At 44.7% G+C, this 60,948-nt stretch overlaps 1 protein-coding gene across 1 annotated transcript; it reads right to left on the bottom strand.

Moving 5' to 3' along the window:
• Window positions 1–4,597: 4,597 nt before the first annotated feature.
• Window positions 4,598–27,986, bottom strand: TRIM16 (tripartite motif containing 16; the record flags this gene model as incomplete). The annotated part of the gene is made up of 6 exons (XM_080712787.1): window positions 27,474–27,986; window positions 19,692–19,787; window positions 12,527–12,760; window positions 11,120–11,285; window positions 9,400–9,495; window positions 4,598–5,181 (listed from the first exon to the last, which is right to left on the bottom strand). The coding sequence occupies exons 1-6, from the start codon at window positions 27,969–27,971 to the stop codon at window positions 4,598–4,600; spliced, it is 1,674 nt and encodes a 557-aa protein (XP_080568913.1). The 5' UTR covers window positions 27,972–27,986.
• Window positions 27,987–60,948: the final 32,962 nt, after the last annotated feature.

Here is a 60,948-nt window from a genome sequence, read left to right as displayed (position 1 = left end):
TATTTTCTTCATAACTTACCCTAGATATGGTATTCTGTTACAGCAATGCAAAGCTAAAGCAAAGATATAAGGGACCGATGATAGCTATCAAATACTGATAGCTTGTCATTTTATCCTGAATCTTGGGAGAATATAGGAATTTACTCCAAATTCATAAGATTTGTGGAAGAAAATGTCATGTGAGAAAAAGAAAGTTGAGGCAAGAATAAATTAGGGGCTGGGGATGAGGAGGCTCAGGGGTAGAGCACTTGTCTAGCACGCCTGAGACTGTGGCTTTGATCCCTAGCACTGGGAATCGGGGGAGAATAAATTAAGTGGTGGCTAAAATTACATTCTGACTTGTCTCCGAATGGAACAAAATGATCTGACAAGCAACATAGGCTCTTTGTAAGTGCAGGTTTTTTGTTTTGTTTTTTAGGTTAAGTCTACATGATGGAAGAAGAGAAAAGAGCCAGTAAATATAAATAAATGGCATAGCAAAAGAATAAAGAAAAAGCATGATATATGCCCATCGCTTGAGACCATGAAAGGAAACCAATATGCCCAACTCTTCATGCTGCTTTGATCTTTGATATCAAGGAGGATCTTGAACCTGAAAACTAACAGACAAAAATAGTCAACAAGTAAATAGAGTTCAAGGCAGGTAAAGGCAGATCTGAATGGTTCTTTTCATACAAGCTGGAGGACTCTGGCCCTGACCAAATGACACCTTGGGAAACTGATGCAGTTTGCCTACATGACTCCATATCAGGTAGGATTTGCTGAGATAGTGGAATAGCAGAGCATGGGAACAGATAAAATTACCTTGCTTTGGGGCAAAGACGAATAAAGTAGACTCTAGAAATAGCAGACCAGTAAAGTTGATATGAACCCAGAAGAGAATTATAAAATGGCCTGTGAGTGTTTAGAAAAGAAAAATGACAAGCACAGACAGGCTCAGTACAAGGCAAAGCAGGCTTATTGCAAAATAGCTAGAAGAAAAGATTTTTAATGCCCTTGCTGTAAAGAAAGAAACACTGGAGGTGATGGGTATGCTAATTATCCTTATTTGATTATTACACATTGTACATATGTATATAGCATCCAGTACCTCATAAGTACATGTAATTGTTATGTGTCAATTAAAAATAAAAATTTTAGGCCAGGCACGGTGGCGTACGCTTGTAATCCCTGTGCTTGGGAGGCGGAGACAGGAGGATCGCACAGGTTCAAAGCCAGCCTCGCTGGCTTAAGAGACCCTGTTTCCAAATAAAATATAAAATAGGTCTGGGAGTGTAGCCTGGAAGTAGAAGGGTTCCATCCCCAGTACCACCAAAAATAAATAAATTAATTAAAATTTAAAAAAATAAAAAGTAAAAATTTTTAAAAGAAACAAATAGAACTAGGTGTGGTGGTACATGCCTGTAATCTTAGTACTAGGGAGGCTGAGACAGGAGGATCCCAGGTTCAAGGCCAGCCTCAGCAATCTAGTGAGACCCTGTTTTAAAGTAAAAACTTAAAAAAAAGGGGCTAAGGGATTTGCTTGGAGGTAGAAGGCCTCTGGGTTTAATCTCCAGCACCACAAAATACAAAAAAAGGAAGAAAAGAAAAGAAACAAACAGCCAGCCATGCTGGCACATACTCAAAATCCTAATTTTGGGGAGACTGAGGCCAATTTCTGTGTCTTAGTGAGACCCTGAGCAACTGTTTCAAAATAAAAATTTTTAAAGTTTGAGGGAATAACAAGAAGGTAGAATATCATGGGAGCTAATCTCCAGTATCTCCCACCACCACTTTCTCAAGAAAAAAAAAAAGTACAAGAAAAAGAAAGAACAAAAATAGCAGACATAAGAGAAAAAAAGGCCAAGCTGGTCTCATTTCCTCTTTGGGAAACAATTATATGGATAAATGAAAGAAATTCAGACATAACATATATCGACTTCTGCCATTGAAGAATTCTTTATTATCTGCAGTGGGAAGGGAGCGGGGTAAAAGGTGAACTATACTGCTGTACGGTTCTACCAAGGAATAACTTGCATATAACTAAAGCCAGAGGTATTTACCACGTGTTCCAGGATTCTGGATTTGGGCGATACCCTAAGCAATATACTTACCAACCAGGCCAAGACTTCGGAGCACAAGGTCATTGCTTCAGCGGGGATGTTATGCTCACATACTGGAGGTGGACTCGAGAATCAAAACTACCTGGGCACACAGCACGCATGTGAACATTTTAAAGTAAGAGCACATTTTTTTTTAATCCAACACTGTGTAAACCCTTAGATACAAATATAGGGAACAATAATGCTATAGTGATATATTGTTGAAATAAGATCCCCACACCGGTCAAACAGGAAGAATTTGCCTTAACATAGGTCAGCAGAAAAGACCCAGAAGTAATATTTCTGACAAATCCCACTAAGGGATTCAGGTTATGTCCTGAAACCTATTTACTTTTTTTTTTTTTTTTTTTTTTTTGGTGGTACTGGGGTTCCTGGAAGCCCTTCTACCTCCGGGCTACACTCCCAGACCTATTTTTTACATTTTTATTTGGAAACAGGGTCTCCTAAGCCAGCACGCACGGCTGGCTTCGAACCTGCGCGATCCTCCTGTCTCTGCCTCCCAAGCGCGGGGATTACAAGCGTGCGCCACCACGTCCGGCCTGAAACCTATTTAAAGATGGTTTGTAGCCAGGCGTGGTGGCGCACACTTGTAATCCCAGCATTTGGGAGGTTGAGGCAGGAGGATCGCGGTTCGCAGACAGTCTCAGCTAATACTTAGTGAGGCCCTTTGCAACTCAGTGAGACCCTGTTTCAAAATAAAGAATATAGAATAGGGCTGGGGGTGTAGCTTGGAGGTAGAATGCCCCTGGGTTTCATCCCCAGTACCGAAGAAAGAAAAAAAGAAGAAGGAAAGAAAGAAAGAAAGGAAAGAGAGAGAAAGAAAGAAAGAAAGAAAGAAAGAAAGAAAGAAAGAAAGAAAAAGAAAAGTAGGGCTGGGAGTGCAGTCCAGAGGTAGAATGACCCCGGGTTCAATCCTTAGTACCAACCACAAAAAAAGCAAACAAACAAAAAAAACCAATTCATCATTTTCTAAAGGCTTGATGAATTAATTTCACTTTTTATCCAAAGAATAAAAGGAGAATGGAGAGAGAGAGAGAGAGAGAGAGAGAGAGAGAGAGAGAGAGAGAGAGAGAGAGAGAGAGGCGTATATGTGACAGACAGTCATGAAAGAAAGTGGGAAATTCAGTGTGAGAACAGGAGCAGCTCCTGGAGGTTGGGGCTACGTGAAACCTGCCCGCAAACTCTTGAAGAGCTAGCCTTTCAATGAGAATACAGAGAAGTCCACAACGTCCAAGTGACCTTAGAAAAAGAGGACTGAGATCCCCTCCCCAGTGGACACAGAGACTAAGACTCAAGACTCCACTAAGACATTTTTTTCTAGCCAGGTTCCTCCGTGGTACATGCCTGTATAATTTTAGTACTTGGGACGCTGAGACAGGAGGATCGCAGGTTTGAGGCCAGCCTCAGCAACTTAGCAAGACCCTGTTTCAAAAGACGAATAAAAAAGGGCTGAGGGCGTAGCTCGGAGGTAGAATGCTCCTGGGTTCCATCCCCAGTAACACACACACACACACACACACACACACACAAACACACACACACACACACACACACACCTCCTAATCCTCGCTGTCCCACACCAGAATGAACTGCTCTGTGAGGTGGAGAACAAGATATGTATGGTATTTGCGAAAAGATGCACAAGCCCTAAGAGGCGGGTTTAAGATGCTGTTTATGTACCAGGTCCTTCTTCGTGTGATTTATTCCTTGAAACTCCAAATTCATGCTCTAATAAGGAAAGTGAATTCCACTTCCGCAGCCCCGTGCCTCACTGACCCCGGGACCAGGGTGATTTTGAGCCGTTAGCTAACTGCCCTTGGACAGCCCGACCACAGTTTCCCGACTTGCAAAATGAGAACGACAGGAGCCCCTACCCCAAGCCATCTGCTGTGTAGAGCAATGAGCTCCTACACCAGCCGTGCGCAGAACCGTGTGGGGCTCATCAGAAACGCTCAATCAAGCCGGGCGTGGTGGCGCACGCTTGTCATCCCCGCGCTTGGGAGGCAGAGACAGGAGGATCGCGCAGGTTCGAAGCCAGCCGCGCGCGCTGGCTTAGGAGACCCTGTTTCCAAATAAAAATGTAAAAATGGGTCTGGGAGTGTAGCCCGGAGGTAGAAGGGCTTCCAGGAACCCCAGTACCACCAAAAAAAAAAAAAAAAACACTCAATCAAGCTTGCAATTTATTACGATCCCTCTCCGAGATCCTTTTAGTGCTCGGAAGATTCCTGGTTATCGGGCAAAGTGTGGTACTCAGCAGATAGGAGACCATTACTACAAGATGCTGGGGGGTGGGGAGAGGAAGACTGAGTTTCCTTAGAATTATTGCCAACATAGAGAGATCACCGCAAAGAGGGACCGCTGGAAAGACTTCTCATTCATAGACCCATGTGATTTCTAAAGCCAGCTGCCGCTGGCAGGTGCGTCTGTCCCCAAGTCACCCTTCTGTCCCATCATCCTAATTAGCAAAGAAAGTCCTGGGATATGGAACCTGCCACCTAAGAAGCAGCCTCCACCAAGGACAGCGCTGGCTTCTCAGGTTCCTCTCCCAGATCCACAATCCGGATGGCGTTTTCTTTCTTGGAAAGCCAGAAGGCGGCATAGAGCGGCTCCGAAAACTTGCAGTCAAACTTGTGGACCAGAGTCATGGCCTCATATTCTACGCCATAGAAGGAGAGGCTCCCTCCCGGGAAGTCCACGTAGATCCCGAGCCTCCGGAAAGGGCCAGCTTTGAGTGGGGTCTCTGTGTCACTGTGCCAGGCTGTGAACTCCTTCCCGTTCCAGTGGAGGCTCCAAGAGAAATTGTTTCCAGAAATACAACTGTTTCGTGCTTCTCCTTTCCGGTCAATGCCTTTGCAAGTCAGTCCCACGAAGGTGCCCGCCCCGGAGAGCTCTACCTCGAAATAGTACCTGTGCAGATACAGACTCTGCTGCGACAGCACCTGCCGCCAGTGCACGAACCTGCTGGGGAGGTCCGGGTAGGGATGCTCCCAGGGGGTGGTGTTGGTGACCTTGCGGTTATCCTCCTGCAGCCGGAGATACCTGTGGGCCGTGTCTGGGTCAAACGTGATATCGAGCGCATCTGAGGGAATACGGAAGGCAGGGAGAGTCGTTTAGGAGCAGAACAGACAGTTTTAAACCCAGCTGGTCACCAGAGCCTGTTTGAGAAAACACCAGTACACAGTCTCTGTTTACGCAGGCCGCTGGTCCCTTAGCAAAAGATGTGGGTAAGGATCAGAAAATGAAGGGAATACCAGTTTTGGGGGTTTTTTTGTTTTTTTTTTTTTTGTTTTTTTGGTGGTACTGGGGTTCCTGGAAAGCCCTTCTCCCTCCGGGATATACTCCCAGACCTATTTTATATTTTTATTTGGAAACAGGGTCTCTTTTTTTTTTTGTGGTGGTGGTGGTACTGGGGTTCCTGGAAGCCCTTCTACCTCCGGGTTACACTCCCAGACCCATTTTATATTTTTTTTTATTTGGAAACAGGGTCTCTTAAGCCAGCTCAGCCGGCTTCAAACCTGCATGATCCTCCTGTCTCCGACTCCCAAGCGTGGGGATTACAAGCATGCGCCACCACGCCCGGCGAATACCAGTCATTCTATACCTTACCCTTCTGATGAAACTCAGATGGCTTGGCTTATTATCAAAGTGCTTGTATTATTTGGTGAGCTAAATCAAGAAATAAATTACTCACTCATTCATTCATTCAACAAATATGTATAGGAAGTCTGGCACGCCCGGCGTAGTGGCGCACACTTGTAATCCCAGTACTTAGGAAGCTGAGACAGAAGAATCACAGGTTCGTGGCCAGCCTCGGCCACTTGGTGAGGCTCTCAGCAACTTAGTGAGACCCTGTTTCAGAATAAAGAATAAAACATAGGGCTGAGGGGTGTGACTTGGATGCAGAATGCCCCTAGGTTCCATTCCCAGGACCACAAAAAAGAAATAAATAAAAATAGAAAGTCTGGCACTATTCCAGACTTTTGGCAAGCATTTGGGGGTGTAGATCCTCACATACTCACCTTTTATTAGGTTCATTCATTTTTTTCTCTAAAAAAATGTATTTGACTAGTATTTAGCATGGTGAATTATGAAACATTCCCCCAACCATCATCTCTTTCCAGTCCCAGAGAATAATCGCACCTTGTGCACACAGTTGCTCAAGTCAAACTCAACCAGTACTAAGATTTCTTCTGCTCTTGTCCTTGCCGCCCCACCGCCCTCCCTCCACACGGGCACCAACAACAGAAAGCCCTGTAGATTCTACCCATGTCTCTCTAGCTCCCGCTTCAACTCCCATCTCCGCCACCACCAAATCTATCCTGGACTTGCACAGCAGCCCCCTTACTGTTTGTTTTTTTTTGGTTCACAATAATATTAATGCTGATCGTTATAATGATGATGATTCAAAAGATCGCCGGGCATGGTGACGCACGCTTGTAATCCCCACGCTTGGGAGGCAGAGACAGGAAGATCGTGCAGGTTTGAAGCCAGCTGTGCTGGCTTAGGAGACCCTGTTTCCAAAAATAAAAAAGTATAAAGTAGGTCTGGGAGTGTAGCCCAGAGGTAGAAGGCTTCCAGGAACCCCAGTACCACCAAGAAAGAAAGAAAGAAAGAAAGAAAGAAAGAAAGAAAGAAAGAAAGAAAGAAAGAAAGAAAGAAAGAAAGGAAGGAAGGAAGGAAGGAAGGAAGGAAGGAAGGGGAGGAAGGGAGGGAGAAAGAGGGGAAGAAAGGAAGGAAGGAAGGGAGGGAGGGAAGGAGGGAGAGAGGGAGGGAAAAGAAAAGAAAAGAAAAGAAAAGAAAAGAAAAGAAAAGAAAAGAAAAGAAAAGAGAAATGTCTAGGGTCTGGGGCTGTAGCTTGGAGGTAAAATGTCCCTGAGTTCAACTCCCAGTAACACAAGAATAAATAATAATAAATGATAAAAAAGACTGGGTGTGTAGTAGGATGACCCTGAGCTCAATCCCCAGTACTACCGACCCCAACACACACACACACACACACACACACACACACACACACACACACACAGAATAAAAGTTGTTTGGGTTATCTTTTTCATTGATGTCCATCTGTAAATATAACTGTGTTTCTGGCAAGGAAGCAGGAAAGAACAAGGAAATTGCGTGGAAACTCTCTTTTCCTGGGAGGGGAATGGGAACTTTTGTGGGAATAGGAGCTAGTCATCTAAAGTCACACACGAGAGTAGAGAAAAAGGTTGGGCAGGAGTGCATTCGCCGGGCTCATGCCCAGAATACAAGCAGAAGCAGGGTCCCCTGGCCTGTTCCAAACAGGTCCCTTCAAAAAGAGCATCCCCCACACAGGTATGACCTTCCCCCGACGGAAATGGGACCTCACAGGCTTATTGACTAATAGGAAATCTCTCTCCAACTTAATCTTCTTGTTGTTTTGTGTTTTGGTGGTACTGAGGATGGAACCCAGGGGCTTTCTACCTCCGGGCTATACTCCCAGACCTATTTTCTATTTTATTTGGAAACAGGGTCTCACTAAGTTGCTGAGCGCCTCACTAAGTACCTGAGGCTGGCCTCGAACCTGTGCAATCCTCCTGTCTCAGCCTCCCAAGCGCGGGGATTATAAGCGTGAGCCACCACGCCCGGCCTCCAACTTAATTTTTAATTGATAAAAATGTATCTACTTATAGTGCAGAACATGATGTTTTGAAATACATACATATTACGGGATGGCTAAATCAAGTCAATCAACAGGCGTGTTACCTCATAGATGCCCATATGCCTCACTTTATTTATTTTTATTTTTTCATTTTTTTGTAGTGAGAACACTTAAAACTGACTCTGTCGGCCATTTTCAAGTATACAATACACTGTAATTAACTAGAGTCATCATGTCGTACAGTAGATCTCTTGGACTTACTTTATCGTGAAGTAGTGACCAGAAATACAGTGCTTTTAACAATGCTGATAGGCCAGGTCAGGATCACAGAATAACAGAACAATGGGTTGTGCAGTTCTTAATAAGGCAGACTTAAAAATGACCCATTTCAGACAGGCATTGTGGCACATACATGTCATCCTAGTACTTGGGAGGCTGAGACAGGATGATTGGCAGGTTTGAGGACAGCCTCAGCAACTTGGTAAGACCTTGTTTTAAAATAAGAACTAAAATAGGGCTGGGGGTGTAGCTCAGTGGTAGAATGCCCGTGGGTTCATTCTCCAGTGACACACACACACACACACACACACACACACACACACACACAGTAACTGATTAGGTCTCTTCAAAGTACCAACATCATGGAAAATAGAAGAAAAAGAAAAGATTCTCTGAGATTAGAGAGAACTAATGATATATGGCATCCTTTGTGTTCCTGGATTAAAGTTTGGGACACACACAAAAAAAAGGACATTTATGGCCGGGCGTAATCCCCACGCTTGGGAGGCGGAGACAGGAGGATCGCGCTGGTTCGAAGCCAGCCACGCTGGATTAAGAGACCCTGTTTCCAAATAAAATAGGTCTGGGAGTGTAACCGGAGGTAGAAGAGTTCCATCCCCAGTAGCACCAAAAAAAAGGACATTTATGGGCCAATGGATGAAACCTGCATCAATTCTGTCAAATAATTAATAGTACCACAGCGCCAGGCATGGTGGCACATACCTGTAATCCCAGTACTTGGGAGGCTGAGACAGGAGAATTGCAGATTTGAGACCAGCCTCTGCAACTTAGTGAGGCCCTGTTTCAAAAGAAAAAAATAAAAGGACTAGGGTGAGCTCAGAGTTAGAATGACCCTGAGTTCAATCCCAGTACCACAAAAATAAGAAAGAAAAGAGAAGAAAAGGAAAGAATCAGGGTGTGGTGGTGCATGCTTGTAATCCCAGCATTTGGGAGGCTGAGATAGGAGGATCACAGGTTCGTAGACAGCCTAGTAGTTATGTAAAATGTTAGCATTTTGGAGAATCTAAACAGAACAGATGCAGGGGCCTTCTACCTCTGGGCTACTCTCCCAGACCTATTTTATATTTTATTTGGAAACAGGGTCTCTTAAGCCAGCTGAGGCTGGCTTTGAACCGATGTGATCCTCCTGTCTCAGCCTCCCAAGCGCGGGGGTTACAAGCGTGCGCCACCACGCCCGGCTCTCTTTTTTGTTTTTGCAAAGTTTTGGGAAGTCTAAAATTATTTCAGAATAAAATTTTTAAAAGCGCATCCCTTAGGGATAAACAAGTGGTGGAAAGGACCGGAATCCTATAGGATAGGTAGTGGATCTGGCTTCGGCCACGCACTACACAGACATGAGGGCTGGGGAAGGGGCCGCCGCTCACAACTTACACTGGAGAAACTGTTCCCTGGTTCTGGGCTCGGGCTTCGAGGTCCGATGCTTGCGCTGAACAATGGCCGACACTTGAGTTCTGATGTCATACTCCTCTAGAAAACCAGAGAGTTGTGAATGCATACCTGCCCCCTGGTGCTTAAGGGAGTCTAAAAAGCAGAGCACCCTTCCCTGGGCCTCTAGGGGCTAGAATGAGCTGGTGCCTAGCAACCTGGACCTAGCAACCTCCAGGGCCTAGCAACCTGGACCACACTCGGTGGACCCACTCCTCTCCTGTGCCCAACACAGCCTGCTGGAAAAGACCCTAGACTGACTTCGGTTTTCACTTAAAAATTAGACACAAATGTCCCAATGCCATCTTAATGATACACACAGGGAAGTGGGGAGGAGGAAGAGGAGGAGGAGGAGGAGGAGGAGGAGGAGGAGGAGGAGGAGGAGGAGGAGGAGAGAGGGATGGGAATTGGGAAACCTCTATCACTCTGAACATCATCGTGATATATGATAACAGTGTACCAACAAAATTAAAATAATAATAATAAAACACACACAAGCATCAGAGCTGGGTGTGGTGGTATAGACCTATTTAATCCCAGCAATTGGGAGGCTGAGACAAGCGGATTGCAGGTTTGAGGCCAGGCTCAGCAACTTAGCAAGACCTTCAGCAACTTACTGAGACCCCATTTCAAAGTGAAAAATAAAATAGGGCTGAGGTGTAGCTCAGAGGTAGAATGTCCCTGGGTTTCAATCCCCAATACCACAAAAAGAAAAAAAGATAAAAAAGAAAAAGAAAAGTATCCGTAACCTGAGAAGCTAGTCATAGAAATACCATCCAAATGCATGAAGCGACTAACTTATCTTCTCCAGGTCTCCATTATAAAATGAAATATAACTTAATAAAATTACAAAGTAAAATCAAGCTGAGTGTGGTGGCACAAGCCTGTAATCTCGATAGTGGGGAGGCTGAGATAGGAGGTTTGCAGGTTCATGGCCAGCCTCAGAAACTTAGTGAGGTTTTCAGCAACCTAGCAAGACCCTGTTTCAAAATAAAAAAATAAGCCAGGCTGGTGGCACACGCTTATAATCCCAGTACTTGGGAGGCTGAGACAGGATTGCAGGTTCATGTCCAGCCTCAGCTACTTAATGAGGCCCTCTGAAACTTAGTATCTCTGGAAACTGTTTCAAAATAAAGAATCAAAAAATAGGACTAGGGATATATAGCTCAGAAGTTCCATCCCCAGTACTGCAAAAAACTAAAAATAGCCGGGCATGGTGGTGGCGCACGCTTGTAATCCCTGCGCTTGGGAGGCAGAGACAGGAGGATCGCGCTGGTTTGGAGCCAGCCTCGCTGGCTTTCCAAATTTAAAAAAACATATAAAATAGGTCTGGGAGTGTAGCCCGGAGGTAGAAGGGCTTCCAGGAACCCCAGTACCACCACCAAAAAAAAAAAATATTAAAATGAAATAAAATAGGACTGGGGGTGTAACTCAGAGGCAGGATGTCCCTGGGTTCCACCCCCAATACTAAACAAACAGACAAATAAATAAATAAATAAATAAATAAATAAATAAATAAATAATCAATCAACATAAAGGTGCGTTGGTCCCCTGGTCTAGCTAAAGGATGGTTTAGAACAGAAGAGACAACCCTGGCTCTCTTGCTTTCCCATCAACCCCGGCTGGGGACGCACCTGCACAGCCCATGGCCGGGAAAGATGCTCACCTTCTTTGGAGAACTCCTGCAGCTTCTCCTTGAAGTTGTCCAGCAAGTGGATCAAGTGTAAGGTGGAGTCCGTGATGACCCTGCGGATGCCCGAGAGTTTATCCTTCAGCCCGATGTAAACGCTCGGGAAGGCCGTGTCCTCGGTGTTCTTGAACTTGCAGTACTCCTGCGAGAAAAAGAAACGCAAGAGCTTGCTTAGGGTTCGGTATTTCTTAAATTGGACCATTGTCCTCCTGACGTCACCCTCTGCTGCTATAAAATGGGCTGACAGCGGCGCGCGCTTTACATCTTCTGAGACGTATGGGAAGTGTCCGGTTTGGGATCTAACCATCATAAAAAGCACTTTTCCGGGCAACTAGACCCTTTAAAAACCAAGGGAGAAAGCTGGGCAGGGTGGTGAATACTTGTAATCCCAGCGTTCGGGAGGCTGAGGCAGGAATATCATGGTTCACGACCGGCCTCAGCTACATAGTGAGGCCCTTTGTGACTCAGTGCGACCCTGTTTCAAAATAAAGAATAAAAAATAGGGCTGTGGGTGTAGCTTGGAGGTAGAATGCCCCTGGGTTCCATCCCCACCACCACAATAAAAATAAACACTGAAAAGGTCCAGGGATGAAACTTGAAGGTAGAATGTCCCTGGGTCTAATCTCCAGCAAAACACACACACACACACACACACACAAACACACACACACAAACACACACACAAACACACACACACACACACACACACACACACACACCCCTGGGCTCATCATTTCTCCTACTTAACGTTCTTCACAGCCACATGCCTGCCTGACCCTGTCAGGTTCATCTCTACCATTAAGGGCCCAGTACTCTTAATGTACCATTCCATTACTACCATTTATTTATTTATTTATTTATTTAGCAGTACCAGGGATGGAACCCAGACACATTCTTCTTCTGAGCTACCTCCTCAGCCCTATTTTTTATGCTTTTTATTTTGAAACAGGGTCTCACTGAGTTGCAAAGGGCCTCACTAAGTAGCCGAGGCTGGCCGCGAACCCAGATCCTCCCGTCTCAGCCTCCCAAATTGCTGGGATTACAAGCGTGCGCCACCACGCCCTTCTGTTGCCATTAATGGAAGTCTCCATGAAGGTGCCTCAGTTCCCCATGCCAGCTGTGCTTTCTCACGCCTTCCTCTCTTTCTTTGCCATTGCGAACTTGATTCCCCTTCTCCTTCCAGGACCTTCCTGGCTCTCAGCAGGCCTGCCCACCCCTGCTGTACATCCCATACACTGAAGACTCCAGCCTCCTCTCTCTGCCCACACCTCCCCGAGCGCCCCATTTATCAAAAAGCAGTCCCATGAGCGGTGTGTCACAGGCCTGGTGCAGCAAGGGTGCTCGGTGGCACGCCGCCCAGGTGCCTGCTCCCCACCTCCGTACCTCCAAGAAGAGGACCGTGTTGCTGATGGCCGCCAGCCGGTCCAGCTCCTGCCTGTTCCGCTCCATCTCCGCACTCCGGTACTCCAGGTGGCTCTTGATGCCGTTGGCCTGGTTGAGAGCAGTTTGCTCCTTCTCCTCCAGGAAGAGCATCACGTCTGCCTGGGCCTTCCGCACTGCGGCAAGGAGCTCCCCGAACTGCTCCTCGGCCACCGCCTTCACCTCTGACACCGACACCTGTCGGGGACCAAGTAGAAGGAAGCCCAGAATCCATCAGAGAGGCACCTGCCTTTATCAAAGCTCAGCACACAGAAACACAACTTGAGATGCCTGTCAACTGGGGAGCAATGTTCAGGAAACTTTTTTTTTTTTTTTTTAGTACTGGGGATTGAACCCAGAGGCGTTCTTATCTCCAAGCTACACACCCAGCTCTATTTTATTTCCATGCCCGGCTTTATTTCTTATTTGGAAACAGGGTTTCACTAAGTTTCAGAGTATCTCACTCACTTGCTGAGGCTGGCGGTGAACCTGTGATCCTCCTGTCTCAAGTACGGGGATTAGAAGTGTGTGCTGCCGTGCCTGGCTAAAAGGAAACTTTTATTCTCATGCAATTTCTGGGATCCTGGAAAAAGGATTCACTCTAATGGTCTAATGGGTATAAATGTTTGCTGATCATTAACTTAGTCTCCACATTCATTGCATGAGGTTATTATCCAATCTCGGAGGTTCCTTTCAGCTCTGACAGTCTGGGGCTGTTAAATCAAGTTTCTGAAGTCAAACTTTCTACCAGGGCAATGCCTGAATTTGAGGCACTTGATGGTTATATTCCAGAAAATAAATAAATGAAACGTGTTTCCTTCCTTCCTTCCTTCCTTCCTTGCTTCTTTTTTTCTTTCTTTCTTTCTTTCGTTTACAAATCAGCAGTATTAATTAGTTTTCTTAGTATTTTCTTTTACCTGGTTAAAAGGACCACTGATTCAGTACAAGCAAAAAGCATTTTTAAGATTACAACACAGTCTCTCTACCAGGCATGCAGCCCCCATAAAATGTTTACGGTGTATGTAGATGACCATGGCACCTAAACAATTGTGGGAAGACGGTTATCAGTACAGAACAGAATGCTGTAATCAAACTCTAAGACAAAATCAATACTAAGTGTTTGCATGGTGATGTATATGCATGCAGGTCTCTTTCTCATGACAAACACCCTTTTTTCCCCTTCTTTTTGCTACTAGAGATTGAACCCGAGGCATTCTACCTCCAAGCTACACCCTCAGTCCTTATTATCTTTTTCATTTTGAAACAGGGCCTTTCTAAGTTGCTGCGGTCTCTCTAAGTTGCTGAGGCTGGCCCCAAACCTGCAATCCTCCTGTCTTAGCCTCCGAAGTACCAGGACTAGAGGCATACCCCACCACACCCGGCTGATAAACATCTCTTTGGTAGTTCTTAAGTACGTAAACAGCTCCCTCTGCCACTTATTGTACATACACCAACTACCTTGTTAAGTTTTATGCTATAGTTATAGATACAATTTACTTTGCTCTTACTACCCCACTGCACAGTCCAAAGCCCAGTCTCCCCATTGTCCCCACCCCACTGTCCATCCCATTAGAGATCCGTCTGAGCCGCCCACCCAGGTGCCATTTTCTTCCCCCTCCCAAGGCTAAGGGCCAGGCCTGAACACCACACAATCCAACACAAGGGAACCCAATAAAAAAAAGGGGGGACTCAGAAAAAAGAGGGTCTATGTGCCATGTGCCCAGGGGCTTCTGGGAGCTGGAAGTTTGGAGGAAAATGAAAAGAAGAAAATATAGCACCAGATAGGAGAACCTCTGGCTGTGTGGGGACCCTGGCTGGGCCAGGGCTCAAGGATGCAGTGCCACGAGAGAGTCCTCCGTCTCTGATCAGCCTTTGATCTGACGGCCAAAGGAGGCACGAGCAGAGATAAGAAAGCAAGTGGCATCATTCCTGGGGGGCTGAGGAGGATACATAAAATCTCTCTGCATTCTCGTTTTGAGGCCAACTTTTCCATCAACTGTTGGTTTCCTTTGGTTGGGGCAGCGGGATGGAGCTGGAAGCAAATACATCACATCACCATGGTAACGGGATGAAGGCAATCTCCAGAGATGGCAGACCTTCTCCCAAATCCTCAAGCCGAACCAAAAAGAGCATCCAGCAGATGGCAGTGTTGAGAAACAAGGGAGTCCTCAGAGGCAGGGTGGGAAACTCCAGGAACTCTGTCCTTTGGGCTGACCCTTATTCTTGGGAGAGGGAATGGCAGTAGCTGGATGGAGCATTCCGAGAGCTCTCAGGGAGGATGGAGACTACAGGAGAGGCTGAGGCAAGCAGAGAATGGACTCTGGACTTCCAGGCTGGGTTCAGTGTGTGGTCTGATATGAAGACCTGAAACGCTAAGAAACTACCTGGACCACCCAACATGCCTGCTGCCAGGGCTCAGTCAGATGGAGGCTCAGCAGCCCTCCCGTATTCCCCTTTTGTTCCCCCTTCCCCCACTCCCCTGAGAACAAGGACCCCTTGCTGCCTGTCTGGTCACTTTTCTAAAGACATAAAATAGCAATCACAGCCGGGCATGGTGGCACATACTTGTAATCCCAGTACTTGGAAGGCTGAAACAGGAGGATGACAGGTGGGAGGACAGCCTCAGCAAGCAGTAAGACTCTCATCAACCTAGTGAGACTGTTTCAAAATAAAAATAACATAGGGTTGGGGTATAGCTTGGAGAGAGAATGCTCCTGGGTTCAATCCCCAGTACCACACAAACACACACACAAAAAAAAAAAAATAGTAATTACACAACAAGTAAGATGTAGTAAGTGTTTACAAAGTTTCAGGCATTGGTATAAATATCTTTTTTTATTTTTCAGTACTGAGGATGGAACCCAGGGGCATTGTACCTCCAGGCTACACCTTCAGCCCTATTTTTTTATTTATTCTTTTTTTTGTAAACAGGGTCTCAATGAGTTGCAAAAGGCTCACTAAGTAGCTGTCCATGAACTGTGATCCTCCTGTCTCAGCCTCCTAAATGCTGGGATAACAAGCGTGTGCCACCACACCCAGTTTTGGTATAAATATCTTTTTTGGGGGGGTGGTACTGGGGATGGAACCCTTTTATCTCCGGGCTACACTTCCAGACCTATTTTATATTTTTATTTGGAAACAGTGTCTCTTAAGCAAGCAAGGCTAGTTTCGAACCTGCGCGATCCTCCTGTCTCAGCCTCCCAAGTGCGGGGATTACGAGTGTGCGCCACCACGTCTGGCTAAATATTTATATTACTTCATAGCAACAATAAAATATTGTTTATTACAGTCACTATCTCTGAAATAAGGTAATATTACAGTCCCTATCTCTGAGATAAGGCGACTGAGACGTTGATAAATTTGGTGATTTGCCCAAAATCAAACAACTAAGGTTCCAGCCCAGACAATTTGTCTCAAAGCCCCCAAATATTTGACCACTGTTATAGCTTAGGTGTGGTTTGTTCCTGGACTGTTAATGTGCAGGAAGCCTGGTCTCCACTGTGTTGAGATAAAGAGGAAGAAGGACCAATTTCATTGAGGTCTCGGCCCTCGCCTTTAGGAGGAATTGATGTAGCTTCCATGGGACACAGCCTTGGTTAGTTCTTACAAGAGGGTTGTTATAAACAGCGAGGCTGGCCGGGCGTGGTGGCGCACACTTGTAATCCCTGCGCTTGGGAGGCAGAGACAGGAGGATCACGCAGGTTCAAAGCCAGCCGCGCGTGCTGGCTTAGGAGACCCTGTTTCCAAATAAAAATGTAAAAATAGGTCTGGGAGTGTAGCCCAGAGGTAGAAGGGCTTCCAGGAATCCCAGTACCACCAAAAAAATAAAAAATAAAAAAATAAATAAACAGCGAGGCTGACCCTCCTGTCTGTCTGTCTGTCTGTCTGTCTCTCTCTCTCTCTCTGGTTCTCTGGTTTCTTGTCTTGCCATGTGATCTCTTCCTCCTTCTGCACATATTCCTCCCGTTACGATGCTGTCTACCATGAGGCCCTCACCTGAGTAGAGCTGATGAGAACATCATGCTCTTGAACTCCAGGACTGTGAACCCAATGGACCTCTTTTCTTTATAAAACACATCACTTCAGGTATTTTGTTATAGCAACAGAACACAGACTAATACAGCCACTGTTCTATACTCGCTCCAAGAAGATCCTGAGATGGGGGATCTTGCACATTTGTGGTCCAGCAGTTCAGTAGTCACACCCTGACCTTCTGACTATGGACTCTGAGACACTCTTGAAGACCAGCAGGGGAGGTAAGTGGGAAGCTCAGCTGAGCTGTCAGCCCATTGGCTGTAGCCCTTTGGAGTTTCAGGAAGGACCTTCAAGCTCAGCCCATTAAACTGATGCCCTCCTAGGACAGGACCAGAAAAGGGACAGAACTTAATCCCTTGGTCATGGTGGGCACTAGATAAGGGCACCACCTATATCCTTAATGAACTAAATACGCCGGCTGCTCTTGAGCAGATGACCCAAAGAAAAAGATGCCGAGCCTTCCCAACAACTCCTGAGCCAACTATCCATAAGTGTTTGCTTCCCTGTCACTATTTGTTACATGAATCCTAAAATAACTAATCATAATGTATTTAAATGTCAAATTATATTTTATATTCTAAACATTGAAAGAAAAATGGTTTTGCTTATCACCTCTTATAGGGTCAGAGAAATAGAGTTGTTGGTGTCTTATCCAAGCTCCACATTGAGAAACTCATTCCAGCTCCCTGGCTCATTCAGCCTTCCCACCCATCGGGCTCCAGGAGTCACAGAGGCCAGCAGGGGTTCCCTGGCTTGCCCACGGATGACCACCGTAAAGCAAAAGTAGGACAAGACCTGGGAACCAACATGAAGGCATCATAGGAAAGAATCACAATCCACCCACTCTCTGTAATCATGACATGTATTATCCTCATGGAAGGAATATATGAGCTAAGAGGCATGGGTCTGGAAATAAGATTGGGAATCCTTGTCCCTCCCTACCCACAATGAGGTCATCGTGAAGAAGGGTGGTAGAAAGAAGGCTTCACATGATGTTGGCGGATTGACTCCTGCTGTTGCCTCTCCTTCCTAAGCCTTCCAACTGAGAAATACTTTTGTCCTTACATGTGAATGGAATGTGTGGATGACATCATTTACTACCCAAATGACGACAGCTAAAGAGAGTAGTGGGGAGGGGCCACAGTTAGTCAGTTTTAGCCATCCCAGGTTTTCCTGTTCCATCAATCCGAGAAGTCCAGACAAGCTTATTACATCCCCTGTGCACGATGGTTACTGTAATAGGTACCCTCTCTGGTTATCATGTCATTATGAGAACTGAGTGGGGCTCAAAGTAGTTAAACATTAAAGAGCTGGGGAAAAAAACTAAGATGTTCTTTATGTTTCTCTAAGTCATTTGAAGCCTGGAAATCAATGATCTCTGAAGGCTTTTAAGGCTTTTAAGGGATAATTATGTTTTTTCCTTTAAAAAGATATTGTGGGTAAGAGAGAGGTTTCACCTTTCAGCAACTAGTTAGTTGTAAAAACAGGGAATTAAGTTGACATGGATATATGTATTTGATTGGATGGGTGGGTAGGTAAGTGGGTAGATGGATGGATGGATGGATGATGATAGATGAATGAATTTGCGGATAAGTAGGCAGACAGATAGGTGAATGGATAGATAGATGGATGGACATGTGGACAAGTAGGCAGATGGATGGGTGGGTAGATGGATGGATGGATGGATAGATGGATGGATGGATGGATGGATGGATGGATGGATGGATGGACAAGTAGGCAGATGGGTGGATGGATGGATGGATGGATGGATGGGCATGTGGACAAGTAGGCAGATGGATGGATGGGTAGATGGATAGATGGATGGATGGATGGATGGATGGATGGATGGATGGATGGATATATAGGCAAGTAGTCAGATGGGTGGATAGATGGATGAATGGATGGATGGATAGGTGGATGGATGGATGGATGGATGGATAGATGGATGGATGGATGGATGGATGGATAAACATGTGGGCAAGTAGTCAGATGGGTAGATGGGTAGATGGATGAACAAATGGATGGATGGAAGGATGCTGGAGTCATTCATTCTCAGATGTGCTATGTTACTGCTGACTCACTGTCATAGAGAAGTATTCAGCATTTTCTTTTGAGTGGTGGCTTTGGCTTGCCACCAATAAAAGGTATTTGTGGAACAGCTTGGGTCTACTTAAAGTCTATTTGGAGAGTGGCCATAAACCAGAAAGATGTAAAGCTAAGCAGCCTGGCACACCTTGGCCTTATAAAGTACCATCCACTTATCTAACTGCTCTCAGCTCTTTTTTTCCAACTGCTAGGACATAAAATTTGTAAGACACACATGTGGAATACCATCTCGTGATGGAAGAGGCCCAGATTAAATATAACTTCTAAAACTCTGACTACACACACACACACACACACACACACACACACACACACACACTTTCTTCTAGTCAAGAAGAAAGAACTTAAGCACATGTAAAAGTAATAATGTAAAGAAAGTGAAAAGAAAATCACAGATCAGGGTGTGGTGGTGCACACCTGTAATCCCAGTACTTGGGAGGCTGAGACAGGAGGATAGCACAGGTTCGAAGCCAGTCTCAGCTACTTAGTGATGCTCTCATCAACTTAGTGAGACCCTGTTTCCAAATAAAATATAAAATATTTCTTTTGAGTGGTGGCTTTGGTTTGCCACCAATAAAAGGTATTTGGGGAATGGCTTGGGACATTCGAGATGATTCATACTGAGGTCTGGGAGTATAGTCCAGAGGTAGAAGGCCCCTGGGTTCCATCCCCAGTACCACCAATAAGTAAATAAATAAATAACATTGGGCTGGGGGTGTAGCTCAGAGGTAGAATGCCCCTGAGTTCCATTCCCCATACCACCAAAATAAATAAGTACATATAACTTGCCAGTTTTAAAACTTAAACTCATTTCATAACAAATCCTGACATCAAGGGTGAAGCTACCCCAACAGTATAGCCAACTGTACCCAGAATTTTTTCCTCATGGAAAACACCCCTGTCTCACACAACCCCAGATGGACCTGGCTGACCCTGAAGTGGCAGCCAGGTGTGCTGAAGCCTGACAGATGACCCACACCAGACTCACCAGAACGGATTTATGATTGGCTTGGAGCCTGGCAATGGCATTTTCGTTCAACTTGAGTTTCTGCTCCAAGTCTAACTGGGTACGACGAAGTTCTGCCTGCAAAGAGAAAGAAAAGAGTTAAGGAAGAAGGAGCCCAGTACACACAAAAGGTCCCCGAGGGCAACGGCTTTCTCACTCACAAGGTCCCTGCCCTTGTCCCCTGAAAAGCAGTGTCTGGCCTCTGAAGCTGATCTCAGAAGTCAACCAAGCAGCGCAAAGGGTCAGCTGGGTTTCAACGCCCTCCTGTCATTGACCTCAGTATGAATCATCTACAATGTCCTTGTTGGGTAGCTAGATAGGGTAAGGCCTGAAGGAAGAGATTAAATAAACCCTTTTAAATGAAAATAGTTGCCAGGCATGGTGGTGCACGCTTGTAATCCCAGCGCTTGGGAGGCTGAGACAAGAGGATCGCACAGGTTCGAAGCCAGCCTCAGGTACTTAGTAAGGCTCTCAGCAACTTAGTGAGACCTTGTTTACAAATAAAATATAAAATAGGTCTGGTAGTGTAGCCCGGAGGTAGAAAAAGCCCCTGGGTTCCATCCCTAGTACCACAAAAAATTAACTAAATAAAAATAGTTATAAGTAGAAAACTATAGCGGTATCTGAAGTCTAAGTACCCTGCAAAGGCTCACTGAAGCTCCCTCCCCGGGGAAGGGCATTGGCGAGTCACAAGAGGCAGCCGGCCACTGTGTGTGAGAAATGAGGTGTCCAGAGGGAGCCATGTGGACTCCATGATGCTTCCCAACTCTGGGGAAAAGATCTGGCCACTCCAGATGTTCTTGTCTACAATGTAAATCCCACTCCCCAACCTCCATTTTTTTTTTCTTTTGACACTAAGGATTGAACCCAGGGGCATTCTACCTCTAAGTTACACCCCCAGGCCTCTTTATTTTTTGTCTTGAAATAAGGTCTTGCTAAGTTGCTGAAGCTGATCTTGAATCTGTATCTCAGCCTCTCAAGCACTGGGATGATGATGATGATGATGATGGTGGTGGTGGTGGTGGTGGTGATGATGATGGTGGTGGTGGTGGTGATGATGATGATAATGGTGGTGGTGATGATAATGATGATGATGATGGTGATGATGATAGTGGTGGTGGTGATGATGATGATGATGGTGGTGGTGATGGTGATGATGATGATGGTGATGATGGTGGTGGTGGTGGTGATGGTGATGATGGTAATGATGGTGATGGTGATGGTGATGATGATGATGATGATTTGTGTGTGTTACTGGGGATGAACCCCAGGGGCATTCGACTTCCAAGCTACACCCCCAGCCCTACTTTTATTCTTTATTTTGAAACAGGATCTCACTAAGTTGCAGAGGGCCTCAATAAGTAGCTGAGGCCGGCCACATGTGGTTCAAATTATTTCACAAGCTGATGTCTCTAAGCTTCTATTTCTTCACGTATGAGGGAGCTGAGGCTACAGAAGTACCTACTTCCTAAGGTTATGAGATAATGGATTAAATGAGATTTTATGTATATTGGTCAGGAGCTGACATTGTACCAAGCACAAGCAACGTGCACCATAATTGTTGATAATTGTCCTTAATGGTCAATGTTGTTATCATCCTTTTTCTTGCTACCAGTGCTGCTTCTCATTGATTCTCTGTCTGCTCCTGGACGTTGGCAGAGCCTTCTCCTCCCTCTTCATCTCCTCACCCCCAGCCTCCCCAGCCTCCACCACCCTGGCCCCACCCCCTCCCCAGCCAGAGCCAGTGCCTGCCTGAGAACCTCCGGTTCTTCTGCCTTGACCCCAGCTTCCCTCTTGCCTCTTGGGACTCACTAAACACCTCTGCCAAGAAGTCTGCCCGACAGAAAACCTCTGCCAACTTCAAAGGCCTCAGCTTCCCTGCTTCCACCAGGGCATGAGATAGCATAAAGTGGTAACAAGTAGCTTTCACTGCTTTTAATAGCTTCTGTCTGCATTTAAAGCTGTGATTCAGCGTGCTTTGATAGACCTTGGCTTGGCGAGCCCATGAATTAAGTGTCTGGCCATTCTCCTGCTGGAGCCTGGGGGCATCCCAGTCCCCCCAGCAGCTGCAGGATGACAGTCGCCTTGCAAGAACACTCTGCAGAAGGCAGGTGACCTTTGCCCAGATTCTGGGGCACCCATGTGGAGCCAGGGGAGCCCTAGTGGTGTGAACCTTCATATCTGAGGTTCAGATGTGATGCCTGGGAGTGGGAAAGGGAGTGGAGAAAAGGGGGTTGCTGGGCTATTTGGGGGTACAATCCTGAAGCCTTCTACAGGGACTCCTTCCAGGGGAGAGAAGGAAAATGTGAACTACTTGTTTGAAGGTGTTGGAAGACACAACAGACACACCCTAGAACAGGCTCATGCAATGACATAAGAATGTGTGAGTTGGGGTGGTCCCCAGCCAAGCCCTAAAGAATCACCCAGAATAGCCCGCAAGGGGCTTCTCTCTTTTGTATGTGGATGACCATAAAAGGAGAGAAAGACTCCTAAGCCCAGAACGGGGATCTCTCTGAGTGAGTCACTCCCTCTCCCCAGGGAAGGCACTCCCAATTACCACAAAAGGTGGAGTTACTTGGGAGACTGGCATCTCCAGTTATTCCTGTTCCTAGAAAATGATGGGTTTGCCTCAGACTCTGGCTTTAGGGTTTCCCAAGATATCGGCCATGCACACAGCTGGGGCCAGTGGGAGCCCTGCCCTAGAGCAGGACATGGAGCTGATGAGCTTGGTCAGCCTTTTAGCAGAGAGAGGCCTGCCGACTTCAGCGAGGTCAGAGCAAATGTTGCACAAAAGGCGCGATGTTTGAGGATCCATCGCTTTTGCTGGTTGCACGATCTTGTCAAATCATATAGATTTTCCTCTAGTACAGGCCACATAAATGTGTTGACAGAATCGTTCCTACTTCTCTGTATACAGCATCCAGGACTTGGCAGCACAGGAGTAGGTTGGAGGTACATAGTAGGAGCAGCAGCCGGAGTGAGAAGAAAAAATAAAATTTCCCCTAGGGTCAGTTCTCTTGCGTTCCCAACCATGCCAGCTTGCCTTGGGCATCACTGGCTCTTCGTGTAGACAGCGATTCCATTCCACAGACACATTGGTCAGGACCTACTGCATGCCACTCTAGTCAAAGACACTCCCTGCCTTTGGAGATCATCTGGTTGGCTATTTATGGAAAACAAGTTATGCAATACTGAGTTCAAGGCATTCCTTGGAATCTCTGGAAGAAACCCTTGTTCTGAGTGGTGGCTGCAGATCATCCACCTATGGGCTGCCAGCAAGCAGACTGAACAGTGCTGGTTAACTGCTCCCCAGACAAGAACAGAGGCTTTGGGGCTATCGGATACTTGGCTTTTGCTCTACGTGGACACTGTGTCTGCCGTCAGCATTCAGTTCCCGCCTTCTTAAAACCAGTGCTGAGGTTTGAATGGCCTCTAAAGATAGGCTAAGGCTCACATCTCTCCTCCTCTGGGAACCCTACCCTGACCTCATTCCAGGGATGGCATTTTTTGTAGTTGTTGTTGTTGTTGCTGTTGTTACTGGAGGTTGAATCCAGGGGCATTCTATAGCTCAACTACTTTCCAGGCCCTTTTCTTTCTTTTTTTGAAACAGGGTTGCACTAAGTTGCTGAGGGTGGCCTCAAACCAGTGATCCTCCTGTCTCATCCTCCCAAGTAAGGCTCCCTCTTTTGAGCATGAGTAGTTGTGTCGTACAAGCCCTGTGGCCTTTGATTAAGCCATGGTAAGTGCCTTGGCCTTCTGATTAGAGTCCATGTTCCTGTACAGTAGACAGGGCCGCCTGGCACTTAGCTGATATGCTACAATCTATCATGTGTGATAAGAGCAGAAAAAAAAAACATATGCACATCATGTAGCAGAAAAAAACAGGAAAGGTAGTCATAGGAATCCAGCATGCACATAGGCACACACACACACAGTCTCGTTTTCATGGTGTCAAGGCTGCGATCCAGGAAGAGAGGTGTTTGCAGGGTGTTGCTAACCAGCCCCTCCTAACACCGAAGAAGTCTGAGCCTTTGGGATAGCTCCGGAAGCTCAGCGGGACAGAATAAATAATCAAAGAGCATCAACCCTTGGGAGACTAGGGGAAGGTGGCACTGGCCTGAAATCCTAGTACTTGGGAAGCTGAAACAGGAGGAGCTGAGACTGGAGGCCAGCTTCAGCAACTTAGGGAGACCCTGATTCAAAAAAATAACAAATAAAAATAAAAAGGGCTGGGGGTGTGGCTCAGAGGTAGAATATCCCTGGGTCCCATCCCCAGCAACAACAAAAAACATCCATCTCGCCGGGCGTGGTGGCGCACGCTTGTAATCCCCGCGCTTGGGAGGCAGAGACAGGAGGATCACGCAGGTTCGAAGCCAGCCGCGCGCGATGGCTTAGGAGACCCTGTTTCCAAATAAAATATATATAGGTCTGGGAGTGTAGCCTGGAGGTAGAAGGGCTTCCAGGAACCCCGGTACCACCAAAAAAAAAAAAAAAAATCCATCTCTTCAAGCCCAGTTGCTGCCCACTGGCCTCGCTGGTGGTAACCGTGGGAGATTCCCAAAGGGGCAACTTGGTTAATTTAGAAATGTCACTCTGTGGACCCCAAGCATGATCTCAGCTGCCTCGCACCCTCCTGGGTGACTCCGCTGTTTGCAACTTCCTGTACACGATATCTGCCTGAGCAATTAGCCTTTCACACGCTTCAAAGTGACCCTCAGCAAGTAACCACAGCAGGCTTGGGCTGGCTGAAAGGCACACAGGGCTTCAGGGGACAGAGTTGTGTGTGACATCCTTTCAAACCAATCCCGTAGAGGCTGGCAGCCTCGACCCCCGCGTGCCCTCAAGGTCCTGTGTCTTTGGGTGTCTCAAGCTCCTTTACAAGATAATCTTCTGAATCTTAGGATTTGACAGAATGGCCCGCAACATGGCTGCATTGACAGAGCCAATTTGCTCTCTGAGCTAAAAACAAGGACATGGGTAGGAAAGATACAAGCTTACCAAAGCAGATCAGAAAGCAGAGGGGTCTGGTGTACGGAGCTGTAGCTCTGTACCTGTAGCCAGGATTGCTTGGCAGCACAAAAACCACCTTAGCGTCCCTCACCCAGCTGTCCCGCTTTTACCTAACAGAGCTCTCTGCTGGCGTGTCCAAGTTTGGGATTCCGCACATGCTGTTCACAGCTCCTCCTCAAATTACTATCACTCTAAGCCTCTGTGGGCCTGCAGGTGCCTACACTTAAAATTTATATGGTACTGATGTTGGCACGGACGTAGACCGTTTTTAAAGGAAACAAGAAAGTTAGCTGGGTGCGATGGTGCACACTTATAATCCCAATACTTGGGAGGCTGGGACAGGAGGATGGCGGGTTCAAGGTCAGTCCCAGCTAGTAAGTGAGGCCCTTTGCAATTTAGTGAAAATGTTTCAAAATAAAGAAAAATTTTTAAAGAGAACTGGTGCTATAGCTCAGAGGTAGAATGCTCCTGGGTTCAATCCGCAGAACGAAAAAAAAAAAAGGAAGGGAGGGAGGGGAAAAGGGAGGAAGGAAGGAAGGAAGAAGAAAAAGAAGAAAGTTACTTTGGGCCTCTGACAAAAATAGGGAGATACAGGGGTCCCAGATGTATTGGACACCCTCTCTTTTTACTAAAATTTGTTTAGTGGAAAATTTTTTAACACTTTCATGTCCCTGGATTCAATCTCCAGTACCAAAATATAATAATAATTATTGTTATAAAAATTAGATATTAATAGAGCCGGGCGTGGTGGCGCACGCTTGTAATCCCTGTGCTTGGGAGGCTGAGACAAGAGGATCGCACAGATTCGAAGCCAGCCTCATAAATAAAATACATAAAATAGGTCTGGGAGTATAGCCCAGAGGTAGAAAAGCCCCTGGGTTCCACCCCCAGTACCACAAAAAATTAGATATTAATAACAAGTATCATTATTAAATTTAGATATCTTACCCAAGAGCAATAGTAATACACTTTGTCTTAATATCTCTGCTCTGTGGGGCAGGATTTTAGAGCAAAAAGCATTTAAAAAGGTAAAGTAATAATATTGTGATTTGGAAAGCTTTCATGCCCCCCCGGGAGGGTGGCTTTCCAGAAACTTTCATGCCTCACTTCATGACTTGGTCAACTGCATGAACATAGACAAAGGTGAAAATAATAAGAGTTCTAGCCTCATAGTTATTTGAGGAGTAGATGAAAAGAATCTTCACACACAAACACACACACACAAACACACACACACTTCACACACGGCAACACTCAAAGAAGGCTCTTTTCCTGGATTATGTAGACATTTTCCTTCTGATATGTATATTTCAAGCTCTCTCCTCTCTTGACTGGATGTCCTCTGACATGGGAAACATCGGAAACGGCTGACAAGTGGCTTCCCAGGCCGGAAACGGTGACTCATTGGCATCTGGAACACAGAGCTTTCCAGAACTCTCTCCAGCATCAGATAGAATCTCAGTCTAGGGATGGGCAAAGCGGAGGCGCTCTTGGCAATGTAAACCCCCCTTTTCCAGAAACTTCTTTTCTCTACTGCTCGGGAGCCCTGGCCAAAAAAAATGGCTGTGAACTTCCCAGCCACGTGCAGAGCAAATAGGAAGCCGTATGAAGTATAAATATAAGAAATGTGGGGCGAACGTCAACTGTGCTTCCCCACAGAGGGAAAGGTCTCCTAGAAAATCAAAGTGGGTAAAACAAAGCATACAGAGTTGTTCCCCCAAGGAACTGCCCTAGGTCCTCAGCTCTAGGACAAAGATAAGCTAGACATTTCACCAATAGCTTCTTTATCTGGTGGAAGTCAGATTGGGGGCTTTGAGCATGGGGCGTTAAGCTAGACATTTCACCAATAGCTTCTTTATCTGGTGGAAGTCAGATTGGGGGCTTTGAGCATGGGGCGTTAAGCTAGACATTTCACCAATAGCTTCTTTATCTGGTGGAAGTCAGATTGGGGGCTTTGAGCATGGGGCGTTAAGCTAGACATTTCACCAATAGCTTCTTTATCTGGTGGAAGTCAGATTGGGGGCTTTGAGCATGGGGCGTTAAGCTAGACATTTCACCAATAGCTTCTTTATCTGGTGGAAGTCAGATTGGGGGCTTTGAGCATGGGGCGTCTCAGTTCCTCCTGCTACTCTATCTGGTGAGGAGCTTTTATGTTCCATAAGTTCAGCCAGCCTTGACATTACACCTGGCGATGGGTTTCAAATTCTATGTTATCTTAGCGTTTTTCAAGCTCTTGGATTTCACACCGACTATCGCTAGTGGACCCTTTTTACCTGGCTTCTTGTTCTGGGTGAAGGGAAAAGAAGAAATTAACGGGAAAGTTTCTTCTTTTATTTTGAATTTCTCGCAAGGTTTGTATGTTAATTTATGGACATTTTTATTAGTGGACACGCAGGTCCCTCCGGTGGGAACTATCACCGCCCTGAGCTACACAGTTTCTGCATCCCACACCCAAACACACATACCAAATACTGGGTAAAAAATATAGGCAACTGGCATGGGGATCCCAGAGGCACAGAAATCACCTGGCCATGGCGGGACGGCGACAGGGACAGAGTGACCTACTTCCATTTCCAAAGGTATTTACGCTAGAGGAACAGCCAGGTACTAAGGCTAAAGTCTTTCCCTGTGTACTTGGAACACAGAAATGACAGCAATAGAATGGAGGACTGCAGGTGGCCGCCCTGTCCCTGGGGGGGGGGGGGGGGGCATCATCTCCCACCGCCCTCTTCCCCCACCACCACCAGCACTCACCTCCTTATCCCTGCGGGCAACATCCAGGGAGACTGTGGCGTGATCCCTGTGCCCATCCTGAGCACATTCCTGGCAGACACACTGCTCATCAGTACGGCAGAAGGAGACCAGCGGGCCCTGGTGGACAGGGCAGGCGCGCAGGTCTCGGTCCTTCACCGGCTCCGTCAGCTGGTGGCTGTGAAGTTTGCTGTTCTCCTGGTGCGGCCGCAAGTGCTCCTCGCAGTAGTTCACCATGCAGGTCAGACAGGACTTCACCGCCCTCACCCTGCTGGTTCCCAGGCAGAAGTCACACAGGATCTCCTCCTCCCTGTCCCCCCCAGGAGCCCCCGGCTCCGGAGAGCTGCCGTCTCCCTCCGTCTTCTCCACCACAGGCAGTTCTGGGGAAGACACATCTTCCTCTGTAGGGCTGACAAGCCCAGAATCTGAGCTGAAAGGGGCCAGGGGGTGAGCAGTGTCCCCGAGCAGCGGCCCTGGGGCCATCAGATCCAACTCGGCCATCTGGGAAACTGCCGCCTAAGCTGTCCAGCCTCTGCCCCTTAGCCGGGAACTGTGCAGCCCAAGTCAGACTGGAGAACCACGCCTAGATGATTACAGCTGCCTAGAGATGTTAACTGTTTCCTGCCTTCCCGGAGGAAGCTCAGTTACTCGTAGCTGCACTCCAGGTTTGGATGGCAGCCAGCCAGCGGCCGTGACAGGGCGGTTAGGTTAATGCGGCTCAGGACTGCGGCTCGGGAAGTCCCCTAGCTGGCTCGGGCGCTTCCTAGGTCCAGCCCTGAGACTTCTATTCTTTTGTGAATCCTTTGTTTCCCCGTAGGCTCTGTGGTAGACCGCGTGTGTGTCTGCCCAGGGCTGCTCTGGAGAGGACTGGAGATTCCTGAGCACTGTTGTAAGCCTGCGTGGCTGTGTGTCCTCTGGAAAACTACACTGTTTCTTTTTTTTTTTTTTTTTTTTTTTTTTTTTTTTTGCAGTCATGGGGATGAAACCCAGGGGCATTCTAACTCTGAGCTATAGCCCCAGCCCTGTTCTGTATTCTTTTTATTTTGAAACAGGGTCTCACTGAGTTGCAAAGGGCCTCACTAAGTATCTGAAGACTGTCCACAAACCACAATCCTCCTGTCTCAGCTTCCAAAATGCTGGGATGACAATCATGTGCCACCACACCTGGCTTCCTGTTTGTTTCTTAAAAGGACTCAAATGTACAGACTTTGGCAACAGGGACCCTTTGGCAACAGTCACCCTTTCCAATCTCAGAGACAAGAGGCAGCTTAGTGAAACAGAGAGGTACAATCTGAATAAACACTCTGAACTGGGGCAGGTGCAGCTCAGTGATTGAGCACATGCCATACATGCCCGAGGCTCTGGGTCCTGTCCCCTGCACCACCAGCCGCCACAAACCACCTTTACTTACTTTTAGGTATTTGCTTTCTGCTGCCTTTTTTAAAAAGATTTAATTAATTTACTTATTTTTGTGTGTATAGTACTAGAGATTGAAAGCAGGGACATTTTACTGCTAAGCTATACCCTCAGACTTATTTATTTATGTCTTAAAAAGGCTGCTGCTAGTAGGGTGTGGTGGTACACCCTAGTAATCCCAATACTTGGGAGACTGAGACAGGTGGATCTGGGTTCATGGTCTACTTCGACTACTTAGTGAGGCCCTCTGCAACTCAGTGAGACCCTGTCTCAAAATAGAGAATAAACAATAGGGCTGGAGGTGTAGCTTGGAGGTAGAATGTCCCTGGGTTGCATCTCCAGTACCGCAAAAAAAAAAAAAAAGAAAGAAAGAAAGAAAAAAGAGAGAGAGAAATAGGAGAATGTCCCTGGGTTCAATTCCAGATGTAGACCTATTAGAAGCAGTCGTGTGTGTGTGTGTGTGTGTGTGTGTCCAGGGATGGAATCCAGGGGCATTTGACCTCCGAGCTACACCTCCTGCCCTATTTTTTTTTTTTTTTGCAACAGGGTCTCACTAAGTTGCAGAGGACCTCACTAAGTAGCTTGAGGCTGTCTGAAAACCATTATCCTCCAGTCTCAGCCTCCCAAATGCTGGGATTACAAGTGTGTGCCACCACACCGGGCTTAGAAGCAGTCCTTTTAAGGAACAAAAAGTTATAAGTCCTGACCACCCCCTTCCACTGCTGAAGACCCCCCAAGAAGAGGTTTTCTTGGTTTAATTTTCATGTTTTTATGTGTCCATCCATGAAGTAAAAAGACTCCTCAACCAGTTCTGACTTTTCTTGGCGATTTCTCCAGTATTAACGAACAGGTTTGCTTTCCTTTATACTCTTTTCTGACTACCCGGTACTGGTAGCTGAACCAGTTCTTCCACATGCCACAGAGCCACTGATCTTTCTGAGAAGTAGGAAGGAGAGACCATTGCCCTGCCTGACCACCTCATAGCCTCCAAGGTAGATTAGAGAGCATCGAGCATGCCCAGACTTCTCTCAGATTCCTCCTGTAGCTCTCATTCTTTCTCTGTTTATATCATTCCCACCCTCTCTTCTTTCAAAAATTGCTGCCCCTTTTCCATGGCCAATCTTTTAGCATAGCTCATGGGCAATGTTTGGCCCTTCGTCAATGTCCCGTTGGAGTCCCAAGCTAGCAGGCATTCCACAATGGTGTGGTAAGTAGGAAACCTGAATTTTAGAGCCAGCCTGGCCTGGGGAAGTTCTCTTTCTTCTTTTAACCTCAGTTTCTTCATCCATAAAATGAGCTCTTTTGCAAAACCTATGGCCCTGATGCCTAAACTACCTGTATTAGGCTGTGTTCTGCTGCTATAACAAATACCTGAGACTGGATACCTTAAAAAGAAAAGAAGTTTATGTAGCTCAGTTTTGGAGGCTGTAAGTCCAGGATGAGGGGACTCCAAATGAGAGGGCCCCTTTGCCTGAATTACAAACAGGGATAAGAAGTAGGAAGGGGAGTGAGTGGCCACTTGCAGAAGAAGCCAAGGGTGTGGCATCATGGCCTTGCTTTGTACCAATGTGCTCTTTCAGGAACTGACTGTTGTCCCAAGAGTGCTACATTAATCCCTTCTGAGGGCAGCATCCCCCATTGCCCAACCATATTTCATTAAGATCCCACTTATTAAAGGTCCCACCACCTCTCAACACTGAGAGCCAAGTCTGCAGCACATGACCATTTGGAGGACTCACTCAGACTATATCCAACACTTTGCTTCACCCCATGATACCACCCTCTCCTCACCTTGAAACCACATGTCAATATCTGCCCCAATTTGTCAAATCAAATAATCGAGACAAGGCTTTGGGAAGAAGGAAAATGTATTGACTTGCTGCCAAACCAGAGAAGCCTGGTGAACTTAAGAGTTCAGAATCAAACCCTGTGTTCTCCCCCAAACACAGGAATCGGGTCCTTTTTAAGAGTTAGCTCTTCAGGGTCACATGGGCTTGTCAGAAGAGACACAAGTCATATCTAAGTTGTGCTTGAATGGGTTCTTTTTCAGGTGTCTGGCCTTTACTCCTTTGGTCAGTAAACTGATAAGAGTCTGTTACTTATTAAAAGGGTAGGAGAGAGAGACAAAGAGAGGAGTAGGAAAAAATATGTGTATATATATATACATATTTTATATATATACATATTTTATATATACAATAGATAGATAGATGACAGATGGATAGATAGATCACCTGTAAAACAGGCCACCTGTTAGCTGCTAGGGTTAGAATCAAGCCTCTCTTACATTTCCCCTCCTGTCAATATCTGCCTTTCATATCTATGGCACAGTAGGTGATGCCGTCTTCTCCAAACTTCTTCCTGTGGGAAATGCATGTTGAGGGAGATTTGGGGAATTGAAGGCTTTTTACCTTCCTGAGTAAAAAATACCTGCCATATTGCTTCCTGGGTTTTTATGGCCTTAGTTGTATATTTATAAAAAGAAGAAATGCAACATAGGAGTGAAAGGAAAAACACTTATCTAAGGGCAATAATAACTAAATAGTCACACCAAAGTGTAGGAGTCCTATTCAAATAGACTTTATTCCATTTGGTATTCCAATTTTAAAAAAAAAAAAAGTAAAAAGGCTAGAGAACCAATTACTTAGATCTGTTCCCATCCCATCCAAAAGACATGTATGAGGGTCAAGGGTTTGTTACGGCCAGGCAACCCTCTGCCTACTCTCTTCAACACTTGTTTCTATCTGTGAAGAGGTATTAATATAGATACAGCAAGATGTATTAGCCATAGCACAACCCCCCGCACTCCTTGCTCTGCTAATCGATAGTCTACAGCCATTTGTTTTTCCAAGATCAACTTGGCTAAGAAGTTCTAAGATGTCTGTAAATCTGAGAGATGATGATGTCTCAGTGGCCAAGATGATTAAAGTTTTAGACAGATTTTGAAGGAACCACTGATGTGTCCCAACTCCCCACCAAGATAGTAAAACAGCTAAAGAAATGTTCATCTCCATCAGGAATTCTTCCTGGGAAGTCTCCAGATAATCCAGTAAAGAATTTCAATGAACTTGTCCAGTGGATGGCCTCCTCTTAGGAATGAATAGAAAATAGGGTCACTAGGATACCTACTAAGCATTGAGTAGGGATTGTAAAGTTCCTCAGACACTCCGTGGCCCAGGGACAGTTATTGAGTTAACAAACAAATATACGCCCCACACATGTGGGGTGGGGGTACAAAAGACCCTCTCTGCCTTTTGAAAATCTCCATCAAGTTCTCCAAGGTAGAAGTACTGACCAACTTTGGAGGGAATAGTCAATCCCTAATTTTTCTTCTTTTGCAGGGAACTGAGTGGTTTTGTGTATTTTTGTTTGTTTGTTTGTTTGTTTGTTTGTTTGGGTGTTTTTTTTATTACACGTAAGCAGTTGGCCTGGCTCCAGAGGACATATCATTTCTAAATATCTCAGAATGTGTAAGCCTTTGTAGCTCTTATAGGTATTATTAGCTGCAATAAGAGAGAGAGAGAAGGAGAATGAACATCATCAGCCTGTTCATCTGAATGGTGATGAATCCAATACATTATTGTGCATGCAGCCCCTGACCTTGCTAACCAAGCAACACATTTTGATCAGTAAAGTCAGACCTGTCTGTCTCTGTGAGGGTGGGCAAAGGATACTAACAGAAAAAGCTTAGACAGCAAAGATAACTGGTGGGTCTGAACCTGATTTTGGTGGAAAAAGAGGACTATTGGCTAAGCAGGATGGGGAGCAGGAGATAATGAATTCTTTTTTTTAATTTTTTTATTGGTATATTATATTCATATATCATATTGGGGTAAAAAACTTGTGTGTACATACATGTACACATCACTGATTTAACCCCTACCCAATTCTCACCCCATTCCCTCCCTGTCCATCCTTCCCTTGCTTGGCTTAGTGGTTGACTTCATAATGTTTAAGTACATTGTGTGTTTTAGAGAATTTCCTCTCCCCCTCCTTTCTCCTCCTTTAGGTTGTCTTGTTTGCTCCCCTATAGGATTTCCTTTTTCATCTAGAGTTCCTCCTATGACCCCTTTCTCCCTAACTCTCACATATTAGGGAAAGCATCTGCTTTCTTATTTTTTGTGACTGACTAATCTCACTTAGCATAATGTCCTCCAGTTCTGTCCATTTCCCTGAAAATGATGTAATTGAGTTCTTTTTAATGGCTGAGTAAAATTCCATTGTGTACATATCCCACAGTTTTGTAATCCATTCATCTGTTGATGGACATCTTGGCTGGTTCCAAGATAATGAATTCTTATTTAAAAAAATGTTTGAGACTTCTGGGAAGATGGCGACCGAGAAAAGTGGGGCTTAAGAGCCCCGCTAACAACCAATCTCTATTGCCACAAAATCAATGCCTTTTATAGCCAGAAAACACCATCACCAGAGGGGAAAAAAAATCACCAGCCCCATAGAGGAGGGGATCTCAGAACGGAGCTCAGAGCCACAGAGGCGATACGCTGGCCTCACGCCTGAGGACGTGGCAGCAGCACCTTACTGTCAGCAGCAGCGGCAAATTCACTGGACGGCTACAGCTACAGACCAACGCACTCAACAGCCCACCAGACTCCAGAGAGGAGCGGCAGGCAGCGAGCCGAGGTGAGCGGCTGCGGAACAGCCGGGCGGGATTTTTCGGCGCAGGGAGCATCTAAAGCTCCCAGTGGCTGGGCTCAGCACACGCTGCAGGGACTCAGAGCAGACCTCAAAACCAGAGAAGAAATATGCCAGCCACACGGCCGAGGATGTGGCAGCACCGCCATATTGCCACCGGCGGCAGCAGCAGCAAATTCACCAAGTCCACTACAGCTCGATCTGCGTACTCAACAACAGTGAGTCAAATTGCGGGCCCCAGAGGAGAAATCCTAGTACTGACTCCCAGGGATTTGACCCGGTGGGGGAGTGGTGGTGGCAGAGATATCACACCATAGGAGAACACGCAACCTGGCACCCCCCCATAGTCTAAAGCAGCCTCTATTGACTCCCTGGCTCTGAGACTCTGCCATACAACCCAGTAAAGGAGTAGTGGGGTCTGAGATACCACAGACTAGAGAACCAGAGCACCTTAAGTGAAGTCGTAGTCACCCAAGGAAAGAACCCAGTGAAGGCACAAACTTCTGAAATCATGGGAAAGAGGAATAACAATGGAGCAATGAATGCCCACAACCCTACAACATCAGAACCCGATAAAACAGAAATTCAGAGATTTCTAGAAGATCAAATCAGGAAAATAACTGTAGAAATAATAGAGGTGTTTTGAAAAGAATTCAGAGAGAGCCAAAAAGAGATAAAGGATGCAATTAATGAAGTAAAGGCCTCAATTCAAAGTACAAACAACCGATTAGACCACATGGAGAATAGAATCTCGCTCTTAGAAGATGAGCAATCCAAAAATGAATGCATAGTTTCTAATCTAGAAAAAAAATCCGACAGCCGGAATCTGACATTGAAGATATATGGGCCCATTTTAAGAAAGCTAACCTAAGAATAATTGGAATAGAGGAGGGAAAAGAAGGTGAAACCAAAGGGATCAACAATCTCTTCAAGGAAGTAATAGCAGAAAATTTTCCAAACATAGAGCAAGAGGTTGATACACAGGTCCAGGAAACGTATAGAACTCCCTTTAGACAGGATCGGAGAAGAGGATCCCCACGCCACATAACTGTCAAAATGACCAATGTGGAAGCCAAGCAGAGAATCTTAAAGGCAACAAAAACAAAGGGCCAAGTGACATTCAGAGTCAAACCAATTAAAATCACTCCAGACTTCCCAAACCAAGTCATGAGAGCCAGAAGAGCTTGGAGTAACATATTCCAAACTCTGAAAGAACAACTTCCAGCCAAAAATTTCCTACCCAGCAAAACTTTCTATCAAATTAGATGGAGAAATAAGAAGCTTTCATGACAAACAGAAACTGAAGGAATTTATGTCTTCAAAACCAGCACTAGAGAAAATACTCAAAGAGATTAACTACAAAGAAGAAATAGGTAACACACACCAGAACCAGAGAAACAAGATTTTCCATCCAACAGACAACTAAGATTAGTTATCTGTGGAGATTCATTATTTATGTTAGTCTTACACCTATCTCTAAATTGTATTGTTTGCTTTTATTGTTGTTAATTTTTAGGATTTCTAGTTGGAATATTAATATACCTTCAGATATAGCATTTGGAAATATTTTATCCCATTCCATCAGTAACTTTTTAACTCTGTTTACATTGTCTTTGGATATACAATATTTTTTTAGGGAGTTTGTATACCCTTCTGTTGCCTGTGCCATTGAAATCATATCCAAGAAATCACTGCCAATTTCAATGTTGTGAGGTTTTATGACCCAGATTTTCTCCTAAAAGTTTATAGTCTTAAGATTTATATTTAGGTCTTTTATATATTTTGAGTTAATATTTGTATATGGGATTAGGTAAGGGTCCAATTTTATTCTTTTTCATGTAATTATTATTTTTCAACAATATTTAGTTAAAAGATTATTATTTCCTCCACCAAATGTTCGTGGAAACCTTATCAAAAATAACTTGACAATATATGGAAGAATTTATCTCTAGGCTTTTATTTAACTCCAATGGTTTACATATCTGCCTTTAGAACAGTACTACACTGTTTCAATTATTGTAGCTTTATATGGTTTGAAATCAGAAAATATATATCTTCTAGCTTTGTTCTTTTTTGAGATTGTTTTGGGTATCTAGAGTCCATATTCCATATTAGGATAGATTTTTTTTTCTGAAGAATAAATATATAAATATATGATAGTTTCACCTAAAAAAATGAAAAAAATATTCTCTGGTAAGAAAGAAAGCAAAAAGAAATATTGAAATGTTATCTTTAAGTTATCAAAAGCTTGGTATCAGACAAATGAAACTGTTATGTGAGATTATCATTTTTAATTTTGGATAAATTGCTATAATACTAGATGTCAACCACTAAGCCAAGCATGGGAAGGAGGGATGGGGAGGGAATGGGGTGGGGATCGGGTGGGGGCTGACTGGGCGATGTGTGCATGTATGTCTACAAAAGTTTTTTTGTATCCCACTATGATGCATGAATACAGTGCACCAATAAAAAATTAAAAAAAGAACTTACCCCATTTAACACTGAAAAAAAAATGTTATGTGTTTAGAGACCTCAGTGTCTTACTTTCAAGGCCCTCCACTGCATCCCTCCGATGCAGTGCTTTAATTGCTCTGTCCCCCTTTTTCTACCTTTGTAATAATAAAAATCTTGCTTAAGCCTACAGCAATGCAGTTCTGATTATTTTTCTAAACTCTCTAAGAACAAGAACCCACAATGACGTATCAAACCGTTACACAAAGGACAGACATTTCCATTTCACCACTTAGTCTGGATCTTCCAAAACGGTCAGATCAAGGACTGTGAATATTGGGGCTGGAAAAACCTTCAGTGGTCAACCAGAAGTCTCACCCCTGTCCTGAGACTGTCCAGGAGCCCACAGTATCATCTTATTAGCCTACAAGCCGCATTGACCACTTCAGTAATGCTATGATATTTTTGTTTCTGTTTTCTCTGGGGAAATGAGGGTCTCAAAAAACTGGCAACCTTACTTCCCACTCCAGGGGAAGGAGAATATTTGCTCTAGAAGGATCTCATTTAAAAGAAGAACCAGGAAGACCCCAAAGGCCTCTCTCACTCTTGAGGTTTCCCCCATTCTCCCTTGAATGTGTATACCCCCATTTTTCTAAATAAACCTCTGTTTATGTCTCTGAATAGCTTGTGCTAAAATTCTTTTCTGCCATGGAAGCCAAGGATTCTGCTGGTCCTGAAAAGAGTTTCCACTCCCCAAGTCTGAAAACTCCTCCAGACTCTTCACAAAATTGTAGAATTGTCATGACAACCTCAGTCGATGATCCTCCAAATTCACCTTGGAATTTTTTTTCCCGCTAAAATCCCAAAGTAGACTTGTGAGACTGAGACAGGAGGATTGCAGATTCAAGGACAGCATGGTAACTTAGTGAGACCATTTCAAAATAAAAAAACAAAATAGGCTGGGGTTGTAACTCAGAGGTAGAAACACAGCATCCCTCCCTACCCCGTCTCTGGCACTGCTGGGAATTCAATCCCCAGTAACACACACACACACACACACACACACACACACACACACACACTCCCAAAGTCTGAGAGCCACTGAGCTTGAAGTTGTATCACTCTTCTGGAAACCAGCCCATAAGACCTTTCCTGGCTCACCTGGGGTGCAGACCCAATGCACCTCTCACCTTGGGTCACTATCATCAAACTGGTCTTCAGTCCTGCTTTTCCCCTAATGCAAGAAGACAGCTTCCTGGATTGCTTTGGTAATTAGTTATTGCTAACAAAACAAGTGATAAAAATGGAGGAAAAGAGCATTATAGGTTTCGGGGATCATAACTCTGGGTGCTGGACCAAGGCGAGTGGGTTCTTGTGCTCCCCATTTGAAAAATCAGAGGCACAACTGTCACAGGAAGGGACTTTTTTTTTTTTTTTTTTTGCAGATCTGGAGATGGAATCGGGGGCATTTGACCTCTGAGTTACACCCCCTGCCCTATTTTTATTCTTTATTTTGAAACCGGATCTCACTGAGTTGCAAAGGGCCTCACTAAGTAGCTGAGGCCCTTCGCAAACCACAATCCTCTCAGCCTCCCAAATACTGGGATTACAAGCGTACGCCACCATAACCCGGCTCTATGAGACTTTTTTTTTTTTTGTACTGAGGACTGAGCCCTGGGGTGTTCTACCCCTGAGTTAGAGCCCCAGCCTTTTTTAATATTCGATTTTGAAACAGGGTCTCAGTTATGGCACACTGGCTTTTAAACTGCAAGCCTCCTGTCTCAACCTCCCAAATTCTGGGATGACAGGTGTGTGCCACCACACAAGGCCACTAGACCCTTTACTGGGACTCCTCGTTTGAGCAAAGGGGCACACAGCTAACCAAGAGAGATCAAGCTGGCTTCCAGGACAAAGGTCAAAATTAGTTTCATTTGGGTGAGAGGGCTGTTAGCAAAGGGAGGCTAGGGTTTTAGGAATGTTAAGGGTTTTTTTGTGTTTTGTTTTCATTTCCTGTGAGGATACTATAACGTCTGAGGAAGGAAATTCCAGCCTAGTCAGTCTGGAGCCAATTGTTAGCTTTCCATACCATACCGGTGCTGCGTCTTACCTAAACATCTTCACTCTGTGATAGTTACTGTGGCCATGAAGAGGACACAGAGATGGGGGACAGAAGAAAACACAAATCATGACCATTAACAAGTTAAGGGTCATCCTGGGAACCTGCTGTGTGGTGACTCCTCCATAGTTCTACTCTTAATTTGTCCTTGGAGAGAGAGTCCTGGCGGAGTCTCCCGTCCTCAAGGATGCACCTTGTCTCTTAAGCAGATAAGACTGCTGGAGCACATACCCAGCTTTGGATAGCCAACAAGCTATGGAGTTAAGATCCAGGAGTGCATTTGCCCTTTGTCTGGTCCCTGTCTCACTCCTAATGTCAAAATATGATTGTTGAAATCCCCACCACCACCTTCTACTCCCAAGCTTCTTGAATCTCTTTCTGGGATTAGCTATTAAATTCAGGAAGGAGGGGACCTCACACATAACCTTCCCTTCACAAAGACAGGAGGAAACACCTGCGGGTGCAGGAGATGAGTTGCCAGATCTAAATTCAGCACTGTCACCGAGACACGAGGATGTTTGCTATAGGAGTAAGGAGCTGGCTGAAAATAGCTTCCACGGTGCCTTAAGCAATCGGTATTCACTGCTATAGGGTGATGATCTCTCCAGGAAAAAAACATGATAGGGCAGCGGTCTCCCATTCTTCTTCATCTTTGCTTCCCAAGAGAAAGATTTCAAATAGAAAGCATGAATCAAGGACTATAAGAGGCTTATTTAGGGAACTAGGGGTACAGAGTAAGAGAGGGCTGTGATAAAGGGTTTCAAAGAAAAAGTTCAGGAATGGTTTGTTTCCCAAAGCGGAAAATCGCAAGCTCTCCACTATTCTACCTGGAAACCTTCCCCTTCGTGGATGTGCATTTGGTCAGTATCTCCTTTTGCACCATAGCTTCATGAGCCTGCCCTGTTCTCACTGTGTTAGAAACTTGCCTAAGTGAAACCCAGGAGAGAAGTGTGTCTAAGATGGTAATGGCAGCTCAGGGCTGGGGAGCCATCTCAGCGTCTCTTCCCAAGAAAGCTAGCTAGGACCTCTACTGGGTTCCTTCCCTTGAACCTCTTATCGCTAATATAATGACCTAACATTCACGGTCCAGGGAAACACACCAGGGTTATTTCTGAAGCTACAGAGAGAGCCATCCTTTTTATTCACCAATGAGATGTGGCTGTGAGGCACGGGCTCAGTCTTGATCCCCTCTTCTCAAATGACCCAAGCTTACAGGGCCAGAATTAGCTGCTGTAACTTCCCAGGAACCTACTATTGGGGGAATCTGCAATCTCCACATTGCACCAGAACTCAAGAATCTAATCACTCTCTCCAATTATTGTTTTACTTATTTATATTTTTTGGTGGTACTGGGGATGGAACCCTGAGGCCTTCTACCTCTGGGCTACACTCCCAGACCTATTTTATATTTTATTTGGAAACAGGGTCTTGCTAAGTTGCTGAGAGCCTCACTCAGTAGCTGAGGCTGGCTTCAAACCTGTGCAATCCTCCTGTCTCAGCCTCACAAGTGCTGGGATTACAAGATGTACACCGCCACACCCAGCCTCCAATTATTTTTATAGATTCTAGAAACAGAGGTGTGACATTTGAACTGTGCTTTGTTGAGTCTCAAAATCAGCCCCTATCACAACTCGAAGGACTATGGTCTAATAAATCCCGAAGTGATTACACAAAACAAACTCTAGTTTTCTTTACAAAGTATGACTAAAACAGCCAAAGAACCTACACAAAACAAACATATTCTTTTAAGATATGTAACAAATGTTCTTTTTTGCCTGGGGACAGATCATGATTGGCAGGGTTGGCTCAACCAAAGGTTCCAAGCCAGCTGTTGTTTGGACATTGCTGCTTTTCTGGAACTTGGGCAGCTGCCCAGCCCCAGTTGAAATGGACACTTCTAATCTAGCTGTTTGCTAGAACATAAAACATTCTGGTGAGCTGTATTCAGCTTTACATAAGGGTGTGATTCGCACCAGCTCGCTAAGAGAAATGCCTCAGGAACTCAACAGGCCAAAAGGCGAGGGTGGGTCATTCTTGCTGGGCAGGGAGTGTACAGGTGAGCCTGGGGACAGGTAGCTTCATACAGCATCAGGTTACAGTCAGGGTGAGAGATGTGTGTGTGTGTGTGTGTGTGTGTGTGTGTGTGTGTGTGTGAGAGAGAGAGAGAGAGAGAGAGAGAGAGAGAGAAAGAAAGAGAGAGAGAGAGAAAGGAGGGAAAGAAGGAAGGAAGGACAGAAGGAAGGAAGGAAGGAAGGAAGGAAGGAAGGAAGGAAGGAAGGAAGGAAGGAAGGAGGGAAGGTGGGCGGGCAGGCAGGCAGGCAGGCAGGCAGACAGACTGGGGATTGAACCCAGGGGCACTCTACCTCTGCTGAACTAGACCTGGAGTCCTTTTCTAATTTTTTTTTTTGTGTGTGTGTGGTACTGGGGTTCATGGAAACCCTTCTACCTCTGGGCTAAACTCCCAGACCTATTTTATACTTTTTATTTGGAAACAGGGTCAAACCTGCGTGATCCTCCTGTCTCTGCCTCCCAAGAGCGGGGATTACAAGCGTGGTCCACCACGCCCGGCTCCTTTTCTAATTTTAATTTATTTAACTGTTTATTTATTGGCACTATGGATTAACTTTAAGGCTGTTCTGCTTCTAAGCTATACCTTAGTGATAGGTCAGGTCCCTCCCTTCCCCCCACAGGACCCTGCAGCAGGGACAGGAGGTGGAATCCCAGAAGCCAGAAGTGGAGATGTCTTGAGACTCCAGACTCACAAGACTCCAGACATCGCAAGGCAGACTCCAGATGTCCCAAGAGGACCAGCATTCTCAGGCCACTAGCCCCACCCCAAGACCCCGGCTACCTAAATACCCTCTCTTCCTCTCAGCTGCGTGACTCTGCCTACCATGCAACTCTGCTGACCGTGTGACTTTGCTGCTCGGTCATGGGTCCCTCCCCCAACCCCCACGTGAGTCAGCAGACCTCGCCCAAAGGCACCGATTGATTAAAGAGGCCTTTAATAATTTGGCTGGTGTTTGCCTCCTTCGCGACCCCCAACTCAATTCCAAAGTTACACTTAGCTCTTTTTCTTACTTTTTCATTTTGAAACAGGGTCTCGCTAAATTATCACGCACTTATCTCAAACCTGGGATCCTCTTGTCTTAACCCTCCAAGGACTGGGATTAAAGGCCTATACTACCGCACCCAGCTGGGATCTGTTGTCTTTACCAGTAAGGTGCATACCTTCAGAGGAAGAAGGGAGCTCAGAAAATCCCTCACTTTCCAGTATTCATAATTAATGAAAGTCAGACATATTTTCAACAATAAGTAGAGGCTACAAACTCAGAGCCCTGAACAAAGGAAGGAAAATACCTTTTATTCTAGGGCCAATAATGTGCTCCTCCCTCCGGGAATTTTGTGGCCAGGATCTGAGAACAATGCATCATTTTCTGTACAAACAACCTGTTCTCTGGCCTCACCAGAATCCCCCGGGAAGGGTTTGTGTTTCAGGATCCATGAAAGCTCAATTCTTAATTCCACTTCCCCAGAGATTCTCATTGCTCAAATGGTTTCTACTTCTGCTTCGTTATTGAAAAGTGTGTGGTGCTGGCCACTGGTGCTCAGACTGTTTCTGAATTGACAATGAATATATAAATAGTTTTTGACAAAGACCAAGTACATCCTGGTTGGCCGCAGCCTATCTTTTTCTACTTTAGCATATAAAGATCTTTTTCCACCTTGGGGTGCCGGGGTCCTCCTGTCCTGCTGCTACCTGAAAGATGTCTTCTGTTTATAAGCCCCCCCCATAAACTGTACTCTTTGTGGTCCTGGATTAGTCCACCTCTTTCTTCAGTCTCTTATCTCCTTCTGTCTTTGGTGGCTGGTTCTCATTCAACGGGATCGGTTTTTCCCTAAACAGAACACAGAGGGACCATTGCTTCAGGGAATGAAATAATCGCTGTCTGGCCAAAAATATCTGAGTAGGAAGGAACCGGGCTTAGACACAGGAAACTCGAGTGTCTATGTTATGGTAGGAATCTGGACATGGTCAGGAAGAAAACCTGGAGTAGGCAATATCAAGTGATCAGAGTCCTGTTCTCAACACCTGCCAGCTATGTGACCCAGTCACATATGTACTAGAGAAAGTGGCAGTGAAGACCGCATACAAATGCAACGTGAATATGCACAGTAACATTATGGTAATAAACCTCTTTCTCCTCCTTTCCTCCTCATCCTTCTCCTCCTGCTGCTCCTCCTCTTCTTCCTCCTCCTCCTTTCCTCCTCTTCCTTCTATTTCTCTTCCTTCTACTTCTCTTCATCCTTCTTCTCCTCCTTCTCCTTCTCCTTCTCCTCCTCCTTGTCCTCCTCTTCCTTCTTCTCCTTCTCCTCCTTCCCCTCCTCCTCTTCCTCTTCTCCTTCTCCTCCTCCTCCTCTTCCTCTCTTCCTCCTCCTTCCCCTCCTCCTCTTCCTCTCCTCCTCCTCTTCCTTCTTCTCCTCCTTCTCCTTCTCCTCCTCCTTGTCCTCCTCTTCCTTCTTCTCCTTCTCCTTCTCCTCCTCCTCCTTCCCTCCTCCTCTTCCTCTCCTCCTCCTCCTCTTCCTCTCTTCCTCCTCCTTCCCCTCCTCCTCTTCCTCTCCTCCTTCTCCTCTCTTCCTCCTCCTCCTCCTCCTCCCACAGTCTGTAAAACATGAATCCCCAACCTCCATTGATCCCAGCTCCAGGACAGGCTCTGTTTATACACGTCAGACTTGGTCACTGCAGCCTGTCAGTCCATGATAACTGAGTGTGACAACTGTCGGTGATACCTACTCAAGAAAAGGTGAAGTCTGTATTAATTTAGGCCCATGAGATATCAGAAATTTCCTGTAGTGTTCTTGGCACTTAAGAGAAATACTTAGGAAGCCAATCTCCTTCCCTTCCAGACATGGACAGAGCAACATGGTTGCTAGGAACCACTCTGTGATCTGAAGGTAACTGGCCTTAGGATGAAGCTCTCACACTGGACAGCCAAGCAGAGGCTGGGAGGACCTTGCCCTTAAAGAATACATCACTGAGTGGCAGAATCATGTTGATCCACCTTCTACACATTTTTCTGTGGCTTAAATTCAAATGCGTTTGTCAGCTAGATGATTCTTAAGATTCTTGACCCAGAGAAATTGTGAGAAGATAAATGTGTTTTATAGATATCAAGGTGAGAATGTTCTTGTCAAACCTACTCAAAATCAGAGCTGGAAAGGAATGAAGGATGAGGGCTTCTGCGTGCCTGTGATAAATAGTGCTTCAAGGACTTCCTAAAGACCTTCAGAGATTCCTTCTTGTTCTTCTAGGCTTCCCATGCCTTACCACGCCTAGAACTTATTTAGATTTCTGCAAAGAAGTTGAGCATTTTTATTTGCTGTTGCACTTGGGAGTGACTCCAGAGCTTGCACATGCCAGACAAGTGCTCTACCACTGAGCTACATCCCCAGCCCTTTTTGTTTTGTTTTGTTTTATCTTGCTTCAAGATGGGGGTCTAAGTTGCCCAGGCTGGTCTCAAACTTGTGATCCTCCTGCATTGCTGGGATTACAGAAGTGCACCACCATACATGGCCAAAGTTTATCACTAAGATTCTTTAAGATTGCAAGAATTGCTGGGCATGGTGGCACACGCTTGTAATCCCCGTGCTTGGGAGGTGGAGACAGGAGGATTGCGCAGGTTCGAAGCCAGCCGCGCTGGCTTAAGAGACCTCGTTTCCAAATAAAAATATAAAAATTAGGTCTGGGAATGTAGCCCGGAGGTAGAAGGGTTTCCAGGAACCCCAGTACCACCAAAAAAAAATTGCAGGAATTCAGACAAAATGTACTGAACAACTCCTGCCTTGGATCTCCAGGACCAAAGAACTTCACATCTGAATAACCTAAGGAAATCTTTCCCCTTCTGCCTTTAAACACTTCCCTCTGCCTCGACCTCCTTGAACACACCCCTAGTTCCCCATGGCACATGTATTCCTACTGCAATGCTCAGCTGTTCCCAAATCAATGTCATTATTCTTTGGAGAATCTCTCTATTATTTAGGCTGACAGTTTAAAAAAAAAAGTTTAAGTCTGCAAATAATCTGAAACACTCTGACAATGGAATATTCTCAAAAATCCCATGTTCTGAGATTAGCCTGAATTCTGTCACAAAAATTTTAACTCTAGCTGCCCCCCCCCAAATTTATGTTATTCCAGGAAGGAATAAAAATTGCCAAGAGATCTGGATGTAATCCCCGTGCTTGGGAGGCGGAGACAGGAGGATCCAAGCCAGCCTCGCTGGTTTAAGGACCCTGTTTCCAAATAAAATATAAAATAGGTCTGGGAGTGTAGCCCAAAGGTAGAAGGCCTCAGGGTTCCATCCCCAGTACCACCAAAAAAAAAAAAAAAAAATCTGGATGTAAATCTTGTTATAAACACTTCTGAGTTCACATCGGATGTTTCTCCTTGATATTCAAAAGCCCTTTTTACTACAAGCAAAATGTCTGCTAGTCACTTTCACTGATTCTTCTTAATTTTGCCCTGACCTCTTCAACCTGCCAGGCTCTCAAAGCTTTTTACTTTCTTTACCCAGCCTTAATTCCTGTTACTCCGTTCAGAAAAGAGGATTCGTTCAGGCTGCCTGCCTCTGATATGGCCAGCCAAAGAAGTTTTAGCATCAGAGATGTAGCTCACTTGACACTTGTATTCCTGTACCCCTGCGGGGATTAAGCATCACATGATACAGCCATCTTGGCATCTTAGTCATAACTGCCATCTTGCCTGCCAGGTAACCTTGGCAAGTCTCAAACTTTTAGGATAAACAAAGTTAGTGACATAGTCAGCTAAGCGCTTTGTTTTGGCTACTGGCACCAGACTGCTTCTTAACTGCTTAATTGATACTTGACATGTCACTGGGATTTTTTGGTGTTTGGTTTTTGGGTTTTGTTTGAGAAAGCCCACACACACATTACAGTTTGGCTGCAGACCACCTTTGTCTAGCTTCGTTTATAAACCCCCTTTCCTTCCCTCTGGGTGCAGAGATACTCCTTTCTTGCTTGCCCCCAAAGCATGCTTCTGTCTATAAATCCTGAATAAGTTACATTTTGTGCAGTCCTTCATTAGTTGCGTCTATCTTCCATTTCATGGTTCCTCTTGCCCTTAGTGACTGGTACTTACTCTGGATTTTCTCCAAAATGATCTCCTTTTCCATTAGGAGACTGGAAATTTCTACAGCTCTAAAGTCAGGCCATCTCTGTTCAGACCTCCAAGGGTGAGCTTTGCCAAATTTTTTTTAACTTCTCCCTGGGCATGGTGGCATATACCTATAATCCCAGTATTTGGGATGCTGAGACAGGAGGATCACAAGTTCAAGGCCACACTCAGCAACTTAGCAAGAGACCCTGTTTCAAAATAAAAACTAAAGAGGACTGGGGGGTATAGCTTGGAGATAAGACACCTCTGGGTTTCATTTTTTTCAGGGAAAAAAATAGTTAACAACTGCTCTATGCTTTCCCAAATAAAAATGAGAGTGGCACCGGTCTCACAAGAGTGCAGAGAGGATTAATTTATTTCAGACCTATTCATAGCTCACCTCCATTTTTCACAGGCTAGCTGTTGGCATGAGTTAGGGTTACTCAAGATTTTTTTTAATTATTTTATTGGTGTACTGTAGTCATACATCTTAATTGAGTACAAGATGGTAGAGGCATACATGCACATCTCATGAAATCAGTGGCTAAGAAAGCTGCCAGGGGCATTCTGGTCACTGAAAGGCCATGTCCCTTTCCCTCAGATCTGGTCTTTCTGTCTTATCCCTAGTCATTTCTTTACCAGCTTCTTCCCTGGCAGGCTCTTGAAGAAACCTCATAAGGCCAGATTTTTTTAAATTTTTTTATTGGTGCATTATATTCATACATCATATCAGGGTAAAAAACTTGTGTGTACATACATGTACACATCACTGATTTAACCCCTACCCAATTCCAACCCCATTCCCTCCCGTCCCTCCTTCCCTTGCTTGGCTTAGTGGTTGGCTTCGATATGTTTAAGTATATTATGTGTTTTAGAGAATTTCCTTCTTCCCCCCTCCCATCCCCTCTGTAGGATTTCCTTTTTCACCTAGAGTTCCTCCTATGACCCATTTCTCCCTAGCTCTCACATATTAGGGAAAGCATCTGATTTCTTATTTTTTGTGACTGACTAATCTCACTTAGCATAATGCCCTCCAGTTCCATCCATTTCCCTGAAAATGATGTAATTGGGTTTTTTTAATGGCTGAATAAAATTCCATTGTGTACATTTCCCACAGTTTTGTAATCCATTCATCTGTTGATGGACATCTTGGCTGGTTCCACAGTTTGGCTATGGTGAATTGTGCAGCTATGAACATAGATACACATGCATTAGTTTGGTAGTTTGGTTTCCTTTCTTTTGGGTAGATACCCAGAAGTGGTATTGCTGGATTGAATGGTAGATTTGTTCCCATTCTTCTGAGGATTCTCATGAGCCTAGATTTGAAACTCAAGCTGAAGAACCATTTCTACCTCAGTCTACTGCTCTCTTCCTAACAAAAACCCTTCTTTATGTGCTGGTTTAGATGCGACTCCTCTCTCCTTCCCAATCATGCCAAAATTATTAATTGTCATTATTGCCCCTACAAGTGATACCACCTTTTCCAGGAAACTTTGATCTCTGTGGCCTTTACTCTTCAGCCTGCTTCTCTTGTTGCTCTATTGGCTATTAAAAGTAAGAAGCTCTTTGAAACTCAACCCAAGACCACTTCTTCTTCCCTATTTTCTCTCCACAGACGAGCTCAGTCACACCTAAGACTTCAGTTCCCATCTGTATATGACTTGCAAACTGATGTCTCCATCTCAGACCTTCAGATCTATGCATCCAACTACAAGACTATGGCTTTCTCACAGACACCTTGAACCTAGTCTATCCAAAATGAAGCTTGAGACCTTCTCTGATCCCATCAAAGCAAACTCGACCTCATAATTCTTTTCTCAGGGATTGCTGCCAGCACTCAACCAGATGTATAAACCCAGGACTGTCCCTAACTTTTCCCTTTCTCTTATGACCCATGCCCATTCCATCACCATTATTCATTCCCAGGATCCTCCCTTAACCTGTCTACTCTCATTGTCATCAATATAGCCCAAGTCATCACTGTGACCGTCTCACCTGAATTACAAGAATATCCTCCAAACTAAAACTCCTGCATCTACTCATTGCTTCCTCCATACCACATCCAGAGGAAGCACTTTTTAAATCGACTTTCGTGTGGCATAATGTACACGCAATAAAATGCACACATTTTGAACGTCCAGGTCAATGAATTTTGACAAGCGTATCCATTCATGTGGAATATCAATAGGTGACAATTCCATATGAATAGCCATCTATTTTACCACCCAATCAAGACGGAGAATATTTCCACCCCTGAGTTTTCTCATTTCTGTTTACCCACTCTCTCTGCCACACATGGTCCCAAGAAACTATAGACGTGTGTGTGTGTGTGTGTGTGTGTGTGTGTGTGTGTGTGTGTGTGTTACTGGAGATTGAACCCAGGGGCATTCAACCTCTAAGCTACACTCCCAGTCATATTTTTCTATTTTGAAACAGGGTCTCACAAAGTTGCTGAGGGCCTCCTTAAGTTGCTGAGGCTAGCCATGAACCTGTGATCCTCCTGTCTCATCCTCATAAGTACTAAGATTACAGAAGTAGGCCACCATATCTGGCTCAAATTTTTAAAATGTAGTTTTCCAGGTAGGTGCAGTGGCATATGCCTGTAATCCCAGTACTTGCAAGACTAAGACAGAAAGATTGCAAGTTTGAGGCCAACCTTGAAAACTTAGTGAGACCCTGTATGAAAATAAAACATAAAATAGGGCTGGTGGCATAGCTCAGGAGTAGAATGGTCCTGGTTTCAATATCCAGCACCACAAAAAAATAAGTAAATAAAATATAACTTCAGTCGCTATAGGTTAGTGTTGCTTGTTGTATAATTTCATATAATTAGAAACACATAATAGGGATTCTTTGTGTCTGGCTAATTTCACCTATTTAGATGTGAATGTGTATATTGGCAGGATGTTCATTTTTATTGCTGAGCAATAATTCCATAACTATGCCACAATGAATTTTTTCATTCACAGCCAATGAATATTTGTGTTGCTTCCAGTTTAGGGCCATTTATTATTATTATTATTATTATTATTATTATTATTATTATTTTGGTATCTTTTTGCTAGCCTACTTCAGCCTTGACATTTAAAATGCACCTCTTGTAGACATCACTTGAGGCTTTTTTTTCCATCCACCCAAATAATCTCTGCCTTTGGAGAGAAGGGGCAGCACTAATCGATTTATTAATGGGATAAATATAGCAAGCATAAATTATTTACAGAGGTTTGCTTTCATCTTCTATTAAAATCTGCATGCCTACTGTTCACCCAGCAGCTCTGAAAGTGTGCCCTGTGGACCCCTAAGGCTTCACAGAGACGTTTTTAGGATTGCATAATGGCAGAATTATTTTCATGATAGTACTAAATATTCATTTCCCTTTTCACAATACTATTGCAAACATAGTGTGGAAGTGTCTCCCAAAGGCCCATGTGTTTAAACACAACAAGCTAGCTGTTCCCCGGCCGTGATACTATTGGAAGGCAGTGGAAACCTTTAACAGGTAGGCCTGGCCCAAGGAGGTGGTCTATGCCTGTAATTCCAGTACTTGGGAGGGTGAATCAGGAGAATCACGGGTTTGAGGCCAGTATGCAGCAGCTTAGCAAGGATGTCGCAACATAAAACAGGAGAGGGGATAGAGTTCAGAAGTATAATGGCCTGGATTTCAATCCTCAGTGAGAGAGAGAGAGAGAGAGAGAGAGAGAGAGAGAGAGAGAGAGAGAGAGAGAGATGGCCTAGTAGAAAGCAGTTAGATCATTCACTGAGTTGCAAAGGGCCTCACTAAAAGTAGCTGAGGCTGGCTGTGAACCGCAATTCTCCTGTCTCAGCATCCCAAATGCTGAGATTACAAGCATGTACCACCACGCCCAGCCCTTTTCCCATTTTCTGTTGGGTTGCTTTCCTTTTATCAGTTTTCAGTATCTCGTTCTATACTTTGTTCATATATTTTAAATGTATGTACACTATGACTTGGCTCTCATATTTCCAGGACTCCATCTTATAGACATAACAGCATGACCAGGGAATTACATGTATCAGAAAAAAAAAAACTGGAAAGAACTCAATGCTCATCACTAAGTGTGTATATATATTGTACAATATATGTACGTAATTATGTATATAATATTACAGGCTTGCACCACCAGGCCAGGTTGATGTTCCTTGTTTTTGATGATATTCACAGTTGTGAAGAGCAGTAGTCATACACACACACACACACACACACACACATATATATACGTATATATGCATGCATATATATCATGTAATCATACATTAGAACATTATGAATCCATTTTTTAATGAGGTAGCCAGGCATGGTGGTGCATACTTGTGATCCCAGCACTGGGGAGGCTGAGACAAAAGGATCACAGGTTTGCAGACAGCCTCAGCAATTTAGTGAGTCCTTCCACAACTTAGTGAGACACTCTTTCAAAATAAAAAATAAAAACAGGGCTAGGGGTGTACCTCTGAGGTCGAATGCCCCTGGGTTCCATCCCTAGTACCTAAAAAAGAAAAAAATAATAAAAATTAAAAAATAAAAATGAGGTAGCTCTAAGTTACTTTAAATGATGTCTACAGGATAATGTTGATAGTTAAAATGAGTTTCAAGCAAACAGTTAAGTCTTAGTTATATCACACACACACACACACACACACACACACACACACACACACACACACGAGGAATCTGAACAGATACTCATCAAACAATTCTAAAGGATCAGATTGGAAGGTAGAATGGAGAAACTCTTTTAAAATATATTTTCTATATCCTTTTAAATTTTTCTATACTATTCAAATCTGTTGAAAAGAATGTTTCACTTTCGTAATTTTTTTTAAAAAAAAACCATTTAAGTGTGTGCATTTTAAGAGAACAGTGATTGTTACCATCAACTGCTCCTGTGAATGTCCCTTCTCTGCATCTCAGCAGGAGCATTGCTGCCACCTTGTGGCACAAAGCTATATTGGGAAAGTGCTTATATAAAGGATTCTTGCTCTCACCGCTATTCTGTTTTGGGCCATAAAATCTTTTGCTGTGGACTGGCATCCTGTGCACTGTAGGATGTTTGGCAGTGTCCTTGGCCTCTGTCCTCTAGATTTCTGCAACACTCACTTTCTCGAGTTGTTGTTAACCAAAAATATCTCTAGGGGGATATATACAGGTTGAGTTAGGGATAACGTGTAGTATTTTGCACGTGTAGGAATGGAACCCAGGGGCATTCGACCTCGGAGGTACACCCCCTGCCTTATTTTTTATTCTTTATTTTGAAACCGGGTCTTACTGAGTTGCAGAGGGCCTCACTAAGTAGCTGAGGCTGTCCGCGAACCGTGATTCTCCGGTCTCAGCCTCCCGAATGCTGGGATGACAAGCGTGTGCCCCCACGCCCGGCTTATCTTCTCTTCTTACTGAGTCTCAATGTACGTATCAGAGACTTTTCACATCACTGGAAAAATCGCTCTTGACTGAGAACGATTGATCTAAGCGAATAACAGTCTTGGGAATACAAAGTATGCAAACAAAATATAACCTTCCAGTCTCAAAAGTTATCACACCAAAGTCTTTACAATATCCTTTTCTAATGTCACTTAAAACGTGTGATATCTGGCCCATTGATCCTCTCCCACCGAGTTCTTGTAGCTTTAGGGCATTTTGAGGTTTTTTTGTTTTGTTTTGTTTTGTTTTGTTTTTTTGGTGGTACTGGGGTTCCTGGAAGCCCTTCTGCCTCCGGGATACACTCCCACGGGTTACACTCCCAGACCTATTTTTTAACTATTTTATGTGGAAACAGGGTCTCTTAAGCCAGCGAGGCTGGCTCCGAACCAGCGCGATCCTCCTGTCTCCGCCTCCCAAGCGCGGGGATTACAAGCATGGGCCACCACGCCGGGCCATTTTGAGGTTTAAATCTGGTAACAAGAAAAATCTAGTCTCATCCAGTGAATATTCAGATGCCTAAGGATGAATCTCTAGCAAGAAGAATGCAAACCATGGCATGCATGCCCGCCACTCCACTGCCAGGTTCAGGACAGACTTTCACAGCCTCATCACAGGGTCCCTGTTACTAAATAATAAGGCTCATTTGACTGTAAGTTCAAAAGACAAAGGACCACACCGTTCTCCGACCCCTCTGCTGCACTTCAGAGAGCAAAACAAAGGATAATTAATTGTGAAAAGCAACTGAATGTTTTCTATTTGAGTAGGGCAAGAAATAATCAGATCAGAAAGATCTGATCTGCATTCTGAGGTTGGGGAAGCAATAAAGAGTTCATTTATTATTAATAGGAGCAAAGAAATCTTTACAAAGCAAAGGTATCAAAATAGGCTTTTCTGAGTCGAAAAGGACCAAGCTTATCTAAGGAGATGAAGTTCCTATAGTTCGCTAGCGTGATGTCCCTGTACAAGAGTCTGCGAGCAGGGTCCAATTCTCTCCACTCCTCCTCAGTAAAGTTCACAACCATATCCTTGAATGACACAAAAGCCTGAAACAACCACATGAGATGCCAAAGGAAAGTGTGGGGGGAAAATCAGGGGGAGCTTTATGTGATGGGGAAGAAATGGATCCAACCATGCTTATAGAGCTGAGATTTTAATGACATCTATCAAAGAATTTTCAAATGTGCATACTCTTTCAACATAACTTCTTTCTTCCGGGGGGGGGGGGGGTTCTGGAGCATTCTATCTCTGATCTGCACCTCTAGCCCCTATTTATTTCTTATTTGAGAAAGGATCTCACTAAGTCACTGAGGGTCTCGCTAAGGGGCTGAGGCTATCCTCAAACCTGTGATCTTCGTGTCTCAGCCTCCCAAGTACTGGATTAGCAGGCGTGCACCACCACGTTTGGCTGGACATAATTTTATTTAATAGTAATTTTATATCTGGAATTCAATCGTAAAAATATCAAAATGGGTGAAAAGAGTTACAAACAAAAAAAATCATAACTTTTTAATAATTTTCAATAGCAAAACAGTTCTAAATAACCTTCAATGTCTGAGGAGAGTGTCCGAAGGTACTGCTTACTTAAAAGGGACTTCCTCCTCCTTCTCAGGGACACAAACATTTCCCAAGCTCCTCTGCAGTAGGTGTGGCCATATGTCTGAGTTCTGGCCAATGAAATACAAGCAGAGATGATAGGCACCATTTCCAGGCCAGTCTCCTATATATCCCCCCTTTTGACTGAATGGTAAACATGACCCCTAGAGTTAGTTTAGAAGCCAAGTAGTAAAGACACTAGAGCTTCAGATAGCTCATGGCCCAGAAGGGCCAATCCTGTTGGCCCAGTCACAGGGTCAAGAGAGCAAGAAATACATTTCTATCATATTAGCACCCTTATATATTTTGAGTGGGTTGGTTACAGCAGTTATTAGTTAGCCAAACCCAGCTAATTCAGAAATTAGTTCTTGCTGGGCATGGTGGCGCACGCTTGTAATCTCTGCACTTGGGAGGCGGAGACAGGAGGATCGCGCAGGTTCGAAGCCAGCCCCGCTGGTTTAAGAGACCCTGTTTCCAAATTTTAAAAAAGTATAAAATAGGTCTGGGAACGTCGCCCGGAGGTAGAAGGGCTTCCAGGAACCCCAGTATCACCAAGAAAAAAGAAAGAAAGAAAGAAAGAAAGAAAAAGAAAGAAATTAGTTCTTTAAAGTGGGAAGTATCATAATGAAAACATAATTAAAATATACAAATGACATCTGCTTGACAGTGAGGTAGCAGGTTTCAAGAAAGTGGATTGGGGGCGGGGGTAAAAGGGGTACTTGAGATTAAACCCAGGGACAATCTCCCTCTGAGTTACACTCCCAGCCCATTTTATTTTTTATTTTGAAACAGGTTCTTGCTAAGTTACTGAGGGTCTCACTAAGTTACTAAGGCTAGCCTCAAACCTGCAATTTTCCTATCTCAGCCTTTCAAGTACTGGGATTACAGATGTGTGCCACCACACCCAACTAAGGAAAATGATATTTAAGATGCCGACTCTTGATATACTCTGCAAAATAATTAGTTACTATGAAGGCAGATCAAATGCTCACTGCACCAGTGGCTCTAGGAGACTAGGTTGGAAAGAGCCGAATGCTGATTTGTGTAAGATACTCCTGGACATGGTCAGGAAAGAATTTGCCATTTTTTAAGCCAAAATAAAATGGAATACAGAGTCCAGACATCTGGTGCATCAAATGGTTGGAAGGAAGAGTTCAGACAGACAGAAATAAATCTAAAAAGGGATTTGAGCAACAAAGACTGTTAAAACTTTTCAACTGTTTGCTTAAAGTAACTGAACACTGCAAAAAAAATTTCAGATTAAGGACATGGCCTTCCCCATTCAAGTCTATGTTAACCTAGTATGCGTTTTTTGTTTGTTTGCTTGTTTGTTTGTTTATGATCCTGGGATTGAACTTAGAGGCATTCGATCTCTAAGTTATACCCCCAGACCCACTTTGTTTTGAAACAGAATCTTACTCAGTTGCAAAGAGGTTTGCTAAAATTCTGAGGCTGGCTTTGAACCTGTGATCCTCCTGTCTCAGCCTCTCAAGTACTGGGTTTACAAGCGTGCCACGCCATGCCTGGCCTTCACTTAGAATTAAGGCTATCTTTGTTAAATTCAGATAAAAACATGCTAAGAATCTAACTAAGAAACATACCAAACTTGAGAATTATATCTAGGAAAGAATTTTGGCTGTGATTTTTTTTTTAAGTACATAAAACACACTGGAGACAAATAGGTGAGAAGCCTTTTGAGTTTTTGTGGAACAGTAAGTCTCTGATCTAAATGTGCTGTCCTTTTTCCTATGTCAGAGAAAGCAAAATGTCTCCCTGTTTCTTTTGTGTGTGTGTGTGTGTGTGTGGTACTGGGGTTCCTGGAAGCCCTTCTACCTCTAGCTACACTCCCATGGGCTACACTCCCAGACCTATTTTTATACTTTTTTTATGTGGAAACAGGGTCTCTTAAGCCAGAGCGGCTGGCTTCGACCTGCGCAATCCTCTTGTCTCCGCCTCCCAAGCGTAGGGATTACAAGCGTGCGCCACCACGCCCGGCAATGTCTCCCTGATTCTAAATCATTTATGTTGCAGATTTTTTATTAATCTATCTTCTCCAGAATCATCAGGACCCATCATTCAGGACCCACATCAAACCTCACTGCTTCTAGTAACCTGGAAACTGCTTCAAAGGTCTTAGAAAGTTTGTCAGAGCCAGATGTGGTGGTACCCACATGTAATTCCAGTCCTTGGGAGGCTGAGGAGGATCACAGATAGACACGTAGATCACAGCCTCAGACATGTAGATAGACTCTAAGAAACCTAGTGAGACCCTGTTTCAAGAACTAATTAATATTGCCAGGTGTGGTGGCACACATTTGTAATCCCAGCATTTGGGAGGCTGAGACAGGAGGATCATGGTTCGTGGACAGCCTCAGCTACTTAGCGAGGCCCCTCACAATTTCAGTGAGACCCTGTTTCAAAAAATAAAAAGACAGCTGGGCTTGGTGGCGCACGCTTGCAATCCCAGCATTTGGGAGGCTGAGACAGGAGGATCATGGTTCGTGGACAGCCTCAGCTACTTAGTGAGGCCCTTTGCAACTCAATGAGGCCCTGTTTCAAAATACAGAATAAAAAAAATAGGGCTGGGGGGTGTAGCTCAGAGGTAGAATGCCCCTGGGTTGTATCCCTAGTACCACACACCAAAAAAAAAAACTAATTAATAAAATAGGGCTGGGATTAGAATGTCCCTGGGTTCAATTCCCAGTACCAAAATAATAAATAAATAAATAAATAAATAAATAAATAAATAAAATGTTGGTTGGCTGAAGAAGGTCTACTCAAATCTCTCTTAGCCAGGCATGCCTGCTCACTCTCCCACCCCCTGAATACATATAGCATTGTTCCTATAGAACTTTATTTTTTATTTGTTTATTTTGTGGTACTGGGGATGGAACCCAGGGGCTTTCTACCTCTGGGCTACACTCCCAGACTCTTGTTTTATGTTTTATTTGGAAACAGGGTCTCACTAAATTGCAGAGAGTCTCACTAAGTAGCTGTGGCTGGCTTCGAACCTGCGCAATCCTCCTGTCTCGGCCTCCCAAATGCTGGGATTAAAATGGTGCACCACCACGCCCATATAGACTGTGTACCTCTTTTCTCACTAAGGGATTCTAAGCCGATGGACGCAAGCAATGTCTTGTGTCCCTTCACATATCTATGCCAAACAGCTCCAGTGAACAGATAGAAGCTTGATTTTTATTTGTCCACCTTCTGTGAATCATCCATCCTGCTTATTTGCTAAAAGGGGCTCCTCTCTCTCCTCTCCTCTCCTCTCCTCTCCTCTCCTCTCCTTTCTTCTTCTTCTTCTTCTCCTTCTTCTTCTTCTTCTTCTTCTTCTTCTTCTTCTTCTTCTTCTTCTTCTTCTTCTTCTTCCTCTCTCTCTCTCTCTCTCTCTCCTGCCAATGAGTGAGAGAGGAGGCCCGCCTCCCGGCCATCACTGCTATTCCCACACAGCTAAGGAAACTCTAAAACTGTCTTGTTGGCAGTTCATTCCACCACCTGAGCCTGTCTTTTCAAACTATTGCTGAATCACTAGATATGTGGTACTAGTACTATGCATAAAAGATAATCAGGTGCTAATAGTGCTGATGAGCTTCATGCTCTGAGTAAGAGATTCATTCATGTCAGGCATTAAAATGAGATTTCAGAGAAGTGGGTAAGAGCCCCCAACTGACCTGGGACTTTGCCGTCTGCAGAACAGCAGCCAGTTTCCTCTTCAAGATACCTTTCTGGGGAAAGGGCAGGGTCCCTAGATGGCAGAGCTAGAAGAAAAAGTCATAAAAGAATCCTGTTTATCTTTTTGGCGGTTAGATTTCTTATATTAGAAATAGATAAGACAAAGCCAGGCATGGCGGCACATGCTTGTAACATCAGTACTTGGGAGGCTGAGACAGGAGGATTTCAGGTAGGCAGCCAGCTTCAGCAACTTAGTGAGGCTCTCAGCAACTTAGCAAGAACCTGTTTCCAAATAAAAAATAGAATAGGTGTGGGGGTGTTGCCTGGAGGTAGAAGGCCTCTGGGATCCATCCATCCCCAGTACCACAAAGAAAGAGAGAAAGAGAGAGAGAGAGAGAGAGAGAGAGAGAGAGAGAGAGAGAGAGAGAGAGAAGAAGAAGAAGAAGAAGAAGAAGAAGAAGAAGAAGAAGAAGAAGAAGAAGAAGAAGAAGAAGAAGAAGGGAAGAGATCTCTAACCTTGGCCATCATATGGTTTGAAGAATTTTATAGACATCTAAGCAACAAGGCTTCAAAGACAATCTCAGAGAGAAGAATGAATGTAGACTTAGGGAATAGCATGACTAATAACTGGGTTCAGGATCTGCAGGACCCATTTTGCTGAGAATAAGGTTCCCTATGGTTAAAAACTAAGCATAAACAGAAAGCAGCCCTTACTTAATGTTAGGGCTGGGGAGAAGCATTAGCCTCTAGGGTGACAGACATTCCCATTATCCTGATCTGATCATTACACCTTGTAAAGGTGTGTTCAAATGTCCCACTCTCCCCTATAAGAATACAATTACTGTGTTTCAATTTAAAATTTCTTAAAGACTGCTAGCCTCAACTCCTTTATTCAAAAATGGAGAATCTGCATCAAGGCCCACCCCAGCCGTCAAATTCAGAGGCCTTTGGCCACCACATCCCAATTATTCTAAGACCATGGAATATTCCATAGCCCATCAGCTGTGGTCTGAATGTCCCCTCCAAAGCTCATGTTGAAACCTAATTGCCGTTGCTATGGTATTATTTAAGAGGTAGGACCTTTATTTCAGTGATGAGGTTATCATCACCAAAATAGGATAGTCTTGTCTTCTGCCTTCTACTATGGGGTGTTATCACTGTTTTTATTTCAAACTAAGGTTCTCTGCCCTTTGATAGATAGGTTTAATCCATTCACATTTATTGTGATAAACCATAACAGGTTTTCTTTGTGTTACCTGTTAACAAAGATTTTTATTTTGGTCTGATGTTTCATTGGATAATTATTTTCTTCAGGCTTAAACACTACAATCTATTTTTATTCTCCTATTGCTTGAACCCAAACTACTTTAGTATTCCTCTGTCTCTACACTGCCCCTTCCATACATTTCTTAAGCCTATGAATGTATATTCTCCCCCTAATCAAGACAAGTAACTTCTCTTATTTTCTCATTTCAACTTCCCACCCTTACCCCCTCTGATATTGCATATCATTTTCTTAGATTATTATACGGGTAATTTGTGTCACCCTGTGTCATTTCTTCTTAAAAAATAATAAACTCTTTAACAAATTATGCTTAGCCATTTTTTCTTTTTCTCTCATCGTTATATTATTATCATTATTATTTGGTATTGGGGATTGAACTCAGAAGTATTCTACCTCCTAGCTACACCCCTTAGCCCTTTTACTTTTTTATTTTGAAACAGGGAGTCACTAAGTTGTAGAGAGCCCATATTTCTGAGGCTGGCCTTGAACCCGCAACCCTCCTGTCTCAGCCTTCCAAATATTGGGAGTACAGGTATGTGCCACCATGCTGGCTTCTTAGTCATTCTTTATATTTTATTCTCCCCTTTAAGTTGTGATTGTCAGGTATTTTGATCAGAGCGAACTTTATATCTTGAAACATCTTCCTGGAATTTTTCTTCTTCCTGAACTACTTTCTTCAAGGTCTTTCATGTATGCAGTCCTATTTATTTTGCCTCATTTACCTAACACTTAGGTAAAACATAAAATCTAGACTCAAAGTTTTATATTTTACATCCTAGAGAATGTCCAAATTGGGTTTTGAGAAAAAGACAGGGCCATTTGTTGGAACACCTGATTATCTTTTATCATAGTACTATTACCACATATCTAGTGATTTGAAAGTAACCCACATTTATTATCTCACAGTTTCTTTAGGTGAGAGTCTGGGCACACCTTAATTGAGTCCTCTGCAGCCTGCTATCAAGGTGTCAGGCAAGACAAGATTCTCATGAGAAGACTAAGGAATGATCCCTTTCTAAGCACATGGGGTTGCTGAAAGGGCTCTGGTACTTGTAGGACTTAGGACTGATGGTCATAAGTGATTGCTGGCTATTGGCTAGTGGTCATCCTCAGTTGTTCCTCCTCCCTTTTTTTTCTTTCTTTTGGTGGTGGTGGTACTGAGGCTTGAACACAGTGGCGTGCTACCTGTGAGATACACCCCCAGCTGTTTTTATTTTTTATCGCGATTTTTTGGCACTGGGGATTGAGCCCCGGAGAACTCTCCCTTGGAGATATACCTGTGGCCCTTTTGATTTTGAAATAGGATCATGCTAGGTTGCTGAAGGTCTTGCTACATTGCTGAGGCTGGCCTGGAATCTGTGATCCTCCTGTCTCAGCCTCCTAAGTACTGGGATTACTGGTGTGAACACCACATCCAGCTGACAAGCATTAGATTCTTCCTTCACCACTGTTGTAGTCTATTGGTTAAAAGTGAGACCCTGTTTCAAAATAAAGAATAAAAAAAATAGGGCTGGGGGTGTAGCTCAGAGGTAGAATGCCTTGGGTTCAACCCCTACTTATACACACACACACACACACACACACAGAATCACAGGCCTATTCATGCGCAAAAGGAGAAAGGAGAGGGTTTCAAGAGGGTATGACTACCAGGAGACTCAGATAATGGAAGTCAATGTCCCTTCTTGTAGGAACTGGAAATAATTTTCCTCCAGAAGCTTTTGGAAGCCATTGAAGGATTTTAAAGGGGGGAGGGAAATAATTTTGCTGTAGAATAACCACTAGCCAGAAATTGCGGAGAAGAGATTGGTGAGAGAGAAGACTTGAGCTGAGGAATCCAGTTAGGAGATTGTGATTGTAATCTTGGTGAAATGGTCAACCATTTAAACCCTAACAGTCATGGCTTGAACTAAGCTAATGCCAGTGGGAATAGAGAGATGAATAAATTAGATAGAATTATTTGAAATATAACAAATTGGGCTTTGTGATAATTAGTGAGAGAAAAGAGTGGAGAATATTCTGTCTCTGGCTTATGCAAAAGGGTGGTGCATGACGGTAATATTCACTGGGAAGAGGGGCAGTTCAGGAATGTTGATTTGTTTCATAATAGAATTGAAGAGATTAAACCATGTTCCCTTTAAAAAAAAAAAAAAAAAAACTTGGAGGGGTATATTTTAGACTACTTTTTTTTTTTTCTTCAAAAAGCCTATTGTCGAATTAAAACTGGCCCAATCTTTTGAACTCATCTTACATATCTAAAAAAAATTTTTTTTAGGGCTGCAAGTAGTCTATAGATACTGTTTTGCAGGCAAAGGATGAGTTTTGGAAGGATGGAAACATACGTTTATATACCTTACTGCTATGAGGTAAAACTGCCAGGGAGACCACTCAGACCCAAAATATCGCCAAAAAAAAGTCTTTATTAGCCGGCTACTACACTGCATTGTGTTTAGTCCTGAGTGCGGCCCCTGAGCTGTTTTTCAAGGCTCTTCTTATACAGAAAAACCGCAAACTGAGGTGTGAAAAGTTCAGATTCTCACAGCAGGTAGTACAGGGAAGTACAGCAGGGGTGGTAGGCAAGCATATTGTGCAGAGACTCAGCAAATCACGCCGGCCCCTTGTATTACACCTACACCCTGGTCACAACAAAGATGCATCGTTCTATTATATGCATCCCAGTTGCGATGGAGATGAAAAGTTCCTAATGGGCTTTTCCTGCAGGTGCAAGTAAAGCAGAAATCACAGAAGCCCAAAGAACAGTTATGAGTGACTAGCTGGGCCACCTAGGGTAGCACCATGGTGTTACCTATGCTAAAGCTACGGCCTCAGGTGAGCCCATAACATTACGACAGAATAATCTGCGTTGAATTCAGCAACCCTACGCTCTGTGCTTTTGGAACACGTAGAGACAAAGAGACCGAAGTCTGAGCTGCTGGGAGAGATCAGGCTGGAGAGCTGCTGCCCGGTAGTCTCGCGAGAGGGAAGGAGATTTTTTTTTTTTTTCTCGTTCCCGCTCCCCCTCCCATCCGCGCCACGCGTGCTCCTACCTGCAAAGAAGGCGCAGGGGCTTCTGGGAGTCGTAGTTCCAAGTCCAGGAAGCCGGCCTGCCCGGCCCCGCGGCCTCGCACGCATGCGCAGTTCCAAGCTGGCCCCAGAAGTTCGTAGCCTTTGTGAGGACCGGGATGGGAGGTGAGTTGACTTTGCAGCTGTCGCCGCTCTCGGCTCGGCCTCGGCGGTGGCCCCGGGGGGTCGCTCTATGCTCGAGGGTGGACCTGAGCCCCAGCCCCAAACCTTTTGGCCTGAATTCTTCTCCCGGGACCCGGGGGCGGGAGCGACGTGGAGCAGGCAGGCGCGGGTCCTGGTCGCTTTCAGAGGCTCAGTGCGTCTCCCCCCGGGTCAGCTCCGAGAGCAGTGACAGTACCTGAGCACCCAGCCTCAGGGATGCTGTCCCCGGGATTGCAGCTCCGAGGCTGGCTGCACGGCGAGAAAGAAACTCGACCTGACTTGAGACCTTTCCGCAGAGCCCCCAGCGAGAAGAGCGCCCCGAGGCTCCGGGGACTTGGCACTGCTCGGTCCAGAGAGGTCTGTGCTGGGCGAAGAGCACCGCCATCAGGACATGGAGGAGGTGGTGATCCTGGAGACAGATGTGGCTGCAGTGCCTGGGGAGAAAGGTAGACCTGCCCAGGT

This window comes from Muscardinus avellanarius, assembly GCF_963383645.1.
Source record: "Muscardinus avellanarius genome assembly, chromosome: 16".
NCBI lineage: Eukaryota > Metazoa > Chordata > Mammalia > Rodentia > Gliridae > Muscardinus > Muscardinus avellanarius.
This window is presented reverse-complemented; position numbering and strand designations above follow the sequence as displayed.